This window comes from Loxodonta africana, chromosome 4 (assembly GCF_030014295.1).
Source record: "Loxodonta africana isolate mLoxAfr1 chromosome 4, mLoxAfr1.hap2, whole genome shotgun sequence".
Lineage (NCBI taxonomy): Eukaryota > Metazoa > Chordata > Mammalia > Proboscidea > Elephantidae > Loxodonta > Loxodonta africana.
This window is the reverse complement of record NC_087345.1, coordinates 21,983,447-22,054,740: the sequence shown is the minus strand read 5'-3', so window position 1 is coordinate 22,054,740 and position 71,294 is coordinate 21,983,447. Positions and strand designations below refer to the sequence as shown.

Sequence of the window (71,294 nt, the reverse complement as noted above, 5' to 3'; positions counted from 1 at the left end):
CATGCTCTGAAACGGTTTATGGCAACCGATTCCCTCTTGGTTTCAAAAAAGAAACAAACCCACTCCCCCTCTTCCATTTAATATCAGTTATCTAAAAGGGAGTCATAAGGTCCTTGGATAATGCAAATTGTTTGCGCTCAACTACTAATCTAAAGGTTGGTGGTTTGAACCCACCCAGTGGCACCACGGAAGAAAGGTTTGGCGATCTATTTCCACAAAGTTTACAGCCAAGAAAACCCTATGGAACAGTTTTATTCTGTAACATATGGAGTCGTCATGAGTTATAATCGATGGTAATGAGTTTGGTTTTTTGATACAAGGGAGTCATATTTTACTACTTATGGTTAGAAATGAATTTAAATTCATGTTAAGTTTAAAATGCACATACATATAACTTTTATGAGATATGCGGGATATTGGGCAAGCAACAATATAGTGTGATACAGCTCTGAAATGTCTGGGCATCATTGGTGTGAGCCCAAATCAAATAGACTAGGATCTTTCCCCTCGGCGCTGTTGCCATTTTGGACCACAGAATTCTTTGTTGGGGGCTGTCCCATGCACCATAGGGGGCTTAGCAGCATCCCTGGCCCCTACCTACTAGATGCCAGTAGAACCACTTCCCCAATTGTGAAAAAAACATTTCCAGATATACCACTTGTCCCTGGCAGCCAAAATTGGCACAGTTGACAGTCACTAAAATAAAGCTTATTAAAATGCCCCAGCCATGCTGTAGAAGAAGGCATTCCTCTTGAGGGTCAACTTCTGATATTCCTCATGTTTTTATTAATTACACAATAAATATGAGAATACATTCTCTTGGTAAAAGATTCAAACAATAGAGAAGTTTACTGATTCAACTGGAAATCCTTAAGCCCCTCTTCCCCACCCCCCATGTCTTCATCCCTGTCTTTTACATGCCTCCTTTCAGTTCATGTTGGAAGAAAAATACTTTTACTTATTTCTCTCAATAGGTTCCAAACATCTTCATGAGTCTGTGGTTAGGATTTTAGCCATCTCTGGAAGGATGAGAAATGAGGTACTGGCCCAAGTAGCATAAAAAATGAGTGCAACTACCCTGCAAGAAATTTTATTAATAGTATATATATATATAATAGTAGCTACCATTTTTTATTGAACATGTACAATGTTTTGGGCACTGTAATTTACATATATGATCATTCAATTCTTACAACCCTATGAGGTAGGTCTTAAGATGATTATCTCCACCTTACAGATGAGAAAACAGATGTTCAGAGACATTAAGCCATTTCCCCAAGATCACACAGCTACAGAAGGTGGGGAAAAGCTTTGAACTTATGATTGTCCAACTTCAAATTCTGTATGTTTAACCACTTTTCTGCTTTGTATTGTTTTATGAAATTACAGTTCAAGTTTTGTTTAAATTTGTAAATATTCTAAATTTGGTCGAAGGTGGCATGTTTGAATTTAGTTCCTTTCTCTCTCTTTTTAAAAATAATATTTTATTGTGTTTAAGGTGAAAGTTTAAAGAGCAAATTGGGTTCCCACTGAACAATTTCTAGAGAAATTACTCAATGCTATTGGTTACATTTTTCACAATGTGTCAGCATTCTCATTCATTTCATTCTGGTTGTACCATTTCTAACACTTTAGTTTCCCTGCTCCCTCCCTTACCTTCTCATCTTTGCTTTAGAGTAATTTTTGACTGTTTGGTCTCATACGGATGATTTTTTATCCTTCCTCTTCCTTTGTCTACCAATTTATTTTGACCTTTACCTCATAGGACTGTGTAGCAATGTGCAATGTGCAATGGATAATCATGCCATTAAGAATGTGTGCCCCTTTCATTGTTCTCCTTGTCTAAGGGAATGACGCCTCTGTTGACCCATGTGACCAAGGCCCAAAGCCGGGGATTATCCTCGGCTCCTCTTCTTTAGGGAGAAAGATGTGGCAAGCTACCCTGTAAAAATTTATATACTTGGGAACCCTATGGGGGTAGTTCTACTCTGTCCTATAGGGTCTCTATGAGTCGGAATTGACTCTATGGCAATAGGTGTGTGTGCGGTGGGTCTCTTCTTCACTTATCTGCTGTAGCAAAGACTTCTAGTTGTTTCCCAGTATCTGTTCTCTCCCCTCTTGTGGTAATAGAACTGTAGATTGTTTAAAAATTTGGGCACATAGATGCCCCAAACCAAGACTGGATTTCCCAGCTTCCCTAACAGCTAGTTATAGCAATGTGACTAAGTTCTGGCCAATGGGTTGTGAGAAATAAATATTTGTAACTTTTGAGTTGTCCCTGTAAGAGGGAGGGCTGTGACGGTTTCTTCCCTTTTCCTCTTCCTGCTGGTTGAAATGCATTAGTGATGGTGATTCATCTTGAATTATGAAATGAGGACAACATGCTAGGGATAATGCAGCAACAGGACAGAAGGAGCCACCATTTTAGTCTTGCACTGCTTTCTCCAAGAGTGCTCTTTTGGAGAAAAAGGAAATTTCATCTTGTTTAAGTCACTACTATTTTGAATCTGTTAGAGCAGCTGAAGCTATATCTTAACTAATACCAGTTACCAAGTAGAATTGATTCCAACTCATGGCAACCCCATGTGTGTCAGAGTAGAACTGTGCTCCATAGGTTTTTCAGTGGCTGGTTTTTGGGAAGTAGATCACCAGGCCTTTATTCCAAGGCACCTCAGGGTGGCTTCAAGCTCCCAGTCTTTCAGTTAACAGCCGAGTGTGTTAGCCATTTGCACCACTAAGGGACTCCATCCTAACTAATGTAGTCTACAGAATAGTCATTCTCTAAATTCTATCGATTCTATCTTTGAAACATCTTCCACACCCATCCCTTTGACTCCATTCCCATGGTGATTCCACTAATCCATTTCTTCTCTCAATCACCAAGAGTGTACTAACTGAGCTGCTCTCTAATTTAGTGGTTTTCAAGGAGATTTTGCCTCCCAGGGGATATTTGGCAATGTCTGGAGGCCTTTTTGGTTGTCACAATGGGGGGAGGGGGCATGCTACTGACACCTAGTAGAGAGAGGCCAGGGATGCTGCTAAATACCTACAATGTACAGGACAGCGCTCCCCCCGCAACCAAGACTTATGTGACCTTAAATGTCAAAAGTGCCAATGTTGAGAAGCCTTTATGTAATCTGACTAGGAAGAAAGGTCTGGTGATCTGCTTCTGAAAAATCAGCCAATGACAGCCCTGTGAATCACAACTGTCTGATCCGCAAGTGATCACGGGGATGGCGCAGGGCCAGGCAGTGTTTTGTTTCACTGTGTATGCAGTTACCATGAATCGGAGACTGACTTCAGGAAGCTGACAACAACAATCTCTCCTTCACAGTCTACCAGTGATAGATCCAAATCTCAGATCTGACCATGCCCGTTGTGGGAGACACCAGCTAGATTCACGGCTTCCTATTATTTTTTGAGGAGCTTTCCCATATTTGGGGGAAATTTCGATATTATGAGTCTCACCTCCCTAGTGAAGGAGTTAGGATCCTTATTCCCAGTCTCTTACGCAGCTAGGACTCAGCGATGGGACTGGACTCCCTCAATTAGATGCACCTGTGTGAACTTCTGATCTGGAAATGAGCAAGGTAGGGAAACAGGCTGGCTGGGAGGCTGGCGTTCGTTGGTGCAGGAGGCTGCACGGGCGTGTGGCCGCAGCAGTGGCTGTGGCAGCCCTCCCCCAGTGGTTCCAGGAAGCAGTGACAGCAGTTTCCTCCAGTGCCTCGTGGGGCAGTGGAGCACCTCTAGTCGTGGCAGTTTCCTCATCAGGCCAGTTTTTCAACATGGTTCTGAGCTCATTCCTGGAAGCTTAGCCATGGGTTTCTTCTCCAGCCCTCCCTAGAATGCCCTGAGCTAGCCAATACCCTTTTAATACATTTTTTTTTTTTTCCTAAATCAGCCTGAGTCAGCTTCTATTGCTCTAAACTAAAAACCGTGACGGATAAAAACTTCCCTCCTTAAAATCCTCCAGTGGTTACCCGTATATTCTGGGATGTGTCCCAAATCCTACGCTCAGCCCAAGGCTCTTCTGTATCTGGATTACCCTACTTCTGTCCTTCATTCTAACCACACAGTCACCCCGGTCCTGCCATCTTCCTCAACCTATATTTCTTCACGTAAAACAATTCATCCAGAGCAGCCCCAACCCCCTTCTCTGTACAGGTAATGCCTGCTTAGCTTTATTCACAGAAGCCTGGATTCACTGGTGCTAGTGGTAGCTTCTGAGCAGGACAGGAGGGCAGTTCTTGTTCCTGAGATGCCTTCGAGCTACCTGTTTTCAGTCTGCTCTAAGCGTATTCCTCTAGTCTCCCTTCAGTCCTGTGAGCTCCCTCACTTCCTTCCAGAGAATTCCTTTTGGTTCATGTTAGCCATCTCCATTACTTTCCATCAAAGAATCCAACTGGCACAGCACCTGTCCTCTACGTACCCCAACACCCTTGACTGTACTTGTCTCCACCATAAACGACACACTTTTTACACTCCACTGCAAGAGTTAATTCAATCAACTGTAAGCTCTGTGTGGGCAGGAACACGTAATTTTGGTCTTTGAGTCCCCAGCATCTATGATAATATTTGGTATGAAGTTGTAACCACTATGCGTTGATTGATAGAGTTGGCAGAACGTGGACAAATGCTGCCATCTATTGGGAGAGACTTTATTCACTATTTTATAATGATCTGGACAATGGCTATTGTATGATAAATTATCATCATTTTCATCACCATGATCACCATCAGACCCTCTGTGGTAGACAGCCGCCAAGATGGCCCCCAATGATCCCTGTTTATAGGTATTCATACCTGTGGGTTGTCCCTCCCACACTGAAGGACTGGTCTGTGGGATCAATAGAACATGACACAATTGATGGTATGTGACTTCTGAGCTAGATCATAAAAGACATTGTGACTTCCTCCTTGATTTCTCTCTTGGATCACTTGCTGTCAGGGACACCAGCTGCCATGTCACAAGTATACTCCAGTAGCCCTATGGAGAAGTCCATGTGGTGAGAAACTGAGGCCTCCTGCCAACAGCCATGTGAGGTTATCATCTTGGGAGAAGATCCTGTAGCCTGAGTCAAGACTTCAGATGACTGCAGCCCTGGCCGATATCTTGACTGCAATTTCATGAGAGACCCTAAGCCAGAACCACCTAGCTGAGCCACCCCAAATTCCTGGTGCATAGAAACTGTGAGAGAATAGTGGTTTCAAGCTGTGAAGCTTTGGGGTGGTTGTTATATAGTAATAGATGACTATTATACCCTGTGACATAGATCACTGACTACAAACTTTTACATCTTGCTGTTATCACCAGTCTTAGGAAGGTCATTCATTCTTTACTGCTTGATCAGGTTTACACAAAGTTTTAGGCCTTCTTCCTGAGCTATTTACACATGTTTTCCCTAGTTGAGTTTGACTGACAGGTAAACACCTTAGGTCGGAATCTTCTTTCTGCCCCAGATTAGATGTATGTCCTTTGTATGCCCACTCTCTTAACTTCTTTGAGCCCGAGTTTTTTCACCTCTATAAAGTGAGAACAATGTATTTTAACCAATTTACAAGAATATTATGATGATCAAAAGAGAAACTGAAAGCAAATTTGCTCTGGAAACTGTAAAAGTCTATATGAAATAGGAGAGCTCTAATAAAAATTTATATCACAAGATTGTCAGGTCTATTTGTAGGGAATTGTCGGTTTCCAGTTACACCCCCGTGAGGGAGAAAAGCAGCCATTTGCTAGGACAGTTCAAGCTCCTACTTATTATCACTACCTCTTTGCTAACAAACTTTCCAAGTCCTCGGAAATTTGAATTTAACAGAAAGTCCACTGCACTGGGAGCCAAGGAACCCAATTTCCAGAAAGTCATATTTCCCCTCTCAGATGTTATCATGGATTAAATTAAGTCCCCCCCAAAATGTGTGTATCAACTTGGTCGGGCCATGATTCCCAATATTGTGTGGTTGTCCTCCATTTTGTGATTGTAATTTTATGTAAAGAGGATTAGGGTGGGATTGTAACACCACCCTTACCCAAGTCACCTCCCTGATCCAAGGTAAAGGCAGTTTCCCTGGGGTGTGGACTGCACTTTTATCTTGAGAGATAAAAGGAAAGGGAAGCAAGCAGGGTTGGGGAACTCATACCACCAAGAAAGCAGCACCAGAGGCAGAGTGTGTCCTTTGGACGCAGTGTCCCTGTGCCTGAGAAGCTCCTCGAGCAGGGGAAGACTGAGGACAAGGACCTTCTGCCAGAGCCGACAGAGAAAGAAGGCCTTCCCTTGGAGCCAGTGGCCTGAATTTGGACTTGTAACCTACTAGACTGAGAAAATAAATTTCTCTTTGTTAGAGCCATTCACTTGTGGTATTTTTGTTATGGCAGCACTAGATGACTAAGACAGATGTCAAGGTTAAAATTTTTTTTTTCTAGAAATTTTATATGCATATGTAAATATGTTTGCACCTGCTCTTAAAAAAAACAGATGTAAATGCAGAACAATGGTTCTGAATTCTCTCTATAAAAATGCAGAACCATTGTATCTTGTATCTTAACAAATGTGATAGATCATATCAGTAAACATAAATCTACTTTATTGTTTTGCTTCATACATTTCCATTGCATGGTTGTTGCTGTTGTTAGTTCTGACTCATCGCAACCCTATGTACAACAGAATAAAACACAGCCTGGTCCTGTGTCATCCTCACAATCATTGCTATGCTTGAGCCCATTGTTGCTGCCACTGTGTCAATCCATCTCATTGAGGGTCTTGTTCTTTTTCGCTGACCCTCTACTTTAACAAGCAGGATGCCCTTCTCCAGGGACTGGTCCGTCCTGATAACATGTTTAAAGTATGTGAGACAAAGTCTTGCCATCCTCGCTTCCAAGGAGCATTCTGTACTTCTTCCAAGACAGATTTGTTCGTTCTTCTGGCAGTCCATGGTATATTCAATATTCTTCATCAACACCATAATTCAAAGGCATCAGTTCTTCTTGGGTCTTCCTTATTCACCGTCCAGCTTTCACATGCATATGAGGTGACTGAAAACATCACAGCTTGGGTCAGGTGCACTTTAGCCCTTAAAGTGACATCTTTGTTTTTTAACACTTTAAAGGGGTCTTTTGTAGATTTGCCCAATGCATAGATGTCCCATAATTTAACCAAGTCTTTATTGATTAACAGTATTTTTTTGGACATGAATAAGCTATACTATGTATCATGGAAGCAATTCAACATATTGGTTAGGACTTTAATTCTATCTTGAGTCAGATACTGGAAATACTACTACCCAAGGATGGTGAAGACTTTGTTGTACATATTTTGAACATGTTATCAGGAGGGACCAGTCCATGGAGAAGGACATCATGCTTGGTAGAGTAGGGGGTCAGCGAAAACGAGGAAGACCCTCAGTGAGATGGACTGACACAGTGGCTGCAACAACAGGCTCAAATGTAGCAATGATTGTGAGGATGGCGCAGGCCTGGGCAGTGTTTTGTTCTGTTGTACACAGGGTAGCCATGAGTCAGCACCTAACAACAACAAGCATTTCTGAGCTTTCCAAGCCTCAGTTTCTCCAACTGAAAACCTAAGTCAAGAACAGCCATTTTCAAAACCAAAGACATAAGGGAAAGATTAGTCCAGAGGACTAATGGACTACAAGTACCAGAGCCTCCACCAGACTGAGTCCAGCACAACTAGATGGTGCCTTGCTACCACCACCAACTGCTCAGACAGGGATCACAACGTAGGGTCCCGGACAGAGGCGGAAAAAATGTAGAACAAAATTCTAACAACAACAAAAAACCAGATTACTGGTCTAACAGAGACTGGAGAAACCCTGAAAGTATGGCCCCCAGATATCCTTATAGCTCAGTAATGAAGTCACTCCTGAGGTTCAACCTTCAGCCAAAGATTAAAAAGGCCCATAAAACAAAGCAAGACTAAATGGACATACCAGCCCAGGTGTAAGGATGAGAAAACAAGAGCGGATAGGAAGGCTGGTAATGGGGAACCCAAGGTTGAGAAGGGGAGAATGTTGACATGTTGTGGGGTTGGCAACCAATGTTACAAAACAGTATGTGTACTGTTTATTTAGAAAGCAGTTTGCTCTATATGGAAACCCTGGTGGTGTAGCGGTTAAGTGCTATGACTGCTAACCAAAAGGTTGGCAGTTCAAATCTGCCATGTGCTCCTTGGAAACTCTCTGGGGCAGTTCTACTCTGTCCTATAGGGTCGCTATGAGTCGGAATCGACTCAGTGGCAATGGGTTTGGTTTTTGCTCTATAAACCTTCATCTGAAGTATATATATATATATATATATATATATATATATATATATATATATATAAAAAAGAACGGCCATTTTCCAGAGCTATAAAGTCTAAATGAAATTATGTGAAAAGCATCCCACATAGTGCTTGGCAAGGAAGCTTTCACGAAACCTTTTATAAGTGGTCCTAGAAAAACTGGGGCTCAGTCTGTTAACAGCTGCTATTGCTGTTTGAAGTAGCAGCTGACAACAGGAACAGGTGATTAAGCACAGGCTTTGACCGAACTGATGGGGTTTCTAAATTGAAAATAATTTAAACATTTTATCACAATCTACTGTGTTATGGGTTACTGTTTTGTCCATCACTTTGTGAACTTCTCACGGTGGGCCTTAAGTCTAGAAAATGAGTAAGTCAGATGTCCAAATTTCATACTGCTGAGTCTCACTGCTTGGGAAGTTAAGGAGTGAATCTCAGCCCATCACCCCTTATAGAGTTTATCTGTTGTGTATGTTGTCCTTTCACATAAGCTCTAGATGATTAATTTCCTTCGCACAAAGTCCTAAGAACCATTGGGTTCATTCATTAATTCTTTCCTTCATTTAGAACGCATTTATTGAGCATTTTCCAAGCCCAGATGCTGTCTCAGGGCTGAGATTCAGTCTCCAATCTCAGGCACCTACAATGTATTGAGTAGCAAGTAATCCCAACAATTACAACACAGCATTCTCAATAGCCCATAAGTCTTCAGCTTTGTAACTTACTGCTACCCTGGATATGCATGCCATTTAACCTTTCCCCACCTTTGTATACTCTTCTCTCTCTATTGCTCAATCCTGCTTTTGTTAAGCTTGGGAAATTCCTAGTTATACTTTAAAATGCAGTTTAAGTGTCACTCCCAGTTAATCAACTCCATATCATGTACATACTCCTGCTGTTGGCACTTATCACATGCACCACAAATGTTTATTTATTTATATTTATTTATGGCATAATATGTACAGGTGTCCGATTCAAAATGGCCAATACCAGTCCATCCCAGTTCACTAATGCCTAGAGTATCGATGTTTATGCGTTCCATTTCATTCATCGTCAAAAAGAACATTTCAAGATCTATCCTGAAGTACAATGCTGTCAGTGATACGATAATATCCATACACCTACAAGGAAGACCCGTTCACAGGACTGTTTTTCAAATATACGCACCAACCACTAGAGACAAAGATGAAGAAATAGAAGATTTTTATCAGCTGCTGCAGTCTGAAATTGATCGAACATGCAATCAAGATGCATTGATAATTACTGGTGATTTTAATGCGAAAGTTGGAAACAAAGAAGGAGGATCAGTAGTTGGAAAATATGGCCTTGAGGACAGAAATGATGCTGGAGATTGAATGACAGAATTTTGCAAGACCAACAACTTCTTCATTGCAAATACCTTCTTTCACCAACATATACGGCGACTGTACACATGGACCTTGCCAGATGGAACACACAGAAATCAAAATGACTACATCTGTGGAAAGAGACGATGGAAAAGCTCAATATCGTCAGTCAGAACAAGGCTGGGGCCGACTGTGGAACAGACCATCAATTGCTCATATGCAAGTTCAAGCTGAAACTAAAGAAAATCAGAGCAAGTCCACGATAGGCAAAATACGACTTTGAGTATATCCCACCTGAATTTAGAGACCATCTGAAGAATTGATTTGATGCACTGAACAACTGTGACTGAGGACCAGACAAGTTGTGGAATGACATCAAGGAAATTACACATGAAGAAAGCTACAGGTCATTGAGAAGATAGGAAAGAAAGAAAAGACCAAGGCGGATGTCGGAGGAGACTCTGAAACTTGCTCTTGAATGTTGAGCAGCTAAAGCAAAAGGAAGAAGTGATGAAGTAAAAGAACTGAACAGAAGATTTCAAAGGGTGGCTTGAGAAGACAAAGTAAAGTATTATAATGACGTGTGCAAAGAGCTGGAAATGGAAAACCGAAAGGGAAGAACACGCTCGGTGTTTCTCAAGCTGAAAGAACTGAAGAAGAAATTCAAGCCTCGAGTTGCAATAGTGAAGGATTCCATGGGGAAAATATTAAACGACATGGGAAGCATCAAAAGAAGATGGAAGGAATACACAGAGTCATTATACCAAAAAGAATTAGTCGATGTTCAACCATTTCAAGAGGTAGCACATGATCAGGAACTGATGGTACTGAAGGAAGAAGTCCAAGCTGCTCTGAAGGCACTGGTGAAAAACAAGGCTCCAGGAACTGATGGAATATCAATTGAGATGTTTCAACAAACAGATGCAGCGCTGGAGGTGGCCACTCGTCTATACCAAGAAATATGGAAGACAGCTTCCTGGCCAACTGACTGGAACAGATCCATATTTATGCCTATTCCCAAGAAAGGTGATCCAACTGAATGTGGAAATTATAGAACAATGTCATTAATATCCCAGGCAAGCAAAATTTTTTGCTGAAGATCATTCAAAAGCAGCTGTAGCAGTATATCGACAGGGAACTGCCAGAAATTGAGGCCAGTTTCAGAAGAGGACGTGGAACCAGGGATGTCATTGCTGATGTCAGATGGATCCTGGCTGAAAGCAGAGAATACCAGAAGGATGCTTACTTGTGTTTTATTGACTATGCAAAGGCATTCGATTGTGTGGATCATAACAAATTATGGATAACATTGCGACGAATGGGAATTCCAGAACACTTAATTGTGCTCATGAGGAACCTTTACATAGATCAAGAGGCAGTTGTTGGGACAGAAAAAGGGGATACTGATTGGTTTAAAGTCAGGAAAGGTGTGCGTCAGGGTTGTATTCTTTCACCAGACCTATTTAATCTGTATGCTGAGCAAATAATCCGAGAAGCTGGACTATATGAAGAACAGGGCATCAGGATTGGAGGAAGACTCACTAACAACCTGAGTTATGCAGATGACACAACCTTGCTTGCTGAAAGTGAAGAGGACTTGAAGCACTTACTGATGAAGATCAAAGACCACAGCCTTCAGTATGAATTACACCTCAACATAAAGAAAACAAAAACCCTCACAACTGCACCAATGAGCAACATCATGATAAACGGAGAAAAGGTTGAAGTTGTCAAGGATTTCATTTTACTTGGATCCACAATCAACAGCCATGGAAGCAGAAGTCAAGAAATCAAAAGACACATTGCATTGGGTAAATCTGCTGCAAAGGACCTCTTTAAAGTGTTGACGAGCAAAAATGTCACCTTGAAGACTAAGGTGGGCCTGACCCAAGCCATGGTATTTTCATATCGCATCATATGCATGTGAAAGCTGGACAATGAATAAGGAAGACCAAGAACTGATGCCTTTGAATTGTGGTGTTGGCGAAGAATATTGAATATACCATGGACTGTCAGGAGAATGAACAAAGCTGTCCTGGAAGAAGTGCGGCCAGAATGCTCCTTAGAGGCAAGGATGGCGAGACTGCGTCTTACATACTTTGGACATGTTGTCAGGAGGGATCAGTCCCTGGAGAAGGACATCATGCTTGGCAAAGTACAGGGTCAGCGGAAAAGAGGAGACTCTCAACGAGGTGGACTGACACAGTGGCTGCAACAATGGGCTCAAGCATAACAAGGATTGTAAGGATGGTGCAGGACCGGGCAGTGTTTCGTTCTGTTGTGCACAGGGGTCGCTATGAGTCGGAATCGACTCCAGGGCACCTACAAACAACAACAACAACGTACGCGTGGTGAACAAGATAGACGTGATCCTTGATCTTACAGGCAGGAGTTTCGCCTGTGGTAGGCGAACAATTAGTAACTGTTATAATAACAATTAGTTAATTTTCAATTAAAAAGAAAAATTCAGATTTTGATGAACTCTAAGAAGGAAACTGCATGATGTAACACAGTAACTGAGGAGACCAATTATGACAATACTCAGTGGTTTGCCATACATTATTCCCCTTAATTCTTTTTGAACACAGCTCTGCGGAAGCACAAAAGGAGGAAGTTACCGGAGCCGGGGTTCAATCTAAGGGCTTCTCAGAGCAGGTGCCACTAGAACTGGGCGTTGATGAAGGAACAGTCGTTCGCCACGCAGGAAATGGGTAAGAACCAGGTACCCATAAGCCATGGGGCGTGGTGAGTTGTACGGTCCGCAGCATCCCTTTCAGCAATAACGTTCTTCCCAGCACATCTTTCAGACGTCAGAAAGCAGCCTCTGCGGAAGAGCCGGGGTACCAGCGCACCCCGACGTCTGGGCGCCTGCGCAGCACGCTCCTCCTTCCGCGCCGTCAGCTTGGACCGCGGCGCCCGGGCGGCCCGGAAGCCGCGCGCTCCCAGGTAGCGGCGTAGCGCGCCGAGTCATCGATGGGAAGGTCCCTTGCAGCTGGGCTCGGCGCTGGTCGCCAGCTGCTCGCTCTGCGGGTCGGCTCTAGGGGGCGCCCTTATAGGAGGGACAGAGCGCCCTTGTTTTAGGGACTAGCGAGCTAGGCCTAGGCCGCCGTGGCGGCGACTTTTCCCCGTTACACATCAGCACTTTAACAACACCGGTAGTTGTCGCTCCTGGGTCTCCGCTTGAGGCGGGAGCTGCTGGGCCCCGCCGTCGCCACTGTCGCCGCCCCCGGGTCCGAGCCCCTGGGTACCCCCGCCGCGGCCATGAAGCTTCGGGTCCGGCTTCAGAAGCGGACCTGGCCGCTGGAGATGTCGGAAGCGGAGCCGACGCTGGGGCAGCTGCGCGCGCATCTGGGCCAGGCCTTGTTGCCCACTTGGGGGTACAGGTACGCGGGGGCGGCTGGGGGTGCGGCCCGGCCGCGGGCGTTGGGGGTGTACGGTAGGAGAAGTGAGGGTGTAAGTCGGGTGTTTGCGTGCGACTGTGCGCTCTCGGGAGCGTGGGTCCCCATGTGGGGCGCCGTGAGGTTGGGGTCGCCTGTTGGCACCGGCGTCACTGAGCGCTCCGCCAGGGTGCAGAGACGCCCCGGGCGTCACGTGAGGGCTCTGCGTTCTGGGGGCGTCGCCGTTCGGGAGCGCTTCTGGGGCTGGAACTAGGGCGGGCTCGGGGCCAGTGTCCGGGTGGCGCGTCGGGTTGGGAGTGGGGAGCTGCGGCTGCTTTTGCGGTTGTCCCAGCTGCGAGGACCCATGGCGCAGCGTCCCGGGGGCTCCGATCCCCTGCAGGGTAAGTAACCGACTCCGATTTTATGGCAAACGAAACCACGGATAGGATAGCACGCAGAACTCACAGGATTTTTAAATTTAAAGTTGGAACTGATGAGCTTGGCGTGGCTTAAACATTTCCAGACTCTAGGGGTTTAAGTTCACTTTCTGCACCTGTTCAATATTTCAGTGAAAGGTTTGGGAATACTAGAAGTTACAAACCTGCTCTCCACCCGAAGCCACCCTTAACTGGTGCGGCTGCTGTCAGGCTGCAGTCATTTTAAGACCACCTTGAGTTTCTGTGCCAGGCCCCTTGGTGAGCACTTGCACTTACCTCGCTGCAAATTTTCACAAAGTACACTCTGTAGAGGTGCTTGACATCATTTTATTGTCCTGGGCAATAAAGTGTTAAAACTTAGGGCCTTATAATGACCCTGGGGAACTTGGCATTGTTAGGACAGTGAAGTTGAGAGGTAAAGCGTTAAATTCTGTTGATTTACGGGGCTACTGATGAGGCTGTTTTGTTTCCATAGAAGGTGTTTTCTGGGACAATAATCTGGGAATAGAGGACAAAATAAAGGTGATTCTTTTCAAATATTGAGGTAATGAACTTGAAATTTGAGCTAAGACAAAATAAAGTCGTTCCCTGGGGGACGTTTTAGGTGAATTTTTCAAGAGACAACCTTGTTAATTGAAATGGTTCCTTTCATAAGACTGTTGTAAGCTTCCAGTTTGTTTTTAGGGAGTTCCGTAAAGTGGGGCCATATTATGATCTTCTCACTCTTCCCTTTTTAAGGTTAAGACATTATTACATTAAAAGTAAGCATGTTTTCCTCCCAATTTTTTTTTTAAAAAGAGGTATGAACATAATTTCTCTTCAGTTATGTGCCCATCATTATTTTCTTTGCCTTAAACCTAAGTGTTTTGCTTACTGCCCTCATTTCAAAATTAACTTCTTTTCAAGGCATTTTCATATGTGTATATATTTTTATTATTAGTTTTTAATTAGGCAGGATAATCTTAAAAGAATGTGAAACCCAATATGACTTGTTTGCCCCAATATGACTCTTATTTGCCAAGAGCTGAAGTTCATTTCTCTTTCAGGTTTGTTTTTTACAGTGGAGGCTGATTTACAGAAAGGAATTTAAGTTGCACCTTACGAAAGTGAATTCATCCTTCTGAAAGTCTGTTCATTTTCTAGTAAATGGGTAGTTTTAAAAGGTGTACATAGCACATTGTTATTTTAAAGTGTCTTTACTGAGCGAGTAGATTTGGGATTGTCATAAAAGTATTTTGAAAAAGCTTGGGAGTTTCTAGGATTTCATTTTTTGATGAACTTAAAATTTAAGTTCAGAAAACAGAACAGTTTCGGAAAACAATCCTTTTAAACCCTCTTCCTAGAAAACTGCATTTTTTGTTTTAGAAATAGCTCTTCCCTTTTTTAAAGGGTGAAGAGGCCGATGTTCTTTATTAAGCAGACAGTTCTTTGCCTTTTTTACAAATAGATATTTGTACTTGATACTGTTAAAAAAAAAAAAACCTTTTGCTGTGACAAATGATCCAGAAACAAATATAGTTCACTTGAGATGTTTTTCCTTTTTCTGCCAAAGCTGGGATGGTGTTTTTTGGGCAGCTGGCAGAGTTTCAACATTTTATCAAAAACACTTTGAAAACAGAAGCAGAGCTACTTTTTTTTTGAGAAGCAGGGGTCGTTTCTATTTCAGTAATTTCTCTACCAAAGACTTTTTAATTGGTGAGAAAAAAATGTACTTACAGTCAAAAGGAAAACAAATGAATTGTTTTGAGCACTTTGGAAAGTGCAGCATTGTAAATAAGAAAATACAATGTGATTGTCAAAGGACTTTATCCTTTGTTAATGTCTCAAAAAGTTAATGAAATCAGCATTCCTGAGTGTAAATGGTCTTACAAAACCTTTTACAATGGTTTTGTTAATTCCTCACCACCCTGTGATGAAAAGATGGTTATCCTTACAAAGTCAGATAATCTGTGATGCAGAAAGAATGCAAATGCGTTGCCTAAGGTTTATTTGAGCTCTTAATTGGTTTAGCAGTGAGTTTTTGGTTTTCTGCTGTCTTCTGTATAAAAGACAACACGTTCTCAGTAGGAGGGTTGCAACTTGTCATCATCTGGTCGAGGGGATACATTTGTACTCTGTCATCTACATACGCTCGTCTAACTTTTATGATTATGAATATGCATGAAGGACATGGGTCTAGGTTTTAGAACCAAAGTATGCTAGCTGTCCTGCATGGACATTGGACAGGCAACCCTGGTTCCAGTCTTACCATAGTATTCCCAATTAACTTTTTGGTGGTCGTATTTTTATTCCACAAATACTTAAGAGTACCTACTATTTGCCAGGTGCTGGCGATACTGTGTTGAACTGGGCAGACAAGATTCTGATCTTATGAAACTTAAATTCTAGTGCTGCGGTAGGGAAGACAGAGAGAAGTAGATAAATATGATGCTTTCCAATAGTGGTGTTACAATAAAAATAAAACAGGATGGAATAGAAAACGATAGAGGCAGGGTGGAAAGCATCCCTGAAGAGGGGCCACTTGAGTCTGAATGACCTGAATGGTGAGAAGGAGCCAGTCATTTCAAGATCTGGAAGCACAAGTGCCAAGGCCCAGAGGCTGCAAGGACGTTGATCTGCTTTGAGGACCAGATAGAAAGCTCCTGTGAATAGGGAGCGGTGAGCAGGAGGGTGGATGGCATAAGATAAGGTAGGAGTGAGTAAGGTTCAGATCACAAAGGGCTTTGGAGGCCATGTTAAGGATATTATTCCAAGTTCATTTAGAGGCCATTGGAGAGTTTTAAGTAGAGAAAGTATATGATACCAGTTACATTTTAAAAAGACCGTACTTCCTTGGATTTAAGTTGTCATCAATTATAAGACGCACATTGTCTTACGTAACACTTGAGAGAAAAATGCTGCCTATTCAACTACCATGTCATGGATTTTAAGAATTTCCTAATTTCCAAGATGTTCAAATGTAAGAAACTGTGTATCTTGGAATTGATTAAAACATAGATTAATGATAGAAATACTGTCTTCTATCCCCCGGGCTAGAGTTTTAGTCGTTAGAAATCTATAACCTAGGTATTTGATGATAAAGAACAAATAATTCTGATACTTTTCTCAAAACTTTGGCCTTTTTTTTTTTTTTCCATTTCTTTGTTCTTGGGCCATGTAATGTTCCTTAAATGTATTATTGAGGGTAATGGTAACAGGTAACCCTTACTATCCTTATCCGTCTTTCTTGGCAGTTCTGATACCCGGTTTGCAATTACATTGAACAACAAGGATGCCCTCACTGAAGATGAAGAGACCTTGGCTTCATATGGGATTGTTTCTGGGGACTTGATATGTTTGATTCTTGAAGATGCCATTCCAGCACCTAACTTACCTTCATCCACAGATTCAGAGCATTCCTCACTCCAGAATAACGACCAACCCTCTTTGGCCGCCAGCTCTAACCAGTCCAGCATACAAGATGAACAACCGAGTGATTCGTTCCAAGGACAGGCAGCCCAGTCTGACGCCGGGGATGATGACAGTATGGTGGGTATTCAAGATCAAGACATGAAATAGGGTGGTTGATAAATCACGTTGATCATCTCAGTTGAATTCTGTTTAGTCAGGATGATCGTTATCTGTAGATTACACATTATAGCCACATTCTGGCTGTACTTCCCCCAAGATAGAGTAAGATAGAGTTGTTCGTTCTTCTGGCAGTCCATGGTATGTTCAGTACTCTTCACCAACACCTAGTGACTGCTGTTATGCCTTTGCTCTTGCTGTCCCCCCAGCCTGGGATTCACAACCTTTCCCTTCTCTCCTATTTGTATTTCTACCTATCTTCCAAGGCCCTTGCTAACCATAGCCCAATAGTTTTCTTTTAATTTCTTTGTATTGATTATCTTTATTGCCTTATAAACACCTCGTTGGTATTTATTTTCCTGGCTTTTAATTTCTTATATGATATGAATTATCACTTTCATTACTTAATTTTGTAATACTAAGACATGCTGTCTTATTAATTGTTTTGTGTGTCTATACTTATCACCTCAGCAAAATTTTTTTTGTGGGCCTTAAACGTTTATAAGTACTTATGGTGCCAGTTGGCAGTTTGAATCCACCAGCTGCTCCTTGGAAACCCTATGGGGCAGTTGTACTCTGTCATATAGGGTTGCTATGAGTCAGAATCGACTTGCTGGCAATGAGTTTGGTTTGGTTTTTGGTATTATGGCATTAAGTATAGATGAGTTTGGTTTGGTTTTTGGTATTGTGGCATTAACTATAGAGAGGTATTAAAAATACTTTTGGACTGATTGGTAAATTGTGAAAATTGTTGATATCCAGATATATGAATTTTATTTTTAGTAATAGTATGCAGAGAGGTTTAAGCAAATTAGAAAACATTTACAAAGCTCAAAGTATTTCTGTATTTACTTATTTTTGGAAGAAATTATTGTATGTGTGTGTGTGTTTGTCTCATAGAGGTAATTTGGGGGGTAAGTAAGAATCTTTTGCCATGTATTTAAATTGCATTTCTGAATCTGTTTTACTGATAGACTCACTCAGAGATGACTTCAGGTAGAGGGACCCATTCCCTTCATTCCTGGGTACTGTTAAAATCATCCAATAAAATGAAACATTTTTCGTAGTATATGTGATAGTTACTTTACTAGTTTCCTTTTGGACACTTGAGAAATTAATGGTGCCTCAGGTTACTAATTTCATTTCTTAGAAGCGTGGTTTGTATTCTAAGGCTTGTATAGGGTGCTGTAAAACCTTAGTGTGGAAACTGAGCTTGACATCTCATAAATAATGCTTTATGTACCTGAAACAGGAGGATCGGCTAATTAAATGTAGAATGGAACATTAGAAAAGGAAAACATTGGACGGGTAAAACTTGAAACAATAAGGGGAAAATTTTTCTCTTGTAGTTAAGTGTAAATTAGTTTTCTTATTACATTGTGTCTGGGAGTTCATCCAGTACCTGTTGAGTTGTTAATGAGAAACACGGATTACATGGTCTCAGACCCCAATATTAGCTCTAACCTGCATTTTAGTCACTTGTTTAAATCTTATGTAAAATGGTCTCTTCAGAGGTGGTGCTCACCATTTTTTTAATTTTTCAACAAATATTCTCTTCCACACAGCTGTCATTAAGTGGCCCAAAGTTAGACATAATAGGTGAAGAGCCTGTACACTTGATAATTTAGCTAGGCCTTAAGTTTTTTTAATTTTTTAATTCAGTGCTTTCTATTTGCTCAGAAAGTGTGGTGGAAATCGTTTTGTGCCATACCTCCATTCTAGGCAGTGTGAACTGTCACGGTCCTCTAGGTTTTAAGAAGTGAATTTGAATCTTTTCCATAAGCCATCAGAGCTTAGGTCTTCAAGGATTTTGGAAGAAGAGCTATCACCTGTGGCTCCCTTTTGTTCCTCCAACCTTATACAATTTTACATGAATTTTCATTTCCTCTGCCTCCTCTTCAGTGGGAAATGTGAACATAAAAAGAAGAGACATCTGCTTTGTCTTGAGTTCTGCACATGCCTAAGAAACAAACTTTGAGCAAAATCAGTATAGGTAACAGTTTTATCGAAGTATTATACCTAAAAGAGCCATGAGTCTGAAGATCTGGGTTCATTTCAAATTTTTATTAGCTGCTTCCCTTGATTGAGTTATTTCATCTTTTCAGAGCCACAGGTATACCATTTTATATATTATAAAAAGGCGACATCACCTGCCTTGCCTGTTTTATAGGATTATTGTAAGGAACAAATGAGAAAGCACTTTGAAAACAAAAACATTATGAAATTGTAAGATACTACCTTTCAGCATTTCTTCAGCAAGCATTTATTGAGTACCTGTTATGTGCCAGCTACTGTATTGGGGTTACAAACATGGGTGACAGGGGATCTTATCCTTCCTAAACTGGAGGTCAGAGTGGGATGCAGATGTGTGATCAGAAAATTGCAGTACCCTGTACCCATTGCCATCAAGTTGATTCCTGACTCGTAGCGTGCCCCATAGGGTTTCCAAGGCTGTAATGGTTACCAAAGCCTACTGCTGCATCTTTCTCCTGAGGAGCAGCTAGTGGATCCATACTGCTGACCTTTTTGGTTAGCAGCTGAGCTCTTAACCACTGTGCCACCAGGCACCTTGAAAATTGGAGGGCAGTGTGACAAAAGTGCAGTGATATAGGCCTTTGCACGGCAGAGTGGTAGTATGAATTACCTCTGCTGAGGAGATGAGGAATACCAGAGTGGGGAGGAGGGACTGGCAGAAGGTGAACTTGACCCAGAGATTGGATGATGAAGGGCCTGTGTGCTAAGGAGTTTAGGAGTTCAGACATTATTTTGTTGGCCTGCGTTTCTTAGAGTGTTCACTATGAAAAGCTTGTTTCATGAGATTGTAAATAAGGGTCACAGGGATGCTGAGCATTGAGGGAATGAGGATAGTGTTTCTTGGTTAAACGTTACGAACACCTTTTTTAAAAAAATTATTGGACTTCTCAGCCTCTTGTAACGGTGATAATGTATTTTGTGAATATGGAGGATGAGGTTAGGTAGCTATAGCATGTAGCATTTTCCAAACTATTTGGATGTAGACCCTTTTTTTTTGGAGAATATCTAGGGCCAAATTACAAGGCACAATTTAGAGAAACACTACTGTCTACTATCAATTTAGGGTAACGTCACGTATGTTAGTTTGTTGTACTGTGGGGGCTTGCGTGTTCCTGGGATGCTGGAAGCTACACCATTGGTATTCCAAATGTCAGCATGGTAGACAGGTTTCAGCTGATCTTCCGTACCGAGACAGACTAGGAAGAATGACCTGGTGGTATACTTCTGAAAAAATTAACCAGTGAAAATCTTACGAATAGCAGTGGAATATTGTCTGATGTAGTGTGGGAAGGTGAGCCCCTCAGGTTGGAAGATACTCAAAATACGACTGGGGAATAGCTGCCGTTTCAAAGAAGAGTCGACCTTAATGATGTGATTGAAGGCAAGCTTTCAGGACCTTCATTTGCAGATGTGGCACAACCAAAAGTGAGAAGAGATAGTTGCAAACATCCATTAATTCTAGGAACGTGGAATGAAAGAAGTATAAATCTAGGAAGATTGGAAGTCGTCAAATATTAAATGGGACACATAAACATTGACACCCTAGGCATTAGCGAGCTGAAATGGTCTGGTACTGGCCATTTTGAATCCAACAATTATGTAGTCTGCTACGCCGGAAATGACATCTTGAAGAGGAATGGCGTTGCATTCATCGTCAAAAAGAACATTATAAGGTCTATCCTGAAGTACGATGCTGTCAGTGATAGAATAATATCCATATGCCTACAAGGAAGTCCAGTTAATACGACTGTTATTCAAATTTGCATACCTACCACTAAGGCCAAAGTAAAGAAAATAATTTTTTTTTTTAAACTAACTTTTGCAGTCTGAAATCGATCAAACAGGCAATCAAGGTGCATTGATAATTACTGGTGATTTAGAATGCAAAAGTTGGAAACTAAGAAGGATCAACAGTTGGAAAATACAGTCTTGGTGATGGAAACAACGCTGGAGGTCACGTGATAGAATTTTGTAAGACCAATGACTTATATGTTGCACATAGCTTTTTTCAACAACATAAATGATGACTGTACATGTGGACCTCACCATATAGAAGGCACAGGAACCAAATTGATTGCATCTATGGAGAGAGACGATGGAAAAGTTCAGTATCAGTTAGAAGAAGGCCAGGGGCCGGGTGTAGAGTTGACCACCAGTTGCTCATATGGAAGTTCTGGTGGAAGCTGAAGAAAACTGGAGCAAACCCGCAGAGCCGGAGTATGACCTTGAGTGTGTCCCACCTGAATTTGGAGGCCATCTCAGGAGTAGACTTGATGCATCGAACACTGATGACCAAAGACCAGATGTGCCATAGAATGATATCAGGACGTCATACATGAAGAAAGTAAGGGTCGTTAAGAAGACAGGAAAGAAAGAAAAGACAAAGTGAATGTCAGAAGGGACTCTGAAACTTGCTCTTGAACGTAGAGTAGCTAAAGCTAGAGAAAGAAATGGTGAAGTAAAAGAACTGACCAGAAAATTTCAAGGGGCTGCTCGAGAAGACAAGAGTAAAGTGTCAGAGACCTGGAGTTAGAAAACCAAAAGGGACGAACACGCTCGGTATTTCTCAAGCTAAAAGAACTGAAGAGACGATTCAAGCCTTCAGTTGCCATATTGAAGGATTCTACTGGGAAAGTATTAAATGATGCAGGAGGCATCAAAAAAAGATGGAAGGAATACGCAGAGTCACTGTATCAAAAAGAATTGGTTGATGTTCAGCCATTTCGGGAGGTAACATATGATCAGGAAACAATGGTAACTGAAGGAAGAGGTCCAAGCTGCACTCAAGGCTTTGGCAATAAGTAAGGCTCCTGGAATTGATGGACTACCAATCGAGATGTTTCAGCAAATGGATGCGGCACTGGAGGTGCTCACTTTTCTGTGCCAGGAAATTTGGAAGACAGCTGCCTGACCACCAGACTGGGAGAGATCCATATTCATGCCCATTCCAAAGAAAGGTGATCCAACAGAATGTAGAAATTATCGAGCAGTATCATTGATATCACACACAAGTAAAATTTTGCTGAAAATCCTTCAAAACTGGTTGCAGCAGTACATTGACAGGGAACCGCCAGAAATTCAAGCTGGATTCAGAAGAGGATGTGGAATGAGGGTTATCATCGCTGATGTCAGGTGGATCTTGGTTGAAAGCAGAGAATACCAGAAAGATATTTACCTGTGTTTTACTGACTATGCAAAGACATTCAACTACGTGGGTTGTAACAAATTATGGATAATATTGTGAAAAATGGGAATTCCGGATCACTTAATTGTGCTTTTGAGGAACCTGTACATAGACCAGGACGTAGTTGTTTGAACAGAACAAGGAATAAGAAAAAAAAAAATTTATAGTGCATGGTTTAAATTCAGGACATGTGTGTGTCAGGATTGTGTCCTTTCACCATACTTATTCGGTTGTATGCTGAGCAAATAATCCAAGAAGCTGAACTCTATGAAGAATAATGCAGCATCAAGATTAGAGAGAGACTCATTAACAACCTGCTATATGCAGAAGACATAATCTTACTTGCTGAAAGCAAAGAGGACTTCAGGTACTTATTAAGGAAGGTCAAAGACTACAGCCTTCAGTATGGATTATACCTCAACATAAAGCAAAAATCCTCACAACTGGACTGATAAGCAACATCATAATTAACAGAAAATATTGAAGTTGTCAAGGATTTTACTTGGATCCACAATCAACACCCATGGAAGCAGCAGTCAAGAAATCAAATGACACATTTTATTGGGCATACTTGCTGCAAAAGACCTCTAAAGTGTTAAAAAGCAAAAATGTCACTTTAAGGACTAAGGTGCACTTGACCCAAGCTGTGGTGTTTTCAGTAGCCTCATATGCTTGTGAAAGCTGGACCATGAATAATAAAGACCAAAGAAGAATTGATGCCTTTGAATTATGGTGTTGAAGAATATTGAACATACCCTGGACTGCCAGAAGAATGAACAAATCTGTCTTGGAAGAAGTACAGTCAGACTGCTCCTTAGAAGCAATGATGGCAATACTTCTGTCACATAGTTTGGACATTATCAGGAGGAACCAGTCCCTGGAGAAGAACATCATGCTGGTAAAGTAGGGGGTCAGTGAAAAAGAGGAAGTCTTCGATGATATGAATTGACACAGTGTCTGCAACAATGGGCTTAGGCATAACAAACAATTGTGAGGATGGCGCAGGACCGGGCAGTGTTTCCTTCTGTTGTACATGGGGTCACTGTGAGTTGGAATCGACTTGATGGCACCTAACAACAGCACTGTCTATATTGGGGAAATGCTTGGGCGTCTTAAGCAGGGGCAGAGGACAGGATTGGACTCAGAAGTGTCAAAACCCTAGCAGCACTGGGTGGAATGTATTTGAAGACAAGAAAGTGGAGGCCGGGGTACTTGCAGGGAGGCTACCATTGGAAGTCAGGAGATAAATGACCAAAGTCTGAAGCAAGGACATGCCAACAGAGGGGAAGGGGCAGCTTTTAGAGATACTTAGGAGATAGATTCCAACTCTAGATTCAGTGATCAGGTTAGGGGTGGAGTTGAGTAGAGTGAGCAGTCTAGGATGATTTCCAGGCTTTCGGCATAATCAGCTAAGTAGAATTCAGGAATTATGCAATTCAGGATGGAGGGAGGAGTGAGTGGCTGACTCGTTTATTTACGAGGGCTCACTTACAGTCTGCCCCATTGCTGAGCTCAGTGATGTGCTTTGACTTTGAGAACTCATCACAGTTCACTTTAGGATATAAGGTACACCGTGTAAAAAGTCTGCTTAAGGAATCCATCGTTTTCCTTATCCTTTTCAGCCAGGGCCTAGTCAAGACGTTGAAGTGGAGTCAGTTCAGGATACTGTGGATGTGGAAGAGGGCACGGGTTTCTATCCCTCAGAGCCCATGCTCTGCAGCGAGGCAGTGGAAGGGCAGGTGCCCCACTCACTGGAGACCCTGTATCATGCAGCCGGCTGTTCTGATGCCAGTGACGCCTTGATCGTGTTGATCCACCTTCTCATGCTGGAATCGGGCTACATACCTCAGGTAAGTATGACAAGCAAAAAGCAAATCTGTTAGAATAAGTTTCCCATTGTGAAAGGGGAGGTATCGGTAAATATCAGGGTGTTGTGGTACTCTAGGTTTTTTTAATAAATGTGGTTGGGTATGGAATGCCAAGTGCCAAACACAGGCATATGTAGGCACCCAGTAAATACTGCTTTCCCTTTTTTCCTTCTTTGCCAATTTTTAGTTAGTATTATAGAGGTGATGGCAAGTATGGTAAGAAAAAGAATATGTATGGTAACATGTAGATAAAATGTGGTTAGTGGGTGTGGATTGGGCATGGCTAGATAGCCGGCTCACTACTTTTGTGTGTGTGTTAATGGCTCTGTGAAATACCAGTCCGTTAGGAAGAGGGTCATCGTTTGTTAGCTGTCATTGCTTCTGTTCATTCATTCATCTGGGATCATCTTAAAAATGCAGATTCTGGTTTTCATAAATCTGGGACAGAGCCTGAGATGCGCATTCCCTCAGGGAACTGATGCCACTGGTGTGCGGGCTGTGCTATGAGTGACAAAGATGCCGAGTAATTCACCCCGTGATCACTGGACACCTGCAGCATGCATACACTGAGCCACTGATTAGCATCTAAACATGTGAGGACCGTCCTTGTCCCCAAGGAGTCCACAAGTGGGGGAGGGGAGAGACAAATAAAAAGATAATTATGATAAGTAACATAATGGAAGTATATAACAGTAGAAACATGAGCAGAATGTCAGGGAATGAAAGAGGGAATGACAAACTGAAGTTTTTTTTTTAAAAGTCTTCACAAAGGAAGTGATATTTGAGTGGGGATCTTGAATAATGAGTATGACTTTGCTAGTCAGAGAACTGAGTCTTTAAAGAGAAATTAATCCCAATTTTATGATGTCAGTTTATCTATTTGAGCAAAAATTTTGATAGGAAAATGTTAGAATATATATCCTCCATTAGCACCGTTAATGATTTCACCAGTATTATAAAGGGGACTGTATGAAATGCATATTTTTAGATCAGTTGGGGCCTCTTGGATTTTTAATCTTGATGAGAGTAAGACCTCTCTTCATTGTTGCCCTTTCATTTTACCCAACAGGGGACAGAAGCCAAAGCAGTGTCGATGCCAGAGAAGTGGAAGTCGGGTGGTGTGTATAAGTTGCAGTATACCCACCCCCTCTGCAATGGCGGCTCTGCTGCGCTCACCTGTGTGCCTTTGGGAAAGCTCATCGTCGTCAACGGTGATTGGATAGCAGAGCCATGGTTGTTAGTGCGGGAATAGCTACGGGTTTCTCTCCAAACGTTTAGTGGTCACTTCAGTGCCTGGCTATCATGGTGCAGTTAGGAGTTTTTCTCAGCTTTAATCGGTAGACCACTGATCACACAGTGTTTGAAAGATTATAGAGTAGGGACTTGATGTGTGGGCCAGCAGCATACTTTTTGGATATCTTAACCTTGTAATTTTTTTGCTTTTTGGTAGTGAAAATTATTTGGACACAAACAATAGAATTGGGAATAAAGTTGTGATAATAGAAGTGACATAAGTCTATTACACATGAACTCTTTGAAGAGTACTTTTTCTTTCTTAATGCCTGTGACTTTTTCCTTCTCTTTTTATGTGACTTTTTTTGTTTTTAACCAAGATCTTGAGCTGAGAGCGGTGAGATTGAGCTGGGGTCACGTTTTATCCACTTGGGCATCTCTGTGAGCTGTTGACATGCAGAAACACCTCTGAGGGTTCTGAGGCCTTAGTATGTTTATGTTTTGTTCCTCCTCCTCCAAGAAAGTCACTCAGAAAGCCTTTTTTTTCTTTCCTTTTTGCTTATTAAGAAATTTCACTGGGATAGTAGTAAATTCCATCTTTGGATTTTGTTTTAGCTCAGAGGCTACTTGGAGGCCTGTACCAACTACAGTGGTCTGTGGACTAGTCTGATAGTCGGTCTGGAGAGCATTTGAGGGACTAGGTTCTTTCATGTTGTTTGTTTGATTTGTGAGGTTCATCCTTTTAGGTGGACGGGATAGTGTGGCAGGATTGGACTGGCTGGGTTTTTGTTTAGCGTAGCGTCTTTGTATGGCAAAGGCAGTCTCTCTCTGATGGGCCTCAGGTCTGTGGTCTTCAGCATGTTCTGCCGGTACCTAGTTTCTGCTGAGACGGAAGTAAGGGAGAAGCTTAGGTGAACCCTATCCCCTCTTACGGTAAACTTTGAGTAGTAAAAGTTTTGCATGTTTCTTTTACTGAGGTCTCGTGTAAGATTTTGTTTGAAAAAGTAATTTTTTCTGCTAAAGTTAATTTTGAAAGCTACTGATTTGATCTTTGAAATGAGTTCTCGTTCCCCAGTTAAGTAATTCTTACTGTTTCCTTTTAATCACCAGATTCTTTGAAATTTTAATAAAAGTCTCAAAATTTCAGCTTTAACAGCTTTGGCGGAACTCCATATCTGACAGTGTCATTTCAACAATTTGTGACAATTAGCAAATACTGCTTTTAGTTGGGCGTTCTTGTACACAGAGTGCCAGCAATTTCTGCTTTCATCTCATCGTTCTGTTGTATCGTGTCATAACTTGCAAGCTCGAAATTACCAAAGAGTGAATGTGAGCTTGTAATTTCTTATAAAAAAGCATGCTAACAAAATTTGTTATAGTAACTTCCATTCATTAGTTTCAGGATACATAATGTCGAGAGAGTAGCTGCAAAATGTCTCGATGATTTCTTAGCTTTTGGCATTTTGCTCCTTTACTGTTCATGGTAAATCAGCCACTCGCAAACTCGCGTGGCAGACAGCTATCCCCGGCTTGATTCTTTGGAAAGGAGCAACGTGCCCTTAACCTTTTCTCTTTACACAAGGCGTCCTGCTCAGTGCGCATGTGCACAGACACATCACTGGCTCTTTCATGGGGTGAGATGAAGTGTGCCTTTGTATGTAGGATTGACATTGAACCCTGTGGTGATGTCAAAAATACTGGTCATTTGGGTCTGGGGAGGGATGGTGCTGTGAAAACTGGCAGGATTCATTTAATGAACAAGGCAGGACTCATTGCCAAGGGTTAAATAAAAAATAAATGGAGGTTTTAGTGACCCGTTAGCGATAATGAGTTCATTGTATTTCACTGCCTCCTATTAACCTTGTTGAGCATCTTTGAGTTATTAATAAGCTGCCGTTGGTAATACTTAATGGATTTTATATAAAGATGCTTACTGTAGTTTTTTTTAAAAATTTTTATTGTGCTTTAAGTGAAAGTTTGCAAATCAAGTCAGTCTCTCACATAAAAACTTACATACACCTTACTACATACTCCCCGTTACTCTCCCCCTAATGAGACAGCCCACTCCCTCCTTCCACTCTCTTTTTTTTTTTAATAATTTTTATTGTGCTTTAAGTGAAAGTTTACAAATCAAGTCAGTCTCACACAAAAACCCATATACACCTTGCTACACACTCCCAATTACTCTCCCCCTAATGAGACAGCCTGCTTTCTCCCTCCACTCTCTCTTTTCATGTCCTTTTTGCCAGCTTCTAATCCCCTTCACCCTTTCATCTCCCCTCCAGGCAGGAGATGCCAACATAGTCTCAAGTGTCCACTTGATCCAAGAAGCTCACTCCTCACCAGCATCCCTCTCCAACCCATTGTCTAGTCCAATCCATGTCTGAAGAGTTGGCTTCGGAAATGGTTCCTGTCCTGGGCCAACAGAAGGTCTAGGGGCCATGACCACCAGGGTCCTCCTAGTCTCAGTCTGACCATTAGGTCTGGTCTTATGAGAATTTGGGGTCTGCATCCCACTGCTCTTCCACTCCCTCAGGGGTTCTCTGTTGTGTTCCCTGTCAGGGCAGTCATTGGTTGTAGCCGGGCACCATCTAGTTCTTCTGGTCTCAGGATGATGTAGTTACTGGTTCATGTGGCCCTTTCTGTCCCTTGGGCTCATAATCACCTTGTGTCCTTGGTGTTCTTCATTCTCCTTTGATCCAGGTGGGTTGAGACCAATTGATGCATCTTAGATGGCTGCTTGCTAGCGTTTAAGACCCCAAAAGCCACTCTTCAAAATGGGATGCAGAATGTTTTGTTAATAGATTTTATTATGCCAATTGACTTAGATGTCCCCTGAAACCATGGTCCCCAGACCCCTGCCCCTGCTACGCTGGCCTTTGAAGCATTCAGCTTATTCAGGAAACTGCTTTGCTTTTGGTTTAGTCCAGTTGTGCTGACCTCCCCTGTATTGTGTGCTGTCTTTCCCTTTACCTAAAGTAGTTCTTATCTACTATCTAATTAGTGAACACCCCCTCCCACCCTCCCTCCCTTCCCCGTCTCGTAACCACAAAAGAATGTTTTCTTCTCAGTTTAAACTATTTTTCAAGTTCTTATAATAGTGGTCTTATACAATATTTGTCCTTTTGCAGCTGATTAATTTCAACTCAGCATAATGCCTTCCAGGTTCCTCCATGTTGTAAAATGTTTCACAGGTTCCTCACTGTTCTTTATTGATGCGTAGTATTCCATTGTGTGAATATACCATAATTTATTTATCCATTCATCCGTTGATGGGCACCTTGGTTGCTTCCATGTTTTTGCTATTGTAAACAGTGCTGCAATAAACATGGGTGTGCATATATCTGTTTGTGTAAAGGCTATTATTTCTCTAGGATATATTCCAAGGAGTGGGATTGCTGGATCGTATGGTAGTTCTATTTCTAACTTTTTAAGGAAGCGCCAAATTGATTTCCAAAATGGTTGTACCATTTGACATTCCCACCAGCAGTGTAGAAGTGTTCCAACCTCTCCACAGTCTCTCCAACATTTATTCCTTTGTTTTTTTTTGGATTAATGCCAGCCTTGTTGGAGTGAGATGAAATCTCATTGTAGTTTTGATCTGCATTTCTCTAATGGCTCATGATTGTGAAGATTTCCTCATATATCTGCCAGCTCTCTGAATGTCTTCTTTAGTGAAGTGTTTATTCATATCTTTTGCCCATTTTTTAATTGGGTTATTTGTCTTTTTGCAGTATCATGTAGATTTAAGAGATCAGGCGCTGGTTGGAGATGTCGTAGGTGAAAATTTTTCCCAGCCTGTAGGTAGTCTTTTTCTCTTTTGGTGAAGTCTTTAGATGAGCATAAGTGTTTGATTTTTAGGAGCTCCCATTTATTTGGTTTCTCTTTAGCATTTTTAGTAATGTTTTGTGTGCCTTGTATTAGGGCTCCTAACGTTGTCCCTATTTTTTCTTTCCATGATCTTTATCGTTTTAGACTTTATGTTTAGGTCTTTGATCCATTTGGAGTTAGTTTTTGTGCATGGTGTGAGGTATGGGTCTTGTTTTCATTTTTTTGCAGGTGGATATCCAGTTATGCCAGCACCATTTGTTAAAAAGACTATCTTTTCCCCAATTAATTGACAACTGGGCCTTTGTCAAATATCAGCTGCTTATATGTGGATGGATTTATATCTGGATTCTCAATTCTGTTCCATTGGTCTATGTGTCTGTTGTTGTACCGGTTCCAGGCTGTTTTGACTACTGTGGCAGTATAATAGGTTCTAAAATCAGGTAGAGTGAGACCTCCCACTTTGTTCTTCTTTTTCACTTACTGTAGTTTTTAAAGATGATGTTTTGGAAGGATTTTACTTCATGTGACTGCAGGGTTACACTTTTTTGACCTCACTTTGAGGGAAGGAAACAGTCACAGAGCAGTTGGTTTACTATAATGTGTCCTTGGTATATTGGGGGCAAAGAAATGGCAAGGCAACTGATGAAGTGACAAAATCTTTTCATCATTTTTCTCCTGCTTTTTTACAGCTACACTAAAAATCAACAGTGAGATTAGAAGTGTAAAACGATTGCAGCTGCTACCGGAATCTTTTATTTGCAAAGAGGAACCAGGTAATATAACCTGTGATTTAATTCTTGGGATGAAGCTTTGGGAGGTTCAGTTGAAGAAACACTGAAAGATAATATTCAAAGGAAGGAAAACTTCTGAAGGAGATTAAAGCAAATTCCAGATAATGTTGTGTCTTCTTTAAGAGTCAAAGATAGTTTTTAATTGCTGAAAACACAGGTAACATTTTTCGCATGGACAGTTCAGTGAGACCAAGTACGTCAGTCGTGTTGTGAAGAGCGCAAAGATTTTGAATGTACATTGGGGACTTTCTGTTTCCTGTTTTTCTTAGGATCGCCTTAAAGTGCTGAATTATTTTATGTTTAGCTGCTATTATAAAATAATAGTGTATAATTTATCACACTCTGATGATGCTTCATAGTTTCTGTGTTAACCTTTTGGGATATTTTGTATTTACTATGTATTTTTTTTAATATGGAGAAGTTCTGTGACATTTTGTGGAAGTAATACGGTGCAACTTCGTTACTGAAGCTTATTGGAGGAAAAGCTGCACTCAGAATGTTTGTTTAAATCAGTAGAAATTTAGTTGCCATTTGGTGCAGATTGGGATTTTCCCCAAAGATTGCATTATAGGCATGGTTTTACTTATGTTTTATCAAAACATTAATAGATGCAAAGAAGACAAATTTTCCTTATTATTATTTTGCAATTAAACCTGAGTTACCAGAGGCAGGTAGGTGGTCAAAGAAGAGAGGTGGGTGGAGAGGAACTAACATCGTTTAATTGCCTGTTACATGCTGACATGTACCTTTGCATACGTTCTTTCATTTAGTCCTCGTAGTAACTGTATAAGGAGGATTTAAAATCCAGATGGGGAGTGGCGTGGTACAGCCGGGAGACGGCATTTACAGTAGTGTTTTAAGTGAAGGCTGGCTGGACCTAGACCTTTGCTTTGAAGGCCTAGAGACATATTCTTGTTAGTGTCTAGCCTTGAGAGACTGACTTACACTAACTAAAACTGGTAGGAAAAGGAGACATCAGAACACATATTTATAATGGCTTCTGGTTAGACATAGAATCAGAACTTGGGCATTACATGAATCGAACATTTAACATCAGACTAGACCAGTGCTTCTCAACCTTTTTTTCATTACTGTTTCCCTGAGGATCCTTTTTGAGTCCCTTGGTGGTACAGTGGTTAATGTGTTTGACCAGAAGTGCCTCAGAGGAAAGGCCTGGCAGTCAACTTCTGAAATCTCTTCCATTGAAAACCCTTCGGAGGACAGTCCTACTCGGACACACGTGGGGCCGCCATGAGTCAGAACTGACTTGACAGCAGTTGATTCAATTACATTTTAAGGATCCTCTTTAGACTTTTTTTTTTTTTACTATACTAGCAGTCCTTGAGCTCTGCAGGTTGGACGCAGCTCTGTTAATTTGATACCTTGGGATCTTTAGCTTTACATCTACAATTCAGTTTTATCAGTTGTATACTATACCTCCTCTTCTACTGGGGACTCTGGTTCATGTTTATCGTGTAGGAGTTATTTGTGAATATTTATTTTCCCCTTTGATATGGTTGGCAGAAATAGAGGATGCCATTTCAAGTTTTTCCACTTTGTTTTGTGTTCTAATTTTTCATCAAAAAAAAAAAAAAAAATCTAGAGGAAGATGTAGCCAAGATATACAAAGATCTTCAGAAGCTCTCCCGCCTCTTCAAAGACCAGCTCGTGTATCCTCTTCTGGCTTTTACCCGACAAGGTGAGAGATGATAAATTATCACAGGTTGAATGGCTGGGGGGAATAGTGAGTTTACGTGGTACGCTGGTGACTCCGTGACGTCTGACCTCCCTCTTTTCTCCTAGTGAAGTTCTGCTCTTTTAAGACCAAGCTTAAATGTTAGTTCCTTAAATGCTATTCACTCCTCCTTTGTATTTCTGTAGCGTTTTGTACATCTTTACGATGGCCCTGAGGAGCCCTGGTTGCGCAGTGGTTAAGCATTCAGCTGCCATTGGAAAGGTTGACAGTTCGAACCCACCAGCCACTTCTTGGGAGAAAGATGTGGTGGTCTGCTTCTGTAAAAATTACAACTTTGGAAACCCTGTGGGGCAGTTCTGCTCTGTCTTGTAGGATTGCTATGAGTTGGAATGGACTCCATGGCAGTGAGTTTGGTGTTTTTGGTAGGATGGCTTTTTCCCCAGTGTATTATAGTTATGATTTCTTTCCACCTAAGGAGCCCTGGTGGTGTGGTGGTTAAGAAGAGATCAGCTGCTAACCAAAAGCTCAGCAGTTTGAATCCACCAGCCACTCCTTGGAAACTGTGGAGCAGTTCTACTCTGTCTTACAGGGTCTCTGTGAATTGGAGTTGACTCAATGGCAGTGGAGTTTTTTTTTTTTTTTTAAAGGTTGTGACTACCTTGAAAGCAGAGAATGTGTCTTACACACTTTTGTGTTCTCATGCTCGGGCCTAGAGACTGGACCATGATAGGTGTTCAGTAAATACATAAATAATGGGTAGCCTGTAAATTGGGTCTAGGTTTTTTTTTTTAAACCAGCATTTATTGGGACTCTCTGCCATGTACTTTGTTGGATGTTTCACATGCATTCTCATGTAATGCTAACAACGACGTTGAAGTAGATTTTATCATACGTATTTTATAGATGATGAAGCTGTAATTGAGAGAGGTTTATAATTTACTGAAGACCCCTACATGAGTCAGCTTTCTGTAATTTGTACTGTAGTAACAACATTAAAAAATCTCAGTAACTTAAGGGAATATTTATTTCTTGCTCATATACATGTTGTGTGTGAGTTAGCTTTGGCTAGGACATTCTCTTCTTGGGGCAGAGGGAAGACAGGGCAGGGCCCGCTTTGCTCAGAAATGGTACATGTCACCTCCACTCACATTTCATTGGATAAAACAAGTAAAAAATGGCCAAGCCTGATGACAGTGGGGTGAGGAACTGTAACTATAGGGTAGGAAAGGATTAGCTGAGAACCATAATACAATATTCTCAGTCCTTTAACTAGTAAGTAGTTCCAGACTTACAGAGTTGATCCTCCATATCCACAGGTTCCACATGCACGGATTCAGCCAACGTGATTCAAAAATAGTCGGGGGCGGGGAGGGGAAGAAAGTTCCAAAAACCAAAACTTGAATTTGCCGCATGCTGAGAATTACAGTAAATCTGCGTGAATGAAGTGTAGGCATCTCCTGCTATTGCCTCCTGCCATCTCACAGATCTCAGTCTCTCTCCAGCACTCGCTGTTTGAGCATTGCTCGCCTCGTATCTGTCTGTTCGCTACTTGTGTTGTGTGCACCCTTTGTTTCTGTGAAAAATGGCTCTTTCTAAAAAGCACTGAAGTGCTTAAAGCAATCCCTCAAAGGCTAAGGGTGAGGGGGTTGAGGAGAGCTAGAGGAAGGAGCCTCAGGCTAGCTGTGTAAAGGGATGGCTGGCTAGCTGTGTAAAGGGATGGCTGGCTAGCTGTGTAAAGGGGTGGCTGGCTAGCTGTGTAAAGGGGTGGCTGGCTAGCTGTGTAAAGGGATGGCTGGCTAGCTGTGTAAAGGGATGGCTGGCTAGCTCTGTAAAGAGCTACAGGCTCCAGAACTTCAAGATCCTGGAAGACTCAGCATCTGCTGACACCCAGGCAGCATCAATGTTCCCAGAAGAGCTCCAGAAACTCAGAGAAGAGAGAGGCTACCTTCCAGAGCAAGTCTTCAATTGTGATGAAACAGCTATTTACAGAGCATTTACATTGTATTGGGTATTACAGGAAGCCCCGGTGGCGTAGTGGTTGAGAGCTAGGCTGCTAACGAAAATGTTGGCAGATCGAATCCACCAGGCACTCCTTGGAAATTCTATGGGGCAGTTCTCCTGTGTCCTGTAGGGTCACTATGAGTCAGAATCGGCTTGACGGTAGTGGGTTTGGTTTTTGATTTTGGGGGTCTTAGACCCAGTCCCCCGCAGATATCAAGGGGCGACTATATACAGGTAGATAATGTGCTTTTATTTGCAGACTGTTTGCAGAGAAATGAATGATAATTTAGGTCTCAGGTTTCATGGTGCCCCAGGGGAAGGGGACTAATGTGAATTTTAAAACCCTTAGCTACGTCTTTGTTGGATTTTGATTATTTTTGTGTGGTGCGATTGATGACACTTGAGTGGCCTTTCTAGCCATGGTCTTATAACTCCCACCTGGGTGGTTGGGTGATTGGGACTGTGTAATAGAGTAATTGTGACCTACCAAAGGGATTGGTCAGTTTTGCCTTAAAAGAGAGTCAATTCCAGAGCAGAGAGGAGGATCCTACCACCTCCAGGGAAGAACAGCCATGAGTGGAGAATGTGGGGGCGGGGGGGGGGTGGCGGCGGAGAGAGAGAGAGAAAACAAGCTGTAACGCTGAGTGAGAAGAGGTGGCAGGGGAAACCTGGCAGCAGGAGGTGGTGCAGTGGGCTTCCAGCCCACGGAGGGAGAAAGCTGAGTGCCTTTGGGGAGAGGCCTAGGGCTAGGGAGAGGCGTGCCTGCAAGCATGGTTGAAAAGATGGAAGAACTGTGTCCTGAGTGTTCCTGAGCCTGAATTGTAACTGTTACTTCCCTAATACACCCCATAATTGTGAGTATAGTCTGAGAGCTCCGTACGCCCATTGCAGTGAGTTATCAAACTCAGTAGAGAAGTAGAGAGTGCTGTGTGAGGGACAGCTGGTGCCCAAATTAGCAAAGATGGTGGAGAGAGGACCCTTGTCTGGCCTTTGCTTATGGGAGTCAGCCTTGCACTGTTGATCTTGAGTCTCCTTCCCCCTTGTGAGGTTGGAGGAGGTCATACACTGCCCCCCATGCCATTTTTACACTTTGCTAGTGAAGAACTCTGTTACAGATATTCTGAAAGAATTAATACTCAAAAAGAACTTAACATTTTACTTTGGAATATATTCCTTGTTTTCATTTCCTTTCTTGGCTTTGCTTCTGGATTTATCTACCTTGCTTTTTGTTGTTGTTAGCCTTGTAGACATGAAATAATAGTAATTGCTAACACTTGAGTGCTTGCTATGTGCCAAGCATTGTTCTAAGTGCTTTTTTTATACTAAGACATTTAGTTCTTGTAATGAGTTAGTGAGGTAGGTAATATTATTAACCCATTTTACGGATGAGGATACTGAGTTAGACAGAGTTTGAATAACTTATCCAAAAGCACACAGCTGATAAGTGGCAGGGTTAAGAACCAGTTATAAAAGCTGTTTTTTTGTAGTTGAATAGAGAAATTTCGTTGCACTGAATATTGTTTGGAATAAAAGAGGCCATTGGCTAGTATTCAGAAATGGTCAGTCACCTGTAATGAAACTAGACCTGTATTAACCAGTATTTGCATTCCCGTGAAATGATAGAGGGGATAAAGTGCCTAGAGTTGTATGTGTAGGGAGTAATACAGTCAACTTGGGGTTAAAAATTAGTTAGATTATGTACTATTGGATAATTGAGACTACCATCTAATTTGTTACTGCTTTAGGAAGCAATAAGTTGGCAACTTTTCTTGAATATGTGGAGAAAACTGAATGTCGTTTAATTAATAATACCTGTTACTTCTCTCTTTTTTTTCTTTTAGCTCTAAACCTACCAGATGTATTTGGGTTGTTGGTCCTCCCACTGGAACTGAAACTACGGATCCTCCGACTTTTAGATGTTCGCTCCGTCCTGTCATTGTCTGCAGTTTGCCACGACCTCTTCATTGCTTCAAATGACCCACTCCTGTGGAGGTGTTTGTATCTGCGGGATTTTCGAGGTGATTTCCGTAATGACGTGTTGACAAGAAAAGGGCCCTTTCCTACCAAGGTCTTCATTACTCAGCTGGCCAAATGTTTTTAGTAGTAGGCTTGTTGTTATTATTTTTTTAAGAGTTGCAAGTGATCATAAGTAATAGCTGTAGACTAGAGAGATCCTAAGCTTCATATACCTTTGTCTGTGTCCTGAAAACTCTCTTCTCATTCATTTTTTTGTGTGTGTATGTTCTCCACAACACAGATGGCTCATTAGACTGAGTAGATTACTTAAGGATAGAAAAATGGAAGACAGGTTTAGTCTCCCTGTATAGACCACCCTCAGCATCTGTATCATTCATCAGTCATCTTAAAGTCTACATCTGCAAATAAATGAGGGACTCACTGTAATTCATACTTAGATGTGAATATGTAAATCAAAGGGTACTTGTTCTGTTTGAATATGTTTATATCATATCTTATTTTCTCCCATAATTTACATGTGTTGGTAATTTATTTTTCTGTTAGGACTGTGGTCAGGACTTAAGTCTACTGAGAAAATTTTTCTTTCTGCCAAAACCTAAAAAAAGATAGTTCTTTAGTCCCAGTAAAGTCCCCCTGTGGATTGGCATTGCGTGTTCATTAATGAGTAAACTATCCCAAATGCCCCATATAAGGACCTGTGTACAGTGGACATTGTGTTCAGTGTGGTCAGAATGAGAAGTTAGTTTGAAGTTCATGCTGAAAAGAATGATACCATGTCTTCTAAGCTATCACAGATGCCTTCGTAGCTAGAGTGTGTGGGAGAACTAAGTGACTGAAGGTAGATCGATGGTAACGTTTGAATTTACAGTGTATCGCTGTATCATTATTTGTTATAGAAACTATCCCCTTTAAAAATATTCTTAGGAAGGTTTCTGAAGAACAAAAGTTGATTAAGGGTCTGGGGTGTTCATACAGATGATGGGATTTGAGGTATTTGAATTCCAATTGGAATGTGATGAAGACACTCTCTTTCCTCGACCTCCATTGCCCCTCATGTGAGTTTAGAAACAGACTTGAGGTTGATTTTTCCCACAGGAATTGTGGGAGGAGATTGTGGAGAATACAGGAGAGGCGGTACCAGCATACTGCAGGCAGACAGTGGTGATGATACCTTGGGGCTAAGCAGGCAGTCCACACTCTCAGCTCTTGAAGGAGCAGAGGGTAGGCCTTTTCAGCCCCCATGGAGGAGAGTGGATTTAATAGGTTCTGACCAGTGTACAAGCTGAGAGAGTCCTGCTTCCCTGTGGCATGTTGCTAGGGACGCTTTATTTCTGTATGGTTGTATTATGGTGATGTGGTGACTACTGCAGCACTGACGACTGTGGTACTTGGGAGTGGGGATGGGGAGAGTGTATCCAGAATGTCAGAGACCCATGTCACATGCTCCAGGATTTCCAGATGCAAGGCTGAGAGCCTGACTGTGGTGCTCCTGCTGCCACGTGACTGCACCCGTGGTTTTCACACTGCTGTGTGACTTGGGGTGGGCTGCGGAATCAATTTTTATTGGGTCATTTTACGAAAAAAGGAAAGGTTAGAAAAATCAGCAGGCATTTTGTAAAATAGGAGTAAGCTTCTGTTTAGGTGTGCATATGTAGTTGTGTACTGGGTTAAAAAGTAAAATATTGGTATGCAGTTCACACCTAAAAAGTCTGCGCGATAGTGCTATCTGTGATGGTAACACACCACCTTAGCAGCTGTTAGAAGTCTGGGGGTAGGTGTCCTCCTTGTTTTTTTTTTTTTTAACTTCAAAACGTAAGAAGTTTGCGTGGCCCGGTGTGTTCCTTTTCCTCCTTCCTGATTGCAAAGGTTCTCATTCCATTTAACTGTGTCCCTGAATCCAAAAGTTTAAATGTCATTTTGCCACAGAAGACAGCAAGTAAGAGGGTCATCTCAAAAAAATTCTAATTATAGTCAAAATAAAAGACAAAACAACCAACATGTATGAGAGACCTAACGAAGAGGTCTGTCATGTGAATACCCCCTAAGAGGAACAAGTACCCTCTTCCTTGTGTATTCAAGTCCAGGTTTAAGTTATCATCAGTTGCTATTGCATTTCCAGATTGTGGTCCACAAGGCCATTTGTAAGCTGAGTGTTCAGATTTTAGAATGAATTTTCTTGTAGGTACGTTATTGGGGGAGAGTTTCTATAAGTCTTTTTTCCATGTTAACATAACTTATGGAGAAGAAATCACTATTTTTTTATCCAAACTCTTCATTAGACTTAACAAAGTTGTGGGGTTTCTCTTTTCCTATTTCACATGTTTCAAATAAGTACATATGATAAAAAATACTTAGTCATGGTCATACGTGTGATAGTGGATGGTTGGGAGAAAATAATACAACTCAAATATTGAAGAAAGGTTGAAGTCAGCTTTTCCTCCACTCATGAACTGGAGCTGTGATAGAGACGCTCAGAGGTTGTCACCCAGTTCGGTGTAGCATGGGGCACGGGGTTAGAAGCAACTGGCACTGCTGGATGAGGTAGGGGAGATGTCATGCAGACCAGTGAGCGCAGAGAGAGAGCCGCCATGTGTCCCTCCGTGGTCCCTGAGGGAGTCACCGCGTTCATTTGCCACATAGCACAGAACAGTGATGGTTGCCCGCAGCCATCAAGAGAGGGGTTGAATTCGGTTCAGGAAAGTACAGTGTATCGTGTGTTATGTAAATCATTCCTGTTCATTTTTCTGCTTAATGAGTACATTTCAGTTTCCTTAGGAAAAAAGCAAACTGACTGATGCCGAATGAAGATTTTTTTTAATTCCTGTTTTGTTTTTCCTTTGTAGATAGTACTGCCAGAGCTCGAGATACAGATTGGAAAGAAGTAGGTATCCTTAAATATTAAGGCTAATATTTATGACATTTATAATATTTATAACATTAGGGATATATTTTCACTTTTATTATGGTTTAATGAAATCTGTTTCATTAAATTTATAGCTGTGTCTCAGTTAATGAAAATGTTTTCAAGTTTTACCTTAGACTTTGTTGTGTGCTGACGAGTCAGTTCCAGTTTATATTGACCCTACAGGAGAGAGGAGAACTGCCCTGTAAGGTTTCCTAGGTTATAACTTTTACAGGATTTTTTATAGGAGCAGATTGCTAGGTCTTTCCTCCCACGGAGTGACTGGTAGGTTTGAACCACTGACCTCTTGGTTAGCAGCCAAGTGCTTACTGTTGTGCCGCCAGGGCTCCTAAGACTTAGTGCATAATTTCCTGTAGTTACATAGGAAAAAAAATCTTAATAATTGCTTTTCACCTCACTCAATATAGAACATTCTCACTTATCCTTTTGTGGCAAAAAATTTATCGTCTTTGTGCTGGAGTAGTTTTCTGTTTTACATCAAGTTAGAATAGGACATTATGGAAAGAATAAATTACATTGTTTTATTTGCAGATAACTGCTATAAAAGACATTGAGAATATTGAGAAAAACTCTTGGGGATAAAGGAATAGAGGAGAATAAAACTTAAAGTCCTCAGATATGTACAAAATACACAATACATTTCTCTAGGAATATGTTCCATTCTCTGAAGTAGGCATCTGTTTTTTGTTGTTTAAATTGAGATCCATTAGGACATAATTGAGGTGAAAAAATGAATTCAAGTGCTGTGTCCCCCCTCGCCACCACACCTTAACTCTGTATTTTGTGGCGTGACCTTTTCAACAAACATCAGAGCTTCCCACTTTCAGAAAAGGCTGAGTTAAAATGCATATCAGCGCCAGAGCTCTAGATTGCAGTCTTGAAGTACATGTCATCCAGTTATCCCTTCTCTGGATTGATATTTCAAATTAGCACAGCCGCTCAGTTGGAATATGGTTAAAGGATAGAGTTCACTTGGCGTGGTATTCGGAGCTGCTACCTTATTCATGAAGATAGAAACTGGTAAAAGTTCTCTTCTGTACTATTGTCTGCCTAGATGGTGTGGGGAAAGTATAGATAGATTTATACAATGAAAGCAAATTCAGACTTTGGGGAGACATCCAAATCACTTACCATATCATGGTCTTTTCCTACAGCTGTACAAGAAGAGGTACAAGCAGAGAAAAGACGCTCAGAGAGCACGCCATTTGGTGTTCCTGCCACCAACCCACCCCATTCCATTCTATCCCATGCCCTTTCCTTCCAGCCCTCTCTATCCTCCAGGAATTATTGGTGGTGAATATGATGTAAGACCAGTACTTCCCTTTGTTGGGGACCCAATCAATTCACTCATCCCTGGGCCTGGGGAGACTCCTGGCCAGTTTCCTCCACTCAGACCACGTTTTGATCCAATTGGCCCATTTCCAGGACCTAACCCCATCTTGCCAGGGCGAGGAGGTCCAAATGACAGATTTCCCTTCAGACCCGGCAGGGGGTGGCCAACTGACAGCCGGCTACCATTCATTTGATTGATTTGTACTCTTGTTCATGAGCTTGTTTTGTTTTTTCAAACTCAGATGTCATCTCTTGGGGTGTTGATCCCTAGTTTATTTTCTGATCCTGACTGTGGTGGTGAGATGTGCATTCACAGAAGCCTTTCAGTAGATATGTTACAGCTCCAGGGGTGATCCCCCAGGCCCCAGGGCTACTGCTGTCAGACCCTTGGTCTGGGGAATAGATGACTTCTGATTTCCTGCCTCTGGGTCCCCCTTTAGAATGAAGGTTGTTTATTGATAATGTTCTGCATCAGATTAAAAAAGTTAACATGTAAACAATATGGCAGTCTTGACTTTTATTGCAGAAAGATACATAATCAAAACTCCAAATGGCTTCACAATGTGACTTGGACATTTAAAAGTCATCAGAGAACCTATTCAGTGTCATCCAGATTACTGGTTACTGTAGGGGGCTTCCTTTTAATTTTTTTAATGGCACCCATTCTTCAAATGTAGTCACTGGCAGAAGCCCACTTTATAAAACGAATAAAAGAAGAGCTAGCCTGGTTGAACTGCCTTGGGGTGGGTGCTCTGGACATCCCCCAGCTCAGTCGACCTGCTCTCTCTGCAGCTCTTTCTGAGGCTCCGTGGTGGAGCTTCCTGGGCTCTGTGCACCGGCACCGTTGGAAGACTGTTAGGTTACAGGGACGCACGTTTCTGGCTCCTGGGGTAGCTTGCTCCGAATGAATTTTTTTTTTCTCTGCATTTTGAATACTCGGTTCCTAATTTGTAATGTAAATAGATGACATCTTTTAACAACAGTTTTACTGCTTAGGGTGCTTGTTCTTTAAAGCTCTCCTATTACCTGAAGAACATTTTGCTTTTAATTGAAATAGACAAAATTCAAGATTTATTTTTCCTACAACAAGAAAAAGGCAAAACACAAGTGATTTATCATACAAACACTGCATGGAAACATGCTGGAGTGATAGGAATTAAAATCTGAACCACAACACAGGGATAAAACTATCAGGATCTGCAGAAAACATGTAGGAATATTGCCAGTATCTTCCTGTTGTGCATATAAGGAAATGGCTTGGGATGCTATGTGCTGTAAGAACACTGTGAATTCTATATATAAGTGAAAATATCGTTTGATTCTACACATATGTATTGAGTCTTTTTCCATCACAGTGAAGAAAACTCAATAACATTTTTCTAGAGGCTATGTCACTCGGAGTAGCTTAATGGATAGGTAGAAGGTTAAGCTGTTGACCTTTTTGTGTTTTTTTTAATAATATAGGAGCTACTAGACAGTCTTCAAACAAGTGTCCACGTGATGCCATATGGCTTTAATTGGGCCTAGTTTTAAAAGGGCCACCTTGAAGCTTTGATGGATCCAAATATATATAATTCCTCTACTACATTTCTTTGTGGCCTTGTCATGTGAAATTGCAATGTGTGTGGGCACGCATGTGTGTGTGTGTTTGTGGTGGGAATGGAAGGATGTAGTGATGACTAGAAGCACCAAATACTATAAAACAATGAATTTTCAAAGTGTAGGCATTTTCAAATGTTCCTTGAATGATGCTGGTGTCCCTGGATATAGGTGCTACTTTTCTAACCTTCCCTTGGACTTACTGGCAGACGTTACAAATCTCTTATTTTGGAATACTGACAGTGTGCCCTAAACATAAATCTGCAGTCTTCTCAAAATAGTTTATAATAAATTCTTAGCAAAACGTAGCCCCTCGGAGCTTTTCCTTTCAAAGAGCTAAATTTATGGTTAGAAGCTCATGAAATCCTAGATTCTTTTCGTTAGACTGAGACTGCTGAGTTCTGTGTATTGCTGGTGTGTAACGAGAACGAAATCATGATTTGGCAGTAGCCTGTGCACTGCATGGTTTTGTGACATCACCTTGATAAATTGTTGTGGAAACAAGATAGTTGTAGAGCGCCATGACAGACGCTCCACATCACTGGCTTATAGCCTTAAGGACTTTCTGTGGCCCCTTATTTTCCCTTTTATTTTTATTAACAGGAACTTGCTCTCTTCCCTCCTCATTTTCCCTGTTGATAAGCAAAAGTTACTGGTTTGGCGTGATTGATAACCAAATCGTGGGAGGGATCCTCCCTTTCCGATTTACTATTTTATGATTCATCATGTAAAACGAGCCCTGGTGGCGTAGTGATTAAGGAACTTGCCTGTTAACCAAAAGGCTGGCGGTTCAAACCCACCAGCTGCTGCCTGGAAACTCTTTGGGGCAGTTCTACTCTGTCCTTTAGGGTCCCTATGAGTTGGAATCAACTGGACAGCAATGGGGCTGGGACCATCCTTCCATAGTGAAACTCTTCCTCAGCAGTCTCCAGTTGGTGCTCCTTTGCTGGCTCTCCTCTCTGGCCACTCCTTCACCATCTCCTCCAAAGACTTTTCTTTCTGCACTCATCCCTATTCAGTCAGCACTCACTACCTGAGCACTCCCTCAGCTTCATCTGCCATCTACACGTACAAGGTTGCCCAAATCGCATTTCTTACCCAGTGGCAGGCTTATACAGCCAACTACCTCCTCAACATCTTCACCTCTGTGTCCCATGGGAATCTCAGAGTAAATGTTCAAGACCACGCCTGTTATCTTCCCCAACAAGCCACCTTAGCGCCTCCTCTTCCTCCTGTGACTACCATCTCTTTGAAAGGAACCGCCAGTAGCTCAGGTACTTCAAAAAAAACAACCTGAGAGTCATCTCGTCCTCCTTTATCTCCAAGTGGTCAGCAAGTCTTGTCAACTGCCCTCCGCTGATGTTTCTTAGGAGTCTCTGGGTGGTACAAATGGCTAACGCGCTCAGCTGCTAACCCAAAAGTTGGAGTTCCAGTCCACCCAGAGGTGCCTTGGAAGAAAAACCAAAACCAAACTTGGAATCAACTCGTTGGCATTGGGTTTGGCTTTTTTAAAATGTAAAACCAGTGTTGCACTCTGTCCTCTCTCAGTCTTGCTTAGCTTTTCCCAGTTCCTGCTTAGCTTAATTATCTCTCATTCTTTAACAGAGCTGGATATACCTCCCTTTGCCCCTCCCTATACTTGGGGCCCAGCGACAAGGATTGACTTCTGTCCTAGCCTGGGCAGTAGCTGCCTAATTAGAAAGCATCAGAGAGGAGTCAGAGAAGTCCTGGTTCTCTGGTCTGCCATAGCCATGGTTAATATTCCTTTGGGTAGTCTCCAGTGGACTGTTGAAGATGTGGAGTGGATGAGGTTATTGGGAAATACGAGGTAAGTCACATTAAATAAATGCTCAACCTTAACTGACTTAAATAACTATCCTGGGATTCCTTCCCGGAGAAGCTATAGCACTTAAGTTTCTGCTATAGCACTTAAGTTTCTGCTGTTCTGCATCAGAAAAGGTAAAATGTTAATTTACTTGGCGAGGCAACGTTCCCTTGCTTCTGCTCTGGTCGCTGAATGAAATGGCAGAGAGAGCGGATACTTAAAATATGAGACTTCGGAAGTTGAAATAAAAAAGTCAATATAAAAGCAATGAAAAGTATTCAGGATTAAAAAAAAAAAAACTGTAGAAGGAATGTTCTAGATTTTTCCCCCCCTTAAAGGAATGCTTTACTGATTCCAAGGAGCATTTCCTAGCCATTTTCGCCTTTTCCCTGTGGCCTGCCGTCTGAGAGAGATTTGAATACAAGGCCTGAGTGTCCGCTTCTCATCTTTTCTGCATAGTTAGTCTAGGGAAGCACAAGGGAGCTTCTGGGTCTTTCATGCATTGTTTGGTAAATGGACTGATTTGACTTGCCCAACCTTCCAGTTTGTCTCTGACCAAACCGAAAGTGCTGTGTTCTATTAGAGTCTAAATATTAGACTGAACCCCTTAATTCCATCAGTGACCACCTAGGGGTCTAGGACAGCCTCTGACACTTGTCAGTATAGTAGTCAGGGACCAGACAGCTTGCCCTGTAGGCTAAAGAAAAGGCTGTGAGATACGGGCAAAAGCTCTGTTAGGCAATGAGCTGTCCCTCCAGTGTAGGAAAGGTACCACCGGGGTCTGTGAGGCTGATTTCACTCACCTACTCCATGACTGGAAACCCTGGTGGCGTAGTGGTTAAGTGCTACAGCTGCTAACCGAAAGGTCGGCGGTTCAAATCCACCAGGCGCTCCTTGGAAACTCTATGGGGCAGTTCTACTCCAACCTATAGGGTCGCTATAAGTCGGAATCGACTGGATGGCAACGGGTTTGGTTTTTTTGGTTTTACTCTGTGATTCTGAGCTGCATCCTTTCACTGATTCTAAACACATAAAGCAGAACGAAGTTTTATGAAGTTGAATAAAGCACAAGCTAGTTTTTGGTTTTGTTATTTAGTTTGCTCCCTAACGCTGGGAGGGCATTTCCGCCCCTGATATACTGAATTGGAATCTACAGTTTGACAAGATCCCCAGGCGATTCTTATGTATAACTTCCTGGGAACTTGTTAAAAATGCAAATTCTCAGCAGGATTTCTAACCAGAACCGACAGGCTGGAAGCCCTGATAGGAAACGGGGAAGATTTAGGCCATGTGGATGCTGTTTATGGAGCCACCAGTTTTGCTTGGAGTCTCTGGGGAGTGCAAATGGTTAACTCGCTCCACTGCTAACCAAACATTGTAGGTTCAAATCCACCCAGAAGTACCTTGGAAGAAAGGCCTGGCAATCTACAGAAAAATCAGCCATCAAAAATCCCACAGGGCAGAGTTCGGCTCTGACACACATGGGATCACTGGCTTTACAGGTTTAGTTTGGTTACCAAAGGCATGGGTCCCCAGCTGTGTCGGTTACTGTCACACAAACAGACCAACACTGTGTCTCACTTCTGGCTTTCCTGCACAGCTCAGCCCTGGGCTGACTTCAACAGGTATCCAAAGCACCTGGGGAGATTGACAGAGATGCTGTTTCTGGGTCCACAGCCCAGACATTCTGATACCCTTGGTCTGAAATGAGGCCGTCTCTGTCTCTGCAAGTAGCTCTGCTCGTGGCCCATGGCCCACCCTTTGCGAAACTTTGTCAGTCTAATGACACTTTGTTGTGTGTTGGGAGCTGTACTTTATTACTATGTGAGAATCAGGTGAGGTTGTTTGACTTCTACTACTGCTCTTAATCTTCACTAGCAAAATGGCAACTGCCTTAGGGATTTCCTACATTCTCCATCTGTCTCAAACCTGTGGGTTTCACGGCATTACACCATGCCCTCGTAGTTCTTGCTCACCCTTTTATTCAGAAGGTAGCACGGAATTATTTCTTTGAAAGATCTACCCCTGAGTAATGTGGTACCTTATAATGAAATTGTGCTAGAATCTTATAATGAAATTGTGGGGTTAGAGCTCTAAGGTCTCTCTACGGGGCAACCTCACCTGCCTTTGTGAGGAGAGAAGGCAGGGGCCCAGGAACCTTCCAGGCTGGTAGTTTGTTTCCCTCACCATGTGACCTGTACCAGTGACAACTACCTTCTTAGGGCTAAGTGGGGAAAATGCAGCAGCTCTTCAGAGGTCCCTAGGAAGAGGACATAAACTGAAAGTCAGGTGATACAATTATGGGATGTACATGTGTCCATTCCCAGTGATTATCCACGTGTGTTTGTGCACCCATGCGTGTAATGGGATCCCCAGGACGATACTCTCCTTTGTTACATTTCCAGTAACACAATAGCTTTAAAAGGTACCTGCATTTGACTTTTGAATTTCATCTTGTCTTCTTCCCTTCTGCCTCACCTAGCTTTCTCCAGAAGTTGCTAGGGAGCACTCAAAGAATCAAGTCAGGCAGCAGGAGGAGAAAGAGGGAGGCAGAGTTCTACAGAATTGTAAACTGGCTGATATACTCCCACCCTCAGCTCACCTCCCCAAAGCATGGTCATGGGGGTGTTGACTCCAAGGCCTCCACTTTAGGGGTCTAAGTAGAATGTGTTGAATGAGGCCTGCTTGCAGCAGCTCCAGCATGGGTCTGACTGCCCACTGGGCCATTCCTGCTCCCCTTGGGAAGCATTTCTGGTAGCTCCTGGCCAGCCAGTTCTGTTGCATTGCTGACCTTTTGGTTAGCAGCCAAATGCTTAACCACTGTGCCACCAGGGCTCCGTTGCATTGCATAGGTTGAGCGAAAAGCAGGGAAGTGTGTTAGGGGGCAGACTGAGTCCGGTCGTGCCAACAGGGACTGCCCGCTAAACACTGAACACAATAGAGCATAGAGATAGAATAAGGGTGATTTTTTTTTTTTTGGGGGGGGGAGGGTGGTTACAAGAACAAGTACCAGGCCCTTATTGGTTCACCCTTTAGGTTACACAACAGGCATTTTATTTGGCTGCTGATACCAGCCAGTGTAAGTCAGGACCAAGCCCACCAAGGTCTCCAGCTGCCAAATTATGGCACCACATGGACATTGGCAACTGGACTCTCCTGAGTTTCCTTATGCCAGGGCTGCTCCTTATTACAGAATCCAAGACCGGGGTCCTGAACAAGAGGAGAAAGAGGACTTCTGAAGTAAACTAGTTTCTCTTGCTTTTAAGATTGAGCTGACCATGAAAGAGGGAAGAGGGCAAGGTAGAAGAGGACAACTCTAAAGGCCAAGCAGATATCTGAGTGCCAGATGCAGAGCCAACACCTTTGGGACTGAGCCACTCACGTCAGAATGCCAGCTTTAAGACTGGCTCTGCTGAAGTCAAGGGTTCTGAATGACCCAATGCACACAGAAGGAGAGGGTCTCTGGCCTTGTCCTTATTACACCAGTCTGACTTTGGAGGACCAACAACGTACTGACTACTCTTATGCTCCTGGGGACCTGGATAGGTCTCAGCTAATTATCAAGCAATCTGCATCTCTCGGGCATGGCTAGAAGCTGCTGCAGGCCTAGGACATTTCTGTTTATGCCTCCTTCCCTTCCTTTCCTGTGAACAGTGAGGAAAGATATATCTCAAGTCTCAACATGGGCTGTAGGAGGGTAACATGGCTCTGTTCTAATCTCCTGGGCCTTCCTGTGGCCCAGGAGGCTGGTTCTGGCTTCTACAATGTTTTTAGCACCAGGTGCTTGGTGACTTGAGACACCCCTAAACCTCATCTTCTGATGGAGGCCATCCAGTAGAGGGGAAAGAGCATTGGAAAGGGAGTCAAGACTACTTTTTCTATCTCTGCAGTTAACTTGTTTAGTTAAATAAGTTTGGATTAAACTAAGTTAAACCTGGTCTCTTTACTGCTGAAATTCCAAGAGCTTTTGACATGTAATGTATAGCATGAATCTCCAAAAATGAAATATAAACAGTGTTTCCTAAACGTATGACCACGGGGCCTTTTGTAAAGTAGTACCCTACTAATGCCTTGCTATACAGTTTGCAAAATGCCAAAGTAGAAGTTGTTGTCATTGTGCTTTCTGATCCTGTGCCATTGATCTGCTGATTTTCTTGGGTTCCTCATATGTCCTTGACGAAGAAACATTTCTGCTGGCAAGTTGAGGAGACCAAACAGTGCTGTCACACAGAATGGGTGGAGGACCCCTAACTAACTTCTTCCTTGGAAATTTCAGGGTATCTTTCTCCTCTGGGAACTAGTGACGATTTCTCAAAGACTCTGTGGTCAGTTCTCAACTGTCCAAGTGAGGATGACACTGGACGAGAGCTGCATTACAGGGTTTCCCGTCTGTTTCGGTTCTGTTGTGTTCCTAAAGGCCCCACTCCTCACTGAGGGTCTGGTTTCCTTCAGTTGTCTCCAGATCCCACTGGTGGCCAGGTATGTGGGAGCCTTTGCCTGCGTGGTCCCAGGGGAGGTCTCCAGTATGTGGATGGAACTAGCATGGGTAGGCGGTAGGTTCCCCTGGATGAGCTTTTCTTCTTTTTTTTGCAAAACACTGTCCAAAGATTATTGCCTCATAGATTGCCGAGGTCCAACTGCAGAGTCTGCATTTGTTGGAGGTGGGGGAAGGCCTAGAAGGAGCCTTTGCCTAAAGGTGAGCAAAACGCAAACAAGAAATGTGAAAACTAGCCACAAGTAGACGACTCACTTGGTTGTTGGAGGTAGGGAAGCAAGCATCTGGGTGGGCAGAGGGATGTGAGGCCCGTCTTTAAGCCCTGGTTTGAGGAACCTGGAGGCTCTCAAAGGCACACCCCTCAGTCTGACAATGCTGGGATGTCACAGTACAGGAAAATGAGAACACATAGAGCTGATCAGTTTCTGGGTCAAAGGCATTTAGAAAATATATTCTCAGGCCCTCCATTCTGTTCCCACCGGAACCAAGGCTGAGAAGGAAGGTGAGGCAGGAGAGGGGAGAGTGTAACAATGCACACCTTCCCCTCCCAGTCGGGACAAGGTTAGTCAGAGAACAGGCTGGCGAAGGACTTCCTCAGGTTGCGGATGGTTTCAGCCTTGGCCTCGTCTTCGCTTGGGGTCCCACGCTGGGATGTGTCGGTTGTGCTGAGGCTGTTAGTCAGGGACTGGGATTTGCTGAAACAGAAAGGCAAGGGGTTTGGGGAAGACAGGCCTAGACTCCATAGGAAGTCTTAGGGGCTTGTCTGAAAGCCAGATGGGTGAGTCCATGATCATAACGACATTAAGGCCAGAAACCAGGCATTCCAACACGTGTTTGATGCTAGGCACCTTACACACATTATTTAATTCTCACAATAACTCTGCAAGGTGGTTATTATTCTCACTTTTTAGGTACAGAAGCTGAATCCCAGAGTCAAATAACTCACTCAGGTCTCCACAGCAAATCACAGGGGAGCATCCAGGCTCAGGCTCTCACCACAACATCAACTGCTCAGGCAGCAGATGTTACCAGACAGTAGCTGGCCCACTGTCCTGCCTGTATGTACAAACCTGCTTGGTAAACTGTAGAGTGCTGTATCAACATCAGCTTATGGTTGCTCCTACTGTAATTTCCAGCACTTGGTTGGGAATTAGGGGCCTGCATTCTAGATCCTGCCCTGCCATTTGTTCCATATGGTCTTGGGCAAGTTACTTCTCAGGGCCTCCACTACCTCATAGGGTGGGCCTAGGTGACCCTCAGGCCTCTTGTAGCTCTGATATTCTGGGCTTTAATTCCTACCTCTTTCCTGAAGCCTTCATTGCCAATTCCAGTCTGTTTTTGAATTTTCACAGTGCTTGCTGTTTGAACCACAGTGTCCTGTTCTCTGAATGCTTTACAAATGTCAGCCTGCAGCAACTATTTGCTGAGCACTTCCCAGTGGTTAAGAGCTCAGCTGCTAACCAAAAGGTTGGCAGTGTGAACCCACCATCCACTCCTTGGAAACCCCATGGGGCAGCTCTACTCTGTTGTATAAGGTGGCTGTGAGCTGGAATCACCTTGATGGCAGCGGGTTTGGTTTTGGTTTCTCCTTTGTGCCAGGCCTAGTACCAAGTGCTAGAGGTGTAGACATGAATAGGATTCAGTCCTTGCCCTCTAGAGACCCACACTCTAGTGGAGGTGACAGATGGAGGAAGAGATGATATAAATATGTCACAAGTTTAAGAGATCTGCGTATGGTCTTGATCTCTTGATCAACAAAAAATTGAAATCCTCTTCAAAGAAGGAACTGTCTTTTGTCCCTTGGTTATTCTTCACAGAGCTTTATCTAAGACTAGGCATAGAGTAGGTATTTAGTAAGCATCTGCTGACTTGAATCGAATAATATTTTGGCTATTTAGTATCCCTTGCAATTGCATGTGAATTTTAAAATCAGCTTTTCTGTTTTCTGCAAAATACGTCATTGAGATTTTTTTTATTGTGTTTTAAGTGAAGTTCACAATTCAAATCAGTTTCTCATGCAAACACTTATACACACATTGTTATGTGTCCCTAGTTGCTCTCCCTACAATGTGAGAGCACACTCCTCTTCTCCACCCTATACTTCCTGTGTCCATTCAACCAGCGTCTGTCCCCTTCTGCTTTCTCAGCTCGCCTCTGGACGGGAGCTGCCCATTTAGTCTCAGGTATCTACGTGAGCCAAGAAGCACACTCTTTACCAGTATTATTTTATGTCTTATATAAAAAAAAAATGTCTTATAGTCCAGTTTAATCTTTGTCTGAAGAGTTGGCTTCAGGAATGGTTTCAGTTTTGGGCTAACAGAAAGGGGGCTATGTCTTCTGGGGTCCCTCCAGTCTCAGTCAGACCATCAAGTCTGGTCTTTTTGTTAGAATTTGAGTTCTGCACCCCACTTTTCTCCCACTCCATCAGGGACTCTCTGTTGTGTTCTCTGTCAGGGTGGTCATTGGTGGTAGCCGGGTACCATCTAGTTTTTCTGGTCTCAGGATGATGAAGTCTCTGGTTTATGTGGCCCTTTCTGTCTCTTGGGCTCATATTTTCCCTATGTCTTTGGTGTTCTTCATTCTCCCTTGCTCAAGGTCGGTTGGGATCAGTTGATGCATCTTAGATGGCAGCTTCCTAGCTTTTAAGACCCTAGACACCACTCACTGAAGTGGGATGCAGAACATTTTCTTAATAAACTTTCCTGTGCCAATTGACCTAGATGTCCCCTGAAACTATGGTCTCCAGACCCCCGCCCCTGCTACTCTGTCCCTTGAAGTGTTTGGTTATATTCAGGAAACTTCTTAGCTTTTGGTTTAGTCCAGTTGTGCTGACTGCCCGTGTATTGTGTGTTGTCCTTCGCTTCACCTAAGATAATTCTTGTCTACTGTCCTCTGGCTCCCTCCCCACTGTCGTAACCATAAAAGAATGTTTTCTTCTGTGTTTAAACCTTTTCTGGAGTTCTTATAATAGTGGTCTCATACTATATTTGTCCTTTTATGACTGACTAATTTCACTCAGCATAATGCCTTCCAGATTCATCCATGTTATGAAATGTTTCGCTGATTCATCATTGCTCTTTATCATTTGCATAGTATTCCATTGTGTGAATATAGTATAATTTGTTTATCCATTTATCCATTGATGGGCACCTAGGTTGTTTTCCTCTTTTTGCTATTGTGAACAGGGCTGCAGTGAACATGGGTGTGCATATATCTATTCGTGTGAGGGCTCTTATTTCTCTAGAACATATTCCAAGGAGTGGGATTGCCGGATTGTATGGTAGTTCTAGTTCTAGCTTTTTAAGGGATCGCCAAATTGATTTCCAAAGTGGTTGCACCATTTTACATTTCCACCAGCAGTGTATAAGTGTTCCAGTCTCTCCACAACTCCTCCCACATTTATTATTTTGTGTTTTTTTGATTAATGCTAGCCTTGTTGGGGTGAGATGGTATCTCATCGTAGTTTTGATTTGCATTTCTGTAATGGCTAATGATTATGAGCTTTTCCTCATGTATCTGTTAGCCACCTGAATGTCTGCTTTGGTGTTCATATCCATTGCCCATTTTTTAATTGGGCTATTTGTCTTTTTGTAGTTGAGGTTTTGCAGTACCTTGTAGATTTTAGAGATTAGACGCTGATCTGATTTATCGTAGCCAAATTTTTTTCCCAGTCTGAAGGTGGTCTTTTTACTCTTTTGGTGAAGTCTTTGGATGAGCATAAGTGTTTGATTTTTAGGAGTTCCCAGTTATCTAGTTTCTCTTCTGGTGTTTATGCATTGTTAGTTTTGTTTTGTATACTGTTTATGCCATGTATTAGGGCTCCCGGTGTTGTCCCTATTTTTTCTTCCATGATCTTCATCGTTTTAGATTTTTATATTTAGGTCTTTGATCCATTTTGAGTTAGTTTTTGTGCATGGTGTGAGGTATGGGTCTTGTTTCATTTTTTTCCAGATGGATATCCAGTTATGCCAGCACCATTTGTCAAAGAGACTGTCTTTTCCCCAGTTAATGGACTTTGGGTCTTTGTCAAATTTCAGCTGCTCATAGGTGGATGACTTTACATCTGGATTCTCAATTCTGTTCCATTGTTCTATGTATCTGTTGTTGTACCAGTACCAGGCTGTTTTAACTACCGTGGCGATATAAGAAGTTTTAAAATCAGGTAGAGTGAGGCCTCCCACTTTTTCTTCTTCAGTAATGCTTTACTTATCCAGGGCTTCTTCCTTTTCCATATGAAGTTGGTGACTTGTTTTTCCATCTCATTAAAAAATGGCATTGGAATCTGGATCGGGATTGCATTGCTTCTATAGATCGCTTTAGGTAGAACAGACATTTTCACAATATTGAGTCTTCCTATCCATGAACAAGGTATGTTTTCTACTTATGTAGGTCTCTTTTGGTTTCTTGCAGTAGTGTCTTGTAGTTTTCTTTGTATAGGTCTTTTATGTCTCTGGTTAGATTTATTCCTAAGTATCTTATCTTCTTGGGGGCTATTGTAAATGGCATTGATTTGGTGATTTCCTCTTTGTCATTCTCTTTTTTGGTGTAGAGGAATCCAACTGATTTTTTGTAATTTTATCTTGTATGCTGATACTGGAAACCCTGGTTGCCTAGTGGTTAAGAGCTACGGCTGCTAACCAAGAGGTCGGCAGTTCAAATCCACCAGGCTCTACTTGGAAACTCTATGGGGCAGTTCTACTCTGTCCTATAGGGTCGCTATGAGTCGGAATTGACTCGATGACACTGGGTTTGGTTTTTTGTTTTATGCTGATACTTTCCTGAACTCTTCTATTAGTGTCAGTAGTTTTCTTGTGTATTCTTTAGGGTTTTCTGTGTATAAGATCATATCATCTGAAAATAGAGATACTTTTACTTCTTTCTTACCAATTTGGATGCCCTTTATTCCTTTTTCTAGCGTTATTGCTCTGGCTAGGACCTCCAGCACAATGTTGAATAAGAGTGGTGATAAAGGGCATCCTTGTCTGGTTCCCCTTTCTCAAGGGGAATGCTTTCAGACTCTCCATTTAGCATGATGTTGGCTGTTGGCTTTATATAAATGCCCTTTATTATGCTGAAGAATTTCCCTTCTATTCCTATTTTGCTGAGAGTTTTTATCATGAATGGATGTTGGACTTTGTTAAATGCCTTTTCTGCATCAATTGATAAGATCATGTGGTTCTTGTCTTTTGTTTTATTTATGTGATTGATTACATTGATTGTTTTTCTAATGTTGAACCATCCCTGCATAGCTGGTATGAATCCCACTTGGTCATGGTGAATTATTTTTTTGATATGTTATTGAATTCTATTGGCCAGAATTTTGTTGAAGATTTTTGCATCTAAGTTCATGAGGGATATAGGTCTGTAATTTTCTTTTTTTTGTTGTGTCTTTACCTGGTTTTGGTATCAGGGTTATGCTGGGCATTTGGGATATATTCAGTCCTTTTCTGTACTCTGAAATACCTTTAGTAATGGTGTTAACTTTCCTCTGAAGGTTTGGTAGAATTCTCCAGTGAAGCTGTCAGGGCCAGAGCTTTTTTATTTGGGGGAGTTTTTTTTAAATGACCTTTTCAATCTCATCTTTTGTTATAGGTTTATTTAGTTGTTCAACCTCTGTTTGTGTTAGTTTAGGTAGGTAAGGTGTTGCTAGAAATTTGTCCATTTCCTTTGGTTTTCAAATTTGTTAGAGTACAATTTTTCCTGGTATTCTGTTATGATTCTTTTAATTTCAGTTGGGTCTATTGTGATATTGCCCATCTCATTTCTTATTCGGGTTATTTGCTTCCTCTCCTGTTTTTCTTTTGTCAGTTTGGCTAATATTTTACTGATTTTGTTGGTCTTTTCAAAGAACCAGGCTTTGGTCTTGTTAACTCTTTCAATTGTTTTTCTATTCTCTATTTCATTTAATTCTGCTCTAATTTTTATTATTTGCTTTCTTCTTGTGCTGGAGGGCTTCTTTTGCTGCTCACTTCCAATTTGTTCAAGTTGTAAGGTTAATGCTTTGATTTTGGCCCTTTCTTTTTTTGGATGTGTGCAGTTATTGCTATAATTGACCTCTGAGCACTGCTTTTGCTGTGTCCCAAAGGTTCTTGTAGGATGTGTTTTCATTCTCATTTGATTCTCTGAATTTCTTTATTCCATCCTTAATCTCTTCTACAATGCAATAGTTTTTGAGCAAGGTGTTGTTCAGTTTTCATTTGTTTGATTTTTTCCCTTGGTTTTTCTGTTATCGATTTCTACTTTTATGGCTGTAGGGTCAGAAAAGATGCTTTGTAATATTTCAATGCTTTGGATTCTGTTAAGGCTTGCTTTATGGCCTAATCTGTGGTCTATTCTAGAGAATGTTCCATGTGCACTGTGTTCTGTATATGTCTATGAAGTCAGGTTGGTTGATTGTGGCATTTAGATCTTCTGTGTCTTTATTGAGCTCCTTCCTGGATTTTTTTTTTTTTTTTTCTGGATGTTCTCTCCTTCACCAAAAGTAGTATGTTGAAGTCTCTTACTATTATTGTGGAGCTGTCTGAAAGTCTCTTTTCAATGCTGTTAGAGTTTGTTTTATGTATTTTGGGGTGCATAAATATTTAATATGGTTATGTCCTCCTGGTGTATTGACCCTTTAATCATTATATAGTGTCCTTCCTTATTTTTTGTGGTAGATTTTACTTTAAAGTCTATTTTGTCACAAACTAATATTGCCACTCCTGCTATTTTTTGATTGTTGCTTGCTAAATATATATTTTTCCATCCTTTGAGTTTTAGGTTGTTTGTTTCTTTAAGTCTAAATTGTGTCTCTCGTAGGCAGCATATAGATGGATCATATTTTTTTTTCCATTCTGCCACTTTCTGTCTCTTTATTGGTGCATTTAGTCCCTTTACATTCAGTGTAATTATTGATAGCTATAAAAAAAAAAAAATTTTTTTTTTTTTATGAGTTTAGCGCTGTCATTTTGATGTCTTTTTTTTGTGTGTGTGTCATTGACCGTTTCTTTGTTTCAATGTTCTGTGCTGAGTCATTTTTCTTTATTTTCTTTTCATCGTTGTTGCTTTTGTATTTGCTGAATTTTTATGTTTTTCTTGTTTTTTATTTTGATGTGTAGGGTTGTTCATTTTCTTTGTGGCTACCTTAATATTCACCCCTATTTTTCTAAGTTTAAACCAATCTTTTATTTATTTATATAGCCTTGACTTCCTCTCCATATGGAAGACCTATGACTACATTTTTTTAGTCCCTCTTTTTTGTTTTAATGTCATCTTTCACATAATGATGTCTCTGTTTCCCTATTTTCAGTGTTTTAGCTTTGATTTATTTTTGTGATTTCCCTATCTGGGTTTATATCTGGTTGCTCTGTGCTGTGTTCTCGTCTGGGGTTGTTATCTGATGTTATTGATTTTCTAACCAGAGGACTCCCTTTAGTGTTTCTTCTAATTTTAGTTTGGTTTTTGCAAATTCCCTAAACTTCTGTTTCTCTGGAAATGTCCTAATTTCACCATTGTATTTGAGATACTGTTTTGCTGGATATATAATTCTTGGCTGGTAATTTTTTTATATATGTCATCGCATTGCCTCCTTGCCTGCATGGTTTCTGCTGAGTAGTCTAAGCTTAGTCTTATTGACTCTCCTTTGTAGGTGATTTTTGTTTCTCCCTAGCTGCTCTTAAAATTCTCTATCTTGGTTTTGGCAAGTTTGACTATAATATGTCTTGGTGAATTTCTTTTGGGATCTACCTTGTGTGGGGTTCAATGAGCATCTTGGATCGATATCTTCTCATCTTTCATGATATCATGGGAAGTTTTCTGTCAACAAATCTTCAACAATTCTCTCTATTTTTTGTTATCCCCCGCTGTTCTGGCACTCCAATCACTCGTAGGTTCTTCCTCTTGATAGAGTCCCACATAATTACATAATTCTTTTGGTTTCTTCATTTTTTTAAATTCTTTTATCTGATTTTTCCTCAAATATGTTGGTGTCAAGTGCTGTATCTTCAGTCTCACTAATTCTGACTTTTATTGCTTCAGTTTTGCTCTATGACTTTCTATTGAGTTGTCTAATTCTGAAATTTTATAGTTAATCTTCTGGATTTCTGGTTGCTGTCTCCCTATGGATTCTTGCAGCCTGTTAAATTTGTCATTATGCTCATCTCTAATCTTCTTAAGTTCTACCATTGATTTGTCTGTGTGCTGCTTGGCTTGTTCTGTGATTTGCCTGATCTCCTTCTTGATCTCTTTAAGAGTTCTTTATATTAATCTTTTGTATTTATTCTACCTCTGGTAATTCCAGGATGGTCTCTTCATCTGGAAGATTTCTTGATTCTTTGTTTTGAGGGCTTGCTGAAGCCATCGTGGTCTGCCTCTTTATGTGATTTGATATCGTCTTGTAGTTATCAATAAGTTATTGTATTTATTTATTTTATGTTTGCTTACTGTGCCCTAGCTTCTTGTTTTGTTTTGATATGCCCAAATAGGCTGCTTTTGTGAGCTAGTTTTATTATCGGTGCCTTTGAAGCTCTAACGTCCTGTCCCCAGGTGGTTAGAGGTGTTACTAAGTATGTGAGCCCCGGAGTCCATTTACTTTCCTTATATGGATTCAGCTCAGGTTTCCAGGTAGTTGGTCACCAAGTGTGTAGTGCAGGTTCTCACCTATAGTCCTAGATTGGCAGGGGTGATTGGTGTAGGCACAGGTATCTGGGTGCAGTAGGGGGTCATACGCTAAGCAAGGCAGGGGGCTGACAGCTACCCCTGAGTGTCTGTGAGGAAAGCATGTCCCTGTTCCTTAGAGCTCATAGGTGTGTGGGTTTTGCAGCTGGACTATGGGCACCCAATGCTGTTGGCTGTAAGGACTGGGAGGTACTACTTATTACTGTACCCTCTCACAGGTGGCTAGGTGTCACGTGTGGAGACTTCAGTCCTCAGGCCCCTGATGTGGGTAGGTGAGGACCCTGCTTAATAGGCAGAGCAGTGCCAAATGTCACAAACCTGTGTCTCCATCATATACCTGATACAGCTGAGGTTAGACGTCAGGTATATACCCTGTTGTACTGTGCTAACGAGGGCCTATGGTGTTGTAATGGCCCCACACAGATCTATGCAAGGGTGAAAGGCATTCGAAGTCTACGGACCCCTTATGTCTGTGCCTAGGCAAAGGAGCTGTTTCTGCCCTGAGTTCCTGGCTTAGGAGAACCGGCAGATTATTTTTCCTTGTTTGTTAAATTGTTCCTTCTCCAGTGCCAGGAGAATGGCTCAGAGTGTGTGATAGGTCCAACTTCTGGCCTAGGGGATGTGGCAGTCTCTGAAGCTGGCATGGACCCAGTGCAGAGCGGGGAGAGGGCAGGTAAGAGGGTGAGAGGCTTTTCCCAAAGGGGCGCTTTTTTTTTTTTTTTTTATCTGCGTAGTAGGTTAAACTCATGTACTTATCTTTTGCCCGTTGAGCACTGCTTTTCACTGATTCTGGAAGCATGAGTAGAGTCTCCACCGCTCTCAGTCTCTCCTGATGTGGAAAACGCATCCTGAATGCCATTGCTTGATACACCACGCTCGCACCAGTGGATCCAGCCTGAGGGGTGCTGCTTCCTGCCGGGTCTGGCACTTCCTCACTGTTTCTGAACTGTATCTCTCTCCCTGCCATTCAGTCCGATTCCTCTACTTTGCCCTTAGATTGTCATATATAATCAATTCGCTTGTTTTTTCAGGTCTTTATTGTATGAGGGACCACAGGAAACGTCTGACTACTCTGTCATCTTGGCCTTGCTGGTCATTGGGATTTTGATGGGGATTGCACTGATCTGCTATGGGGAGTATTGCCATCTTAACAATATTAAGTATTCCAATCCATGAACTTGAGATGTCTTTCCATTTGATTAGGTCTTCTTTAATTTTAGCAATGTTTTGTAGTTCTCAGTGCATAAGTCTTTTACCTCCTTGGTTTGATCTATTCCTAAGTATATTTTTTGATGCTATCGTAAATGAAATTGTTTTCTTAATTTCCATTTCTGATTGTCTAATTTTTGATCTTGTATCCTGCAACTTTGTGGCATTTGTTTATTAGCTCTAATAGTTTTTTTGGATGGATTCTTTAGGATTTTCTATATGTAAGATCATAAAACAAAATGAAATATTTTTGAAAGCAACAAATTAGGAAATTTAAGTGTTCCTAGCTAGATTATTATAAGGTCAGTGTCCAACCTGGCTTAAGCTCCAAAGCCCTTGTCTGTCTTGTGATTAGCTGGCCGTCATCTTTTTACATAGTGAGAGGCTGTACACAGATATGCATTCTAGATGCCAGGCAGCATTCTAAGCACTAACTATGCATTAACTCATTTTAATCCATATAATAAAATGTGATGTGAGTATTGTCTCCACTTGGCATGTGAGGATATTTAAGCATGGAGAGGTTAAGTGTTAGAGCTGGGATTTGAACCCAGGTAGCCTGCTGTCAAACAGCATACCATATTGCCTGGAGGGTCATTTGCCAGTATCTCCCAAACTAAAAATGCATTTATACCTTTGATCCAAGAATACCATTTCAGGTATTTACAGCTAAACCTGCACACATTAAAAAAAAAAAAAAAGTATATATATATATATATATATATATGAAAGATTATTCATGGCAGCTTTGTTTGTAAACACAAACCATTTTCTATCTATGATGGATTTGTTACATAAATTATAGTACTACTGTACAGAGTAATTCTATGCAGCTATAAAAAAAGAAGAGAACGTTCAATAAACTGGTTAGAAGATCTCCAGGATGTATTGTTAAATGAAAAAAGCAAGGGGCAGAATGGAGTATATAGTGAATACTACCATTTGCAGAAGGAAGTAAGGAGGGGATCTGAACATATATTTTGTATTTGCATCAGGAACCACTGGAAGGACCCACCAAGGAGCTAACCAAAGTGGCTACTGCTAGGGAGCAGGAAGGAGCAAAGTATTGGATGGGAGTGGAGTGGGAGCAAGGTTTTTTAATGTGTACCTTTTCATATCTTTGGTATCTTTTAACTTTTGAACCATGTGAATGTATTACCTATTAAAAAAAAATTGTGGTTACCATGATCACTGGACAGGATGTCCTGAGTTTAATCCCAGCTCTTCTACTTAGTAGCAGTGGAATCTTGGGCAAGTTACTTAATCCCTTTCTCTGTGTAATTAATTTGTAAAAATGAGGATAATAATAGTTATTAACTCCTAAGCTTTGGAAAACTGAAAAACAAAACAAACACAAAACTAACTGTGTAAAAAGTGCTTGGCACATAGAAAGTGAATAATAGATGTTAGTTGTGAAACTATGATTATCAATATTAGATAGAATGATGCTATGTGACTTCCAAAGCTGGGCCTCAACAGGCCTTGATGCTTTTACTTTTGCCATTTTGGACACAGTTCTACTAGGTGAGGAAGCTCAGCCTAGCCTGCTGGAGGATGAGATCCATCGAAAGAGAGATGCCAGCACCAACAGCCAGATGTATGACTGATATGAGTAAGGTCCTCTTGGAGCATCTGGCCCCGCTTGAGCTGCCAGATGACCAGTCATATGAATGATCCCTGGAGAGTTGGGTTGCCAGATTTAGCAAATAAATATACAGGACACCTAGCTAAATTTGAATTTCAGATTAAAAAAAAGAAAAATTTATTTAGTGTAAGTATATCCCATGCAATATTTGGGGCATACTTATACTCAAAAATATTCATTGTTTATCTGCAATTCAAATTTAACTGGGCATTCTGTATTTTATCTGGTAACTCTGTAGGAGAGACCAGAATAAGAACCTCCTAGCTGAGCCAAGCTTAAACCAAATTGACAAACCACAAAATTGTGAAGAAATACAATGGTTGTTTTCTTAAGTCACTAAGTGTTGGGGTGGTTTGTTCTGCAGCAAGAGTTAACTGATGCATTTATATATGTAAGGTCATGGTGGGGCCTAATCTATACTCTCACCTTGCTGGGTGCTGCAGTCCAGGTTCCACCCTCCAGACCTGTTTCTACCCATTTAAAGTCTAGGTGAGGCCTTGTTGGGTCTTTCTTTGTCTTTGAGTCCCTGACCCTGAATTGGCCCAGTTCTGCCCACACTCCAGCTCCATCCTGTGCCCTTCCCAATTCCCAAAGTACTTACTTGAGTTGGGGGTGGGGTGGTGCTGATTTCTTGAACTCTTCGCCCTGTTGGGAGCTGCTGCGGCCCTGAATGGGGGGCCGGGGCTGAGAGGTGAGGCCTGGTTTGGAGACCTGGTTTGGTGAGCTGCCACTGGATGCCCGGGACAGCTGTGGAGAACCTGGAGACCTCTGCTGCTGTGGAGATCCAGACTGGGGGCTCAGAGGCTGCTGGCCTTGAGGGGAGAGCCTCTGTTGGGAGGGGCTTGCAGATCTCGGAGGCTGAGAAGACTGAGCTTGGCGAGGGCCTCCTACAGGAAGAAAAACTTTTAAGTTCAAAAGGATAAATAATGGCTTTACACAAATAATATAGGTCCAAGGATATTTATTACAGTGTTTTTTATGACAGTAAAAAACTAAAAGCAATATAAATGCCTAACCATAGGGCACCTGATTCAACAGGGCTTTGCTTCATTTTTTACCTTTTTCGTAACAGTATGTCCTAGTACATTTGAAGGCCCATTGAACTCAAACTCAAACACCTATGGGGCCAGGTGGGTACATAAATAAATCAAGTAGGTGAGTATAAAAAATATCATGTGGCCTGTAAAATTTCTCCTACTTAAAATAAAAACATGGGTTCAGAGAATTATTTCTCTATAGAGGTACAAGCATGAAGAAAATAGCAGTTGACACTCACATTATTGTTGGTGTGACAATAAGGAGGAGTGGAGCCTGGGGCAAAGAGGGGAGTCTTTGCTGTATTCAAGGGGGCAGGTGGCATTGAACACCAGTGGACCACTGCTATGCAAGAATGCTGGCCCATTGTTTCTAGAGCTTCTGCTTTATCAAAAGAAGCTGGGAATTGAGATAATTGAGATGTTTATGGAAAAGCTCCTGATTTTTAAATATTGATTTACTTTATAGTTTTTAAACCCAGTGCAAATCAAAGAAAACATCCGTGTTCTACTTACACCTAAAGTATTCCCCTGCCCCAGCCCACAGTATCTTATGAAATCTGAATACTCATTTATTTACTATTTGTTGAGTTCCTATTATACACGTGTGCTTCACCAAGCTACTTGCAAAGCAAGCATTACAGTATTTTTTTATCTGAGCACATACAAAAACTATTATGTACAGAGAATATTTGCCTAAGCCCAGGATTAATGCTAAAAAATTATGAAGTTCATTGAAAGAAAGCTTCACTTTTACTGGGTCGAAAATGAACAAGTTAATAATGTGGTCTTGTTTTTTGGGAACTCAATAAAAGCATTATTTTTTAATTAGCCTTGTTATTTTTAATCTAGATGTTAATTCAGTGGGCATTTTCTTTAATTATCTTAATTGGTTTTAAGTGGTTTATTTTTCAACTCGCTAAAAGTGTGTTTAGCCTCATGTCCCTTAAAATAATATCTCTTTATCAAGCATGTCTCTACTCTGGGCCCAGAGAGGAAGTCAGATATAGAAGATCCCTGTTTTCAAAGTGCTCTCTGTTCAGATGTTTTTCCATGGGGCTGAGTGGGAAGGATGGAGGCAGAGCAGGGGTATAGCCAGCAGTGTGGTAGGGGTAATGAATAAGTATAAATAATGTTCAAATCTGCCAGGCGCTCCTTGGAAACCCTATGGGGCAGTTCTACTCTGTCCTATAGGGTCAGTATGAGTCGGAATCAACTCGACGGCACTGGGTTTTTTTTTTTTTAATGAGCATTTATACTAAAGAAGTCTTGCTAAGCAGGAGAGCAGTGGACTTATGTTGGTTATAATCATTATTAATAGTAACAACCATTAAGAACGTGTATAATTGTTAGTAACACACAAGTTATTAACAGTAAGAGTTAATAGAATAACCATTAATAGGAAATTATGCACAGTAAGAGCTAACACCTACTATTATGGATTGAATGGTGTCCCTCCAAAATACGTGTTGGAATCCTACTGCCTGTACCTGTGAATGTAATCCCCTTTGGCACTAGGGTTTTCATTGGTTTGTTAATGAAGCATATCAGCTTAGTTCATGTCCTAAACCTAATCACTTCTGAGTTCTGAAAAAACAGATTAGACTCAGGAGGAAGGACAGAGGGAAGATAGATGGTTTGTGGAGATCTCTAAGGAACCAAGGTATGTGGGGGCTACAGAAGCTGAGACAAGGATCTTCCCCCAGAGCTGACAGAGAGCCCTCCCCTAGATCTGGTGCCCTGAATTCCGACCTCTAGCCTCCTGAACTGTGAGAAAATAAATTTCATTTCTTTAAAGTCACCCATTTGTGGTATTTCTGTTACAGTAGCACTACCTCTGTGCCAGGTACCTTGCCAGTTGCTTCACGCACATGATCTCACGGGCACCTCTCAGTAACTTTCTAACTGAAGAAGCTGATATATTGGAGAAGTGATGTAACTTGCTTACGAATGCTAAGGTAGTGAGACATGGACCTGGATGCAAACACACACATATCTGCCTAAGGAAGAATAGTAATGTTCATTTATTAAAAAAAAAAAAAAAAAAATGTTCATTTATACATGGGTTCATTTAAACAATTATGCCATTTTTCCTTTCCTTGAATGCATTCTGCTTTTCTAGGGAGAGAAGCATAAGCAAAAGAGATGGATGGACCATTTTTTCTAAGGCCCAGGGAAGAGAAAGCCATTAAGTGCCAAGGGCTGGTTTTCCCAAGAAGCAATGAACTTGCTCCTTTAATAAAGTGCCTGGGACTACCACGGCATGACAGGAGCCCCTTCTTTCTGACAGGGTTTAAGCAGACCCTGCTGGCGTAGTCGTTATGTGCTACAGCTGCTAACCTAAAGGTCAGCAGTTCGAATCTACCAGGTGCTACTTGGAAACTCTATGGGGCAGTTCTACCCTGTCCTATAGGGTTGCTATGAGTGGGAATTGACTTGATGGCAACGGATTTGGTTTAAAAGACTCTAAGGAGGCTGCCTGTTAAGGCTTCTTTGTGCAAAGTTGCTCTGAAGCCCTGGGGCAGGCACTGGAGCAGTGCATGGATCCAGAAGGCGTTGGGTTCTGAGAGGGGAGGCTGAGTGAGTTGTCTCCTGAGGCTCTGACGAAGCAGCTGGCTTTCAGCAACAAAGTTACTCAGTGATTGCCACTACTTCTTTTTCTCTAGTTACCAATAGTTTATCCATTCTCTAATAAATGGTCACACCTGCCTTTCAGTTTGTCATACTGTGGTGGCTTGTGTGTTGCGATGATGCTGGAAACTATGCCACCGGTATCTCAAATACCAGCAGGGCTACTCATGGTGAAGTTTTTTAGTGGAGCTTCTAGACTAAGACAGACTAGGAAGAAAGGCCTGACAATCTACCTCTAAAAATTAGCCAATGAAAACCTTATGGATCACAGCAGAACATGGTCCAATAAAATGCTGGAAGATGGCGGCAGGGCTGGGCAGCGTTTCGTTCTGTCATACACAAAGTCATCATGAGTCAGAACCGACTTGACGCAACTAACAACAACAACATAGGAATGACTGAGTATTTTTTTGAGGAAGAATTTCAGTTGAGAAGGTTATATTTAATGTTTCATTTTTCTTTCTCATTCTAGCTGGTTGGCTTACATATCTATAATCAGGCACAACTAGTGGCTAGGAAGCTTAAACACTTTCTAGAAGATCTGAAAGGCCAGCCTTGTAAACCTGCCATTTTCTTGTTGTGCCTCCTTGGACAAAACCTCAACTTCCATCTCTGTGAAAAAGAAATACTAGTGTTTTCACTGTAGAGTGGTTGGAGGGTAAAATAGGAAAACAGGTGGGGAAGTACCTAGCACAGTATCTGGCATATGTTATATACTTAATACATTTACTTTCTGTCTTCCCTTTCTCCTTTCCTGACCTTAACGGGATGCGAAACCTCACTGTCTCTTTCATTCTGCGTGTCTTAGTTATAGTGCTGTTATAACAGAAATGACACAAGTGGATGGCTTTAACAAACAGAAATTTATTCTCTCACAGTCTAGGAGGCTAGAAGTCTGAATTCAGGGCACCAACTCGCTAGGAAAGCTTTCTCTCTCTGTCGGTTCTAGAGGAAGTTCCTTGTCATCAATCTTTCCTCAGTCTGGGAGCTTCTTAGCATAGGGACCCCAGGTCCAAAGGATTCACTCTGCTCCTAGCACTTCTTGCTTGGTGGCATGAGGTTCTTCTTCTCTCTACTAGATACTCTCTTTTATATCTCAAAAGAGATTGACTTAAAGTACAACCTAATCCTGTAGATTGTGTCCTGCCTCATTAACATAACTGCCTCTAATCCTGCCTCATTAACATCATAAACCCCAAATCAAATGCTTTACCATTGAATTGATTACGACTCACAGCGAACCTATAGGACAGAGTAGAATTGCCTCACAGGATTTCCAAGGAATGACTGGTGGATTTGAACTGCTGACCTTTTGGTGAGCAGCCTAGCGCTTAACCACTGCGCCACCAGGGCTCCATTAACATCATAGAGGTTAGGATTTACAACACACAGGAAAATCATATCAGATCACACAATGGTGGACAACCACACAATACTGGGAATCATGGCCTAGCCAAGTTGACACACAACTTTGGGGGACACAATTCAATCCATAACACTGCATATGGAATTAGTGCACATATTCTGTGGATAAAGTCTTAAGATAGATTTCCCAGAGTGCATCCGGAAACCAGACATGGCTCCCATGATGCACTTGACACCCTCACTAAGGTGGGTTCTCTTGTTGGCTGGCCATAGGGCATACCTTGTGTGGGTGGGCGGGGTTGGGGCTGTCCCAGCTGAGGTCCCAGCTGAGCTTGTCCTGGAGATTTTGCTGGCTTCATTTGTGGAGCCTAAAGCAGGAGAAAAGAAACTTGTTGTCATCACCACAGCCACTAACTCTCTGGGTGTGTGTGTAGGGAGCAGGTTTTTAAAATGATTTTGTTATTACTGAGGTAAAACTCACACAAAGTGGGCATATCTTAAGTGTTCACTGTGAAAAATTTTGACATATGTTTACACCTCTGAACCCACAACCCAGATTAAGACACAGACATTTTCCAGAAGGCTGTGCTGTGCCCCATCCCAGCTAGCACTCCGGTCAAGGATAATTGTTATTCTGACCTCGGTATCATAGATTAGTTTTTTGGGGGAAAGGGAGGGTAGGTTTTGACATTAACTTTTGCAGAAAGCTGGGAGGCTAGTAAATTATTTGGGGAATTGTGTGGTAATCCATGGTGGGGATTGTGGAGGGGAGGAGCTATGTGGGAGCTTGTTGAGCCTGGGGGATGGGGAAATGTAAGACACAATAGTCTCTATTGACTGGTGCCCTGGGAACACATAACGGGCATGTGTGTAGACACACTCATATACTTCCCCCCACCCCCACCCTCTCACTCTCTCACACACACACACCAATTCAGGCTCAGGACGGAGGGCACAGCAGAGTCGTCACCTGACGTCTTGTGTTAACAATCTCTGCCCACAGACACCCAAAGCCCAGGAGAGACAAGATTTTCTCCTTAGGGTGCTGGAGGGAGGAGGGGCCCCTGCAGAGGCTCCCAAATTCACGTGTCAGGAGTGGGATGCAGAAGCTCTCCCCGATGCCAGGCCTCTGCCCACACCTGTTCCTTTCTTCCCAGGTGGTTCCTTTGGAAGGGTACCTCCCTTGAGCCCAGCATTTCTCATGGCTACAAAGTCTCCTTTGCTCCTGGGGACCTTACCCAAGGTCTCAGGGGAGAGGGCACTGTGGCCCCTGGCATCAGGAGTTGGCTCATTTTGGAGACCACCAGGTCAGCCATCAGCTGTCTATCCTCTTCCACATGTTCTCCAATCAGGGGCATTGAGCTGTCCATCACCTGTGGGGAGAGAAAGAAGGGCTGAGAGATCCTGATGCAGGGTAGGTGCCCTGGCGCTGAGCAGCGCGTCCCAGGCCTGGCTCAAGGCTCAGGACTGAAGTGACCACTAGATGGCGATGTTCTCCACACAAACCCCTCAGCCCAGCACCTCAGTTACAGAAACAACCAGCTCTCCTCATTTCTATTTGAATCAACTCCCTTGGATTAAGTTCGGTTCAGCCCGAATTCACCAGGCTGTAGCAATGCACCCAAGGTCCGGAGCCTTTGCTGGCCTTTTCTGCACTTTTCTCTGGGGAGCTGGTTTCCACCCCCTCTTTTCCCACCCAGTGTCGGGGCTGGCCTCTTCTCCCTTGGCCCAAGGTCAAGGCTTTCCACAAAGCCGGAAGCAATGAAGGTGGGGGCTCCTCTATGAACAAAAAATGACATGGCCTGGAGTTGACCCAAGGTTCAGAGAGAAGAGGGAGGAGGAAAGGCCTGTTCTCTGGGGCCCTGGCAGAACACAGGCCCAGAGCGAAACCCGCTCCACAGGGAGCCGCTGTTTCTCAGAGGAAGCACAGCGCTGAAGAGGAAGAGGAGTCCGAGAGGACATAGGAGCCCATCCTGATCTTTTTACAGATGGGGAAGCCGAGGCCCAGAGCTGGGAAGGGATTTGGCCAAATCACACAGGCCAACGATTCAGATGATTCCCCAGGTATAGGGGGCTGTAGAAAGTCTTGAAGGGGAGTCAGGTCTTTGCTCCCACCCTCTCTGTCTGCTCCACCCATCCAATGCCCACCAAGCCCACACTCTTGTCTTCTCTTTTCCGAAGCCTTGGACTTGATAGGTTCTCTCTCTCCTCTAGGCCTTTATGCCTGTTGTTTCCTCTGCCCACTCTCTCTCTCTCTCTTTTTAATATCGATGGACTGCTAACCGAAACGTTGGTGGTTCAAAACCACCAGCAGCTCGACTGGAGAAAAATGTGGCAGTCTGCTTCCATAGAGATTTTCAGCCTTAGAAATCCTATGGGGTCGCTATGAGTTGGAATTGACTTGATGGCAGTGGGTTTGGTTTTGGTTTGTGTACATATACATAAAACCAAAAAACCTGTTGCCGTCGAGTCAGAGAAGAACTGCCCCACGGAGTTTCCAAGGAGCAGCTGGTGGATTCAAACTGCCAACCTTTTGGTTAGCAGCTGTAGCACTTAACCACTACGCAAGCAAATATATATTTATATACGTGTGTGTGTAAATATATATGAAACAAAACATTTGCCAACTCAACAACTTCTACAAGTATAATTTGGTGACATTGACTACATTCATCATGTTGTGCAACCATTACTACTATCCTTTTCCAAATTTTCCCGTCATCCTTCACGGGAACTCAGAGCCCCCCAGGCAGTGACTCCTCTTCCTGCCTCCGTCCCGCTGCCCCTGGTAAGTGCTGACAAACTTTGCTTTCTATACATTTGCCAATTCTAGACGTTTCATGTAAGTGCGATAATGCGATATTTGTCCTTTTGTGACTGACTGATTTCACTCAGCATGTTTTCAAGTTTCATTCATGTTGTTGCATGCATCAGGACTTCATTTCACTTTATGGTCAAGTAATATGCAATTGTATATACCAGCTGACTGGAAGAGATTCCTGTTTGTGCCCATTCCAAAGAAAGGTGATCCAAAAGTGTGGAAATTTTCAAACAATATTGTTAATACCCCATGCAAGTAAAATTTTGCTGAAGATCATTCAAAAATGGTTGCAGCAGTACATGGACATGGAACTCCCAGAAATTCAAGCTGGATTCAGAAAAGGGCACGGAACCAGGGATATCATTTGCTGATGTCTGATGGATCTCAGCTGAAAGCAGAGAATACCAGAAAGATGTTTACCTGTGTTTTATTGACTACGCAAAGGCATTCGACTGTGTGGATCATGACAAATTATGGATAACTTTGTGAAGAACGGGAATTCCAGAACATGAGGAACCTATACACAGACCAAGAGGCAGTCGTTCAAACAGAACAAGAGGATTCTGTGTGGTTTAAAAAGGAAAGGTGTGACTTATTCAACCTGTACGCTGAGCAAATAGAGAAGCAGGACCATGTGAAGAAAAATGCGGCATCAGGATTGGAGGGAGATTCACTAACAACCTGTAATATGCAGATGACACAACCTTGCTTGTTGAAAGTGAAGAGGACTTGAAGCACTTACTAATGAAGATCGAAGGCTACAGCCTTCACTGTGGATTACACCTCAACATAAAGACACCAAAAATCCTCACAATTGGACCAATAAGCAACATCGTGATAAACGGAGAAAATATTGAAGTTGTCAAGGTTTTCATTTTACTTGGCTCCACAATCAAGAACCCATGGAAGCAGCAGCCAAGAAATCAAATGATGCGTTGCATTGGGCAAATTTGCTGCAAAAAACCTCTTTAAAGTGTTGAAAAGCAAAGATATCATTTTGAGTACTAAAGTTCACCTTACACACACCATGGTATTTTCAATTGCCTCATACACATGTGAAAACTGGATAATGAATAATGAAGACTGAGGAAGAATTGATGCCTTTGAATTATGGTGTGGGTGAAGAATATTGAATATGCCACGAACTGCCAGAAGAATGAACAATGCTCCTTAGAACAGAATGCTCCTTAGAGGCAAGGATGGCGAGACTTTGTCTCACATCCTTTGGACATGTTATCCGGAGGGACTAGTCCCTGGAGAAGGACATCATGGTTGGTAAAGTAGAGAGTTGGCGAAAAAGAGGAAGACCCTCAATGAGATGGATTGACACAGTGGCTTCAATAATGGGCTCAAGCATGACAATGATTGTGAAGATGGCACAGGACCAGGCAGTGTTTCATACGATTATATATAGGGGCGCTATGAATCAGAACTGACTTGACAGCACCTAACAACAACGACAACAACCACATTTTGTTTACCCGTTCATCTGTTGATGGGTATTCAGTTTTCCACCTTTTGTTCCTCTGCCCGCCTTTTACCTGGCTAACCCCTTCTCATCTATCCAGGAACACCTAGATACTTCCTTTGGGAAGCCCTCTCTGATGACCTTCTTCTCATTTCTACCCTCTCAGTCCTCCCTGTGTCATACTGGAGAGCTTGCCCCACAGAGCTGTCATCAGACTAAATCTCACCATGAGTGGAACAGCTCTAGGTGGTAAGAACTGGGACCAGGAACCCAGAGTTCCAGGCCTAGGTTCTGCTATGGTGGTGGTCTTGGGCAAGTCACTTTTCCTCTATGGGTCCATTTCCCCCCCGCCCCCTCAACAGTATCCTGAAGGATTTGGGCAGCTGCTATAGCCCTTCCAGCTGGGACTTTTAGAGGTCTATGAATCCAAAGCATCCACTGTGGTTGGGAAGCTGAAAAGTCAACTCAAGGTTGTGAATACTGATTCTAGAAAGACCCTGAAAACTATCTTCAAACTGGCTCCTCATGGGCTGGGCCTAGGTCTGAGATATCCCAGGATCCCGGTGATGAGCACAGGGCCTGCTACATGAATAGCCTCTTGGTCAACAGTGGCCGAATTGAGTTATAATTATGGAGCCTGTCCCAAATGGACACAGGTTTCTACGCCCGCCTGCCCTCTCTTCCCTGCACCTGCCCACCCCTTTCTGTTCTGGTCTCTGTTCCCGTCTCTGTTCCTTACATTCCCTGTGGTGGGACACAGCCACCATGAGGAACCTGAGGTCAGAGAATTTTGGAAGTCCCATAGTGGACACAACCAAAGGAAGTGGACACTCTGGTCTCCTCAGGGAAACGTTTTTTTCCAGTGAGCAATGTCATTCCCCGGACAGGTCAGATGGGACAAGTTCAAGGGTCTTTCCTCTGAGTATTTCACCATGAGGATCTTCACAAAACATCTCACACAAGTTTTCTGTTCTCACCACAGAGGTGGCTGAAGAAATCAGTATTTTTGGATCTCTCTGCCTTTTTTTTTTCTTACTAGGGATAAATACCTTTTATATTCCTGGTAACAAGCTTGCCATCTCCCCCTATTCCGGCCTAAACCCCAAAGCAAGGAAAACAACTTCGTAATGTTTCGTAGGGAAAAAAAAATTCTGAAAAGCCATCTTTTTTTTTTTTTTCTTTCCTCCTGGAACATTTCTGGGAAGTGTTTTCTGGTTTTTCAAAGTTCAAACCCACTAATTTTACTTTTTTTAATGTGAAAGTTCTTTCATTCCTAACCCCCTGAATGCCTGGAGGCAAGGAGCCTGGGCCCACGGGGACAGATTTTTTTCTTTCTGAGAATGAAAGTCGAGGAAACTCAGGGAAGCAAAGTCCTTTAATGGAGCAAGCACTGGACAGAGGGGGCCATCTGAGGGAGCTACACCCAGAGAGGCCCCTGCAGTATAGCCAACAACCAGGGGATTTGGAGTCTGACAGGACTGGATTCAAATCTTAATTTGTGGGCCTGACTGTAACTGTTATTACTAGTTGTGTGACCTGGAGAAGTCATTTCACTCTGTTGGGACAAGTACTTTGGTTGACACATAGTAAACACTCACTAAGTAAACAGTGGCCAATAATGCTTCCTATCAACCAGGCCTTCTGGATGCAGTATCTCATTTGGTCCTATGAAGTATGTGTGCTTCGAGTCCCATTTTACAGATGAACAAACTGAGGTCAGAACTGGGACTCAAAACCAACTTTTTTCTGACTCTGGAGTCCATGCTGTTAAAACACTGCTCCCCAAATGAGGAACCCCTGGGTAGTACAAATAGTAACGCATCTGGCTACTAACCAAAAGGTAGGAGGTTCGAGTCTACCTGGAGATGCCTTAGAAGAAAAGCCTAGTGAAAAAGCAGCCATTAAAAACCCTACGGAGCACAGTTCCACTCTGATAACATGAGTTGGAATCAACTCGATGGCAACTGGTACACTGGCGTCCTGCATGAAGTCTCTGTTATCTTGAACCTTGTTGTCGGGGCGGCTCTTTAATTTGCTCTCTGGCACTTCAGGGTATAAACCTAAACTCATTTTCATAATTAGATCTCAGAGGCCCTGCTTGGCCCCTAAGGGCCTTCCGAAGCATCTTAGGTGGACATGATGTTTGGTAATGCTTTCATGCTGGGAAAAAAAAAAAAAAAAAAGATTCCTTTAGTGAATGTGTGTCTGTCTGAAATGCCCTGGTGCTCACATTTGGCTCTTCTGAGGAACTCACTGACTTCCTTTCGTGTCTCCTTCATCAACAATCCTGAGCACTCACTGTGTACTGGCCTCACTGGGCCCTGGCCCAGCCCTCAGAGACAGAGGGGGCAGAGAAGACACTAACGCCAGGGAGAAGGGGGAGTCCTCACAGGGCAGGGGAGGAGAGCCCAGTGGGAGAGGCTCCCTCCCTTGATCTGTTGACTGCCTGTCATCTCTCTGGAATGGGAGCTCCAGGAGGCAGGGTCCAAGCTGTTGTGTTCACTACTGTATCCTCGTCACCTAGCTCCAGATTGGGACCCAGAGTGGGTGCTCAATAGTGAATGAGTGCGTGCCTGCATGTGTGCCAGAGCTGGGCTCATGTCTGGTGGTCCCCTTGATAAGGTGCAGAGGCAAGAGGGCCAGGTGGGGT

The 71,294-nt window shown here is 42.3% G+C and overlaps 2 protein-coding genes across 4 annotated transcripts; one reads left to right on the top strand and one right to left on the bottom strand.

Moving 5' to 3' along the window:
* Window positions 1–12,279: 12,279 nt before the first annotated feature.
* On the top strand, window positions 12,280–43,600 carry FBXO7 (F-box protein 7). Of its 3 annotated transcripts, none has more exons than XM_023539213.2 (9): window positions 12,280–12,357; window positions 16,846–16,988; window positions 23,868–24,095; window positions 25,183–25,324; window positions 29,867–29,950; window positions 31,572–31,667; window positions 35,507–35,683; window positions 38,486–38,523; window positions 39,720–43,600. In XM_023539213.2, the coding sequence occupies exons 1-9, from the start codon at window positions 12,324–12,326 to the stop codon at window positions 40,089–40,091; spliced, it is 1,314 nt and encodes a 437-aa protein (XP_023394981.1). In that variant the 5' UTR covers window positions 12,280–12,323; the 3' UTR covers window positions 40,092–43,600. The 3 variants fall into 3 exon arrangements, with proteins under 3 accessions (XP_023394981.1, XP_010598273.1, XP_064139719.1); XM_010599971.3 differs by lacking the exon at window positions 12,280–12,357 and adding an exon at window positions 12,721–13,029 and having other exon boundaries at window positions 16,694–16,988; window positions 39,720–43,598; XM_064283649.1 differs by lacking the exon at window positions 12,280–12,357 and adding an exon at window positions 13,088–13,424.
* A 4,712-nt stretch (window positions 43,601–48,312) lies between these two features.
* LOC111747743 (synapsin-3-like) lies at window positions 48,313–66,597 on the bottom strand. Its single transcript, XM_023539253.2, has 5 exons — window positions 65,594–66,597; window positions 64,636–64,723; window positions 60,199–60,212; window positions 59,927–60,114; window positions 48,313–48,511 (listed from the first exon to the last, which is right to left on the bottom strand). The coding sequence occupies exons 1-5, from the start codon at window positions 65,723–65,725 to the stop codon at window positions 48,379–48,381; spliced, it is 555 nt and encodes a 184-aa protein (XP_023395021.1). The 5' UTR covers window positions 65,726–66,597; the 3' UTR covers window positions 48,313–48,378.
* Between the last annotated feature and the right edge of the window lie 4,697 nt (window positions 66,598–71,294).

Excerpts from the sequence above, each read along its gene's own strand:
- FBXO7 (XM_010599971.3), top strand. The coding sequence starts at position 12,908 with ATGAAGCTTCGGGTCCGGCTTCAGAAGCGGACCTGGCCGCTGGAGATG. Across the intron at positions 13,030-16,693 it reads TTGCCCACTTGGGGGTACAG|TTCTGATACCCGGTTTGCAA; the intron begins GTACGCGGGGGC and ends CTTTCTTGGCAG. Across the intron at positions 35,684-38,485 it reads GTATCTGCGGGATTTTCGAG|ATAGTACTGCCAGAGCTCGA; the intron begins GTGATTTCCGTA and ends TTTCCTTTGTAG.
- LOC111747743 (XM_023539253.2), bottom strand. The coding sequence starts at position 65,725 with ATGGACAGCTCAATGCCCCTGATTGGAGAACATGTGGAAGAGGATAGA. Across the intron at positions 64,724-65,593 it reads CCTCTCCCCTGAGACCTTGG|GCTCCACAAATGAAGCCAGC; the intron begins GTAAGGTCCCCA and ends CTCCTGCTTTAG. Across the intron at positions 48,512-59,926 it reads CCACCCCACCCCCAACTCAA|CAAATCCCAGTCCCTGACTA; the intron begins GTAAGTACTTTG and ends TTTCTGTTTCAG.